Source organism: Kryptolebias marmoratus, linkage group LG19 (genome assembly GCF_001649575.2).
Source record: "Kryptolebias marmoratus isolate JLee-2015 linkage group LG19, ASM164957v2, whole genome shotgun sequence".
Classification (NCBI taxonomy): Eukaryota; Metazoa; Chordata; class Actinopteri; order Cyprinodontiformes; family Rivulidae; genus Kryptolebias; species Kryptolebias marmoratus.
The window spans coordinates 7976782-8045650 of NC_051448.1; the positions used below are offsets into that span (position 1 = coordinate 7976782).

Here is a 68869-nt window from a genome sequence, read left to right on the forward strand (position 1 = left end):
TCGCTACAAAACCCAGCTGTGTAAATTGTTAATTTTCAATCAGTAAACAAAAACCTGAGTCATCAGCTGAAGCAAATATGATAATTGTTTGCGGATTACAGAGATCTGGTACGCAACTCAGCAGAGGCTGTGAGTAAACGGGAAGAAAGCTCAGCTCAAACAAATGCACTTACTCAGCCAGTCAAGCAGAATCCTCTGGGGAATAGGAAGCTGCTGGGCACAGGGAGGGTCTCTGCTGCAAAGGTTGCTTCAGTCATTAAAACACACTTGAACATCTAAAAAAAACTAACTTAACTTTGGTCTCCGAAAAACAGCAGATAACAAAGAGGAAATGTTGAAAAGCATTCATCCTAAATTCTGATGTCCAGTTTAAGATACTTCAGACTGTAATGGTTTAAAATAAAAGCAGCGCACCTGAAGCTGTGTGAAATTACTATGATGTTTACAGAACTAATTTTATTTATATAGTACACATTAATTAAAAAAAAGACATGTCAAGGTCTTTATGCAAGAGCACATTTTCATGGAAAAAAACAGCTGATATTGATGTTAAGCAATAATTGATCTGTAAAAAATGTATACTTGACATCCAAGGTATCCATCCATCCATCCATCCATCCATCCATCCATCCATCCATCCATCCATCCATCCATCCATCCATCCATCCATCCATCCATCCATCCGTTCTTTATATGTCGATAATAACAATAACATTTTCATTATTCTTTAGTTATATAATCATGGATTTCAGTTTGGTTGAGTTTTTGGGTACCAATTTTATTTTAGGAAGTGTGGATTAGATTGGTCACAAAACAACCTTTGATACCACTGAGCAGATGTTAAACAACACGTTTGGTCACTGTATCCTTTCTAAAATTTCTTGCTTTCATTATCACAGGTCTTAAAGCAGTAAAAACAAACACACATTAAAATGCCTTTTGCTGACAATGAGAGACTAACAAAATCATATAGGATTATGATGCTTATTGAATATCATAAAAGGCTTTTAAAATGTGATTCCAAACAGTCTGATTGTTGCGCAGTTGCGAGAAGTTGGGTGTGAGATTGGAATGGTAAATGGTCCACACTTATATAATGCCTTTTTGACTTCATTCAGGTTCAGCAAAGCGCTTCAGAATGTTTCTCATTCCCTCACTCTGACACACTCATATAGTGCTTTCTATTATATATTTTCCATTCTCTATATACAGCCCTTTTTATTTCGTACACCATTAAACATATTGAGGGCAGTGGGGGGTATAGTGTCTTGCCCAAGGACACTTTCAGACACCTCTAGGGGCTGAAAATTGAATCCCCGATCCTCCCATTGGACGACAACCTGCCAACTACTGAGCCAAGCTGCCATAAATCTTGCTTGGAAACCAAATTGAAGTATTAATTGTATATCAGTGCTGAGAGACAGGAATATACAGAGAGAGAATGCCAATGGATGTTAGGTTTGCAAATGAAGGTGAAGTTTTGATATAACTCCCACTTTGATTTTTAGCTTTATTCATTAAAAGCACGTATAGAGTGATTGTGTTGAAACAATAGTTTTGCATTAATCCTTTCCGAAACATGCCTGTTAGATGACCTGGCCAAACTGAGCTTATTGTTTTTTATTATGAAGCTGTAACAGAATGACAAAAGCAGCTTACTGAAAATTTCTCAGAAATACAACACAGAAGACCAGCCTCCTTTTATGTGCAGCTTAATTTACTTTTTCACTTCAGTAATGACAGATTTCTTTTGATACAACAATTAATGACCTTTAAAGTTGGTGTCAGGATGCTCTTTTAACAAGAACTCATCTGATCTTTATAAGCAGTGCTTCTTTTTAATAGTGAGGCAATTTAATCTCTCCACCACTGAGACCGCATGTCCCAGCAAACCTTCTCATCCAAGCCTTTTGATGTCCCTTGATCGCCTTTTCTGCCACAAGAACAAAATTCCAACAAGAATTGTGTGTGAACTACCCACTCTGGGTAAAGGAGACTTTAATGCCTGAACGATGTGAGTATGAGCTGCTAGATGTTCTTGTCATTACAGGCTGCCGCTGTGTCTCCCTTGTGTGTGAGGCAATGGTCTTCAAGGATGGGTGGTCCGTCTGGGGCTAAAATCGGACGTATGTGTAGGGGTGTGTGAGCTCCCTTTGTGTCACAGGAGAGGGGCCTTTGTTCTCTTAACCAGGGAGGTGGGGCCAACAGATTAAGCCTTTAGAAGTGCAACCGACCACCATGAGGGCACACCATGAGGGAAAATGTGTTTGTTGGTGTGGCTGTGTGTCAGTGCAGCTCTGTATAATGTGAGCTTGAGGGTTTTGAGTAAACAGAAATATTTAAAAAAATTAAAAATGGTATGTAAAAACATAGAAAATGAGCAAAAAGCAAAAATACAAAGTCAAAGAGGGCGTTGGTATCATTTGCATCCGAATTAGCATGAGTTAGCAAGAATCTGATGCAGGTCAGCAGGTCAATAGTTCTCATCCATCTGTCCTTCTGATGGCATGCCTCCCAGGTCAGTTTGATTCCTCTGTGAGAGAGCTAATCTCACCCCAGTGCTCAGTGAGCCTCTACAGCATCCTCTGATCTGCTCCTTCAAACCCTTCTGCCCGTCACACACAACAGAATAAGCCTGAGCTGGGGAGAAGAGGAAAGTCACACACATTCAAACACCGGCTCACACTTTTGCACAAGTCCTTTTGGCATAAAGTTGTCTTGTGTCTATTTTTTACACCAGTTTAGTTTGCTTCACTTCAGAATAGAATACATCTTAAAAATATTTGAACAAATTAAAGCAGACAATGTAAAAAAGACAATTTTCTGCCTTAAAGCAGTATTTCAGATCTTTTGAAGCGGGGTTCTGTGAAAAGGTAATGAAGAAATAATATCTTACTTTTGAAGATAGCTTTTTAAATAGGTGAATTAAATGAGTTTAGATAAATAGAGTTTAATTGTGACCAGCTTCACAAGCCAATGGCTGGTTTGATAGGGCAAAATAGATTGCTGCTGTCTTAAAACTACTCCAGTCTTAAAATCTTTATTGTTTTTACAAATGCTATTTTATAAACCTTCATAGTTTAGTAATATATGGTTGCTAAACTGTAAAGATTTATGGCTGAGACCATATTTTGGAGTTTAGCAGTTTCTAGTTATTTTCATTGAATTTTCATCCAATTCTCTGATTAATTAAAGCACAAATAGGAGTAGCAGCAGCTAGCAGTAGCCCATCCAGTGCAGCTTGGGGCAATTCTGGCCAGAATTTCACAATATTACGACTTAAATGACTCTGTAATGCAAACTCAACAGTGATACAAATGTTTATAAATTAGCTTTCACGTAATTCTTTGAGAATGACATCATGGCAGTAATCTGCTTTGGTGTTGACCCTGTTTAGATTAGCCATTAGCACATCAGTCTGGTAAGAAAAAAACATTTATCCAAACTGAAGTTGTCCAAAGAGTGTTCTATAACAGGTAAGATATTATTTGTTCACAATTTTTCCACAAATCCCCACTTAGAAAAGGTCCAAACTATCCCTTTAAGGACAATTAGGATGGATGTTTTTTTTTTTTGTTAAAGCCTTTAAAGTACGATTATAAAGTTGTCAGTAACAACCAACTTTTCAAATTCATTTTTTCCCCGTTCTTGTGCAGTTTATCAAGCTTTGACAGACAACTAGTGACAAATTACAACATAAGCTAGAATTATTTTTAAAATCTCTTTGTACCATATCTGTGAAGAGCAAAGCTTCTGGGAATAGGACAAGCACACCATCTGTGAGGGAGACCTCCATAAGTACTGACCTCCTCCTCCTCCTCCCATATTCTTGCTTCTCTTCTTCAGTTTTCTTCCTTCCCAGTGTTGCTCCGTCTGTCATGGCGGCTGTCTGAGCAAACAAACACATGAGGGTCCACTGCGAGCCAGACGGCGCGATGTAGAACTGTTTGCTTTGGTTGCTCCCGTGCGAACAAAAGTTTTCTTAAGAGGCACACAGAGGTCTAGAGCAGAACGGAGAGACCACTAAACAAATATTTACCCTCGATCCTCCAGCGTATGGGCCCTTTTCTCTCTTTTTCAGCTGACAAACAAGAGGATGGACCCACTTTTCTTTCTGAGGAGTAAAACAGATGTGGGGGAAAGATAAGAAGAGGATCGATTCCTAAAGTTTTTGTAATTGGTCTTCTCGATTGTCACAAAAGCAGAGCGATAATGTTTTTGCCTATATCTGCATGTGTGTTTAGGTTTGTTTGTCTGTACCATTAGCAAAATATCTCATGAAACAGTGGACGAATTGGAATTAAACTCTCAGAAAGCAATCATCAACTAAACATCTACAACTGATTCACTTATTAAGGTTAATTCCATTTGAGATGGCCGCCACAGTTCAGCAACCTTAGCAAACACAAAAATGGTTAAAACTGAGCCAGTTTTAGAAATATGAAGCTCAAATGTGGTGTGCTATTAGCTTAGATTCATTCCCAAAACATACAAAGCAATAACTGACTGAGCAAGATCTGTTTTTAAAACTTTGCCATTAACTGTTAGAGTCAACTCTGTCTATAGCAAAATATCTCATGAATCACTAGATGGATTTTATTGAATCTTGCAGAAAACGGTCACAGAAGTCTACATCTACAACTAACTAACTTTTGGAGTCAAACCAATTTAAGATAGTTGTCATAGCCAACTGACCTGACAAAATACGAAAATGTCTATAACAATGTCTATATAAAAATTTGGTGGTAGAAGATGAGAGTCATTCACAACACATACTCTGAGAGCTATCCATTTCTATCTTTGCTTAAAACTTTGGCAATAATTGTTACAGTCGATGCTGTCTGTGTTAGGGCTTTAATCCGTAATTAGAAGTTAGTTCTAAAAAATGAATAATTCTTTCAGAAAATCTTGTATTTCAACTGTTGCATGCATGAATTATTAAATCTGTTGTAAAAGCTGAAACAACAGGACTGCCTAGCCCTTCTCACCTAGCAGTTCCTCCTTGCTTGTCCTCCCTTGGTCTTATAATCTCCACACTATCTGTACCTTCCTGGTACAATCAAACACAAATCAGCAGATATTACTGTCCCTTCAATGCAGCCATTAAACTCAGCCTCTGCCTGAATTTAAAGTGTTTCCCCGGTCACTCCCCTGCCTATAAATATGTACATGTTTGACTGTGGGGTCAGGGAAGAAGACAGAAGCCTGGCATACACGTCTACTTCCTGGAGGAGACAGCGCAGCAGGAAAGCTCTACCAATCATGTGTCAGCACAGACACATTCTTCATTGCACTCCGTCACACATCACAGACGAACAATAAAGCACAGAAAGGTGAGTGAGAGGGCGCTCGCAGGAAGTGGCTGATTTGCAGAGAGAGAGGCCTTTGATGGACAGATATGCAGGTGTTAATATCCTGTGGAAAGGAAATAGCTGCAAGCTAGACTGACCTCCACTGAGCAAGGAGCTGTCTTCAGGTTGGGTACGGAATTCATAATGTCTGATTCTTGTTCATCCTGACCACAGGACTGTAGAAAATCCCATCTTACAGTGTGTATGTGTGTGTGTGAGGAAGTGGGGGTGAAAAAATATGTTTTATGCTGAGTGATTTTACAGAGACCCCTGTAATAATAAATGTGCTGAAGCGCTCCTTTGTTTCTGTGCTACAACATGGAACAGTTAAGCATGAGAGATAAAAAATAGGATCACCAGTGAGACTCTAGTGCCCTCTAGTGTTAAATATACACAGTACTATGCAAAGATTTTAAACCACCACTAATGCCTCTATACTTTGCTTTTAGTAATCCCAACTTTTTAAATACTTTTTTTAAGTGGTCTTGAACACCATTTCCCCAAATTTTTACATGATTTTTCAAAAATTTTCTTTAAACTTTATTTAAAAATGAGGAAAGTAGACAAGTGGGTGATAAAAAATGAAGTGTCAGGTTTAAGAAACTATCTACAGCAGATAAACAGTATCTGAAAGTCATGCTTTTTGGAAACAAAAAAAGCACACAGCAGAGACCTGACACAGGACTTGAGAAATCTCCCTTCAGCTGATCAGCTGATGTATATTTTTAGAAAGCATGTGTTTGTCAAACTCTGTTATATTTTGCATTTTACATAGATTAAAACAGAAATAGGAACAAACTTTGTCTTTGTGACAAGCTGCTATTAAAAGAAGACAAATACCAAAAGAGCCCATTTGTTATGGACCTGAAAAATGGCTTGTTGTGAAGTTATTAGTCAGCACAACACTGGTGCATCCCTGAAGCTTTTTTGTGCCCATTAGAAAGAGTTTTAAGAAACATCCTTTGAAAATGGTCAGGACTGAAAATGAGCTAAAAAGCTGTCAAAGATCAAACAAATTAAAATATGTAAGAGCTTCAGAAAGCCTAAACAACTATTAAGCAAGATCACTTATTAGAGCAATACTATTTGTGTTACTTTTTCCAAATATACTATAGTTTGGTGCTATTGTTTTTGCTTGCATCTCCTAAAGTTGGGCAACTTATAATTTCCATTTTATCAGTAACTTTAATTCCACATGATATCTTGCATAAACATCTGCATAAAGTGATGGTTTACCTGATGATAACAGTGTTCCACAATGTGTTCCTCGCTCTAAGAAAACCTATGGCTTTTCTGCATGTCCTCTGCAGCCTAAATTCATATGTATTGATTTAGGCTTTCAGTTTTAGGATAAGTTTAGTTTCTAATTGTTACAGAATTTTGAACCTTTGCATTCTAATTGGATGTTCTTGGTCATTGTAACCTGTTTTGAAAGAGTGCAGTTTTAGATATGTAAAGGGAAGTTTGCTGTGCAGTTCTTTCCCAACCACTGAAGAAAATAATTAAAGTTGTAAAAGCTGTGGCTTTATCCCTATAAATGTTACAATTCATTAAAAATTGTTGTTTGAAACAAGGCGTTTTGTGGCAGTGGTTACAATTCTGAGAAACATTTTGTGCCTTGGGATTCAACTTTTAAAATTTAAATTAAAAAAAGTAAAAATATAATTTTTTATTCTTAATTTTAAGTGCTTAATATGTATTTATCAAAAGTTTTTCTATGACTTCTTTAAAAATTACATTTCACTTTTTCATTGAAAAAAAAAGATTAAATGGATATGTTTTTGTGTTTTTATCTATCTGCAGATAAAGCTGGAGGCGATGTTAAGTTTCAAAATAAATTATTATTTTTTTGATTGTTTTATAAATGAGGGGACCAAGGTCAGAATTACCCTACAGTAGCTGGTTCCATAAGTTTTTGTTGAGAAGTGAAAAAAAAAAAAAAGTAGTCGCTAAACACAATTTCTACCACTAGGTGTCAGTTCAGTTTTACTGTAAAACTGCAAGGGCACAAGAGTCACAATTTTTAATTTCCAACACATAAAAAGAGAACAAATACAACAATATTACAAAAACTTAGTGTTCATGTACAGTATATTTTACCTGGTATCTTCACTACATACCTTTCTCTATATTCTTGATTGTGTCTTTTTCTCCACTGAATATATTCTACAAATTACCTATTTTGATAAAAAAAAATTCAGCATTAATGCATTTTTTTTGTTATGCTGTTAATCAGAATATAAAAGACCAAACAAAAACTTATACTTTCAGTTATCCAAGTGGCAGAAAAGGATGCAGTTGTTTTTGTGAGTAATCATCTTTTAAAAAAAAAAAAAGGATTTAATTCAGACAACACTTGACTGAACACATGTGATTAACAGCAAAGTTCATTAACCTTATGATCTTTCTCACGTTAATAAAGATGTCTGTTGTAATTATTCCCATACATCTCTTTATTTGCCTGCATTCAATGCTCTATTAATTAATTTTAATTTACATGTTTTTATGTATGTCCTAAACTGTCACAATCATAGATCGTCGCCCTCATAGAGAACAGCTAATTTGATGAACACAAAGTGTTTGGATGCTCTGTCAAAGAAATCCCTCATCTCCCCGGGAGCCAGCGCTCGTCTGACCGGTTTTAGGCAAAGAGGCCGTTAAGGAAGGGTTGTCAGCGGATATGGATGCTTCCAGAGCTCATTAAGAGGCTGTCTGCGGCACGCCAGGCTCTGGGAGACAGAACCGGAGATAGGAAGCAACATCATAAAGGAATTTCATCCATCATGTTCTTCCGTGACATTAATATCTGTCACACACCTCTGACAATGCAATACTGCACTCCTGGAGTGAGACGTCTTTCTGTCACAAAGTTGCAACGCAAGCCAAGAGGGATACTCGAATGTGTGTGTGTGTGTGTGTGTGTGTGTGTGTGTGTTCATGTGCATGTGTTTTTCTTTTATTTTATTTGAAGGAGAGAAGTGTGGGAGGGGTACAGATGTACTACTCCCCCCACCTTGTCCCTTTTGTGGCACACTGACTGTGATATTGCAGGAAGAATGTGAGTGTGTGTGTATTTTTTTCCCCCACCAGAATAGCTTTAGTAGTACTATGCATGAAGGCACTGCTTTCAACAGAAGCCACTCCAGACTGTTGAACCAAATCTGGAGTTTGGAACATTCCTACAATGACATAAATTATGTGCAATATCAGGATGGGGCAGTGACATTAAGGCAAATCCACTGCAATAAGCACATAGGGGATTTAAATGTCACTCCTTGCTGTTTGACATCCTAACCTCCACATATTTGTATTTGCTTTAAAAAATGAACTTGAATTTTATTTGAAATCGTTAAGAAAACTGTTGCCAGTACTTGCTATATTAACAGAAGAAATTCTGATTGACCGGAAACTTACACTGCATGAAAATTTACTTTAGTGTTGTTCCATCCAGTAAAATGTTACACTCCAACCTACAGAGCACAGCGGTTCCTCAAGGATGTGTGCTCAGTGTTTCATTTTTTTGCTTAGCTGATACATGACTGTCCTGCTAAATTCAGCACAAATCATTTCATTAGGTTTGCTCCACAGTTGTGGGTCTTATCAATAATAATAATAATAATAATAATAATAATAATAATAATAATCTGTCTTTTGATGTAAACAAAACTAGAGAGCTGATTCAGAAAAAAAAAGCTGAGCATCCTATCTTCACAACAACAGCTTCCTAGTGAAAAAGGTCAACAGTGCAATATTTTTGGGCGTCAACATCAAACTGGATCCCTTCTAAATGTTCAACAACACACACCTGGCCAAGAAAGCTCTGCAGAGGATATACATAATCATGAGACTAAAGCGTGCAAGAGTTGCCCCTGTCACTCCTCATCACTTTTTACCAGGACACCATTGAGAGCATCTTCACCAGCTGCATCACCTCCTGGTAGAACAACTGCAGCAGGACTGATCCTGCAACATGTTCATGGGTGTGTGTGTGTGTGTGTGTTGTCTTTCATATGCAATCATGTCACTAAACCATTATTTGTTTATGTATTACAGAACTTTTTTTGTATGTTAGTGTACCTGTCCCCATTTTAAAATCTTTATTAAATTTTAATTTTATCATTACGATTTTATTTTTAATTTGCAGCTTTTGATGAAATCTGTAAGTTTCTGTTGTTTCTATTGGCATTTGACAAGTTTTTAGAGATGCTATTATATTTATGCGCTGACTGATCTGTTATATCTGAACACTTCCTCATACATTGTTGCACTTAATATAATTCTCCCCGGAATGAAATCACCTAATGAATAATGCAGCTGACATTATGGGATTATTACAGACTTCAGATGACTTGTGTTAAACATCAAGTCTCCATTTCAGCCTTTGCTCTCTCCCTCTCTCCCTGTGGATCATAACTAAACTCGGCAGTCTTGACCTGAATAATTTGCCAGTAATAGCTTGAATCAAGTGTATTTGTGGATGGATTGCCACTTGCACACAACCTAACACCCAAATAGATGATCTTGCTTTACAGAAAGCTTGCTGTTTGGTATAAAAAGCTAAAGTACTAAGTCATCATCACAGCACATGCAGTTTTGTGCTGCAATTTGATTGTTGCATCAGTTCTTTTAAATTTCAGTCAGTCTCTGTGTATTTTTTGCTAAAACCTAGCCAAGCTATGCAGTAAAGATGAAATGTAGACACCTACAAACATTTGTTATATGTCACAGTGACAGTGCCCTCTGTTGGTTTGCACGCTCTTTCTACAGATTGAAGAAGTAGGACAGTGGAGGCTGGTTGACAGGACTCTTCTTGGACTTTTCCCACAGGTCATTTGTCAGCAGGCAAGCTTGACACAACTGAAAACAAAATTTGCAGTTGACCGTGTTCAACATGAACAAGCACAGACACCATAGAGGCTATGGATGAGAAATAACACAGAGCCAAGCTGAGTAAACATCACCCCCCATCGCTGTGAGCGAGTTCATAACAGCCCTTTGACAATGTGAGCCTGTAGGGCATAAATGAAAAGACAAGCATAAATATTCCGCCTTGTTAATATGTTCTCAGTTACACCCGCCCTGCATTTACATGAATCACAACAATGTGATGAACCAGCATCCATGAGAACAGTGACCATATGCTCTTCACTGCTTCAGTGTGAGACATACCCTGCATCCTACGTGTGTCTCCTTCTAGGTTATTAATCATAATTTTAGACACTTAATTAAAAAAAAAAAAAAAAGAAAACCTTAATTCTCTTGAGTACTGTTTGCTGTTCCGCACCTGTAAAAACATGCAGCCACAACAGTGGATGTTCAAATTACAGCTGGTGGAAAAGTGTGGTGTTTTTATAGATGAGAATGGAGATATGAGCTTCTAATTAGACCACTGGCTATCTCAGCGGACCTCCTGTCACTGCCTGCGCTCAGACCCTCTTTTTAATTACTCAAAGAAAAAAGGATGTCAGGTGAAAATAGTAAGTAGGCTCTGTGTAAGACATGCTGGATGATTTCTGCAGTGGGGCAGCCGAGATTCAGGCTGAAGCCATGAGAGGAACTGAAGTGCTCTGAGCAGAAATTGCTCAGAGCATAATCAGTTTAAAATATCAGGCAGCAGTTTTCCAGGAAAAAGACGAGCCAACAGCTGGTCCAGGTGGGGCCCAGAACAAAGTAGATTTCTGCTGGCACAATAAACTCCAACCTCAAAACATTTATGCCAGTTCATGTGAATGCTATTTTATAAAACCTTTTCGCTTCTCCTTTAAATGGAGAAGACCACTGCAGTTTGTTACCTTTAATGATCCATGTAAACATATTATGGGTAAATAAACCATTTAGAACAAAATAATTTTTTTATATATATATAAGTATATATATATACTTATTGCTTATTGAGGTGAACATTATTTTCGTATTATATTTAAAAAAAATTTTTTTTACACCAAATGTGAAAAAAGATGAATCACTCCACAAACCAAACAGAACACACATTCATGCAAGGAGACTGGTTGGTGAGCAGATTGACTCATTTTTTTCCCCCCATGTTAGCCATTTTTTGGTCTGGCATCCATTTCAGGGGACTTTTGGAAGTGTCTGTTTTTGCTTTTTTTTTCTTTCATTTTTGTGCCATTTACTTTTCCACCAGATGCTTACTTTTTCCAGTTACAATTATCACAAAATCCAAATTTAGGTACTACTCCCATTCTGATTTTATTAGCTTGCCTTCCTATACAAAACTTCTGCTTGATTTTCCAAATTAGTAATGATCAAGACGACTTTACTCCAGGTACATTTATATACATTTTTAGTCATCCAGAACATGATAATCTTAAATGGTTAAACTGAAAACATCTGGGCTTCTTCTCTTATTTCTCGAAGATGTTTCACCTCTCAGGCTTCTTCAGTTTTAATTGTGGGTTGGGAGCAGTTTTACCAGATCTCTCGTGAGAAACAAGCAACCAGGTCTTCAAAACAAGCCCCAAAGAAGCAACTCACCCACTACCACCACTGCAGTAACATTAAAAACCCAATTTCAATGTATTATTAACTAGCTGTAACATGTGCATGAACACTGTGAAACTTAACTCAAATTGTAAAGCTATTCGAACCATAACTGTCTTAGAAAGACTATTTTTTGTACTTATTTTGTAAATTTTGTCAATAAAGTATAAAAAACCTGACCCCTGCAGCTTCACAATGAAGGACAGAAAGGCTACCTAATTTAGAAATATCAATTAATTTATTGAGCATCTCATGCTAAATCATTTTTGAGAACATTGCAATTTTCCTGTTTTTTGTTTTAGATCTGGCAGCACAGGTCCATTCATTGGCCCAGCAAGTTAATTTAGACGGGCTGTGTTACCTGTGTTTACAGGGGGAAGGGGAGAGAAGGGAGCACAATATATTTTCACAGGATGGCCAAGGAAAATAACCAACCCAGACAATGAAGGCAACAAGTACTAGCTACTCAGAGGCAAAGCGGGACAGGTCGTGAAAGCCCTTGCCATCCTGTGACTGTTGAGGGAAACTGCAACTGCAGGACAGACGTTTTAATTTAGTGGACAATGATATGTTAAACAGTAGTAAGCACGTTAAGAACATGTCTTTCATTTTATTTTATGTTGGCAAGATCCTTGGCCTTTATCTATCTTCTTAAAATTACTATTTTTGAAAGATTTTTTGAAAGTTACTATAGCAGTTTTTCAGATAGTGTTTGCAGCATGTGCTAAAAATCCTGACATGTAGGTATGTGATTTTAGAGGTAAAAACCTAAGAAACCATGTATTCTCATACACCTGTGGAACCTTGAAGTAACCAGAACTGTGGGTGCACGTGATATATTCTCCTCTAAAATAGGCAGAATAAATGCATAAATAAATAAATAAAACAGACAGACTGAAAAGCTAACACAAAGTTGGTGTTTTTTTTTTTCAATGGAACAGAAAACAACAAAAAACATTGCATTCTCCTGCTCGCTGCTGGGTCACACACCTCCACAGTTACCATAGTAACAGCCATCCCCGTGGAGAAGAGTTCCTGTTCAATCCCGGTGGCCGGCGTTTGATTGAATGGTTGTCATGGTTTGAGACGTAGGATTGCGTGTAAGAGAGCATCTGTCAGACACGCTTCACACAGAGGCACCGTTAAAAGCAATGGAAGGTAATGAGCACGCAGGAACTAATTCAGGCGTATGTGTGCGGAGAGTGGAGTCAGAGTGGGTCACCGGGGCGTATAAAAAGATTTTTTTTTTATTACTTGAGAAAAATATCAATGAGATCTCACAGCCTTTCTCACTGCTCACCTGGAATTATTACAGTAATACCAATAAATAAGCATAGAGATGCCACTGATATCTTGTGTGAACTGAGAAATGTCGGCAGATGCAGTAAGTTACATTTAAAAAGGAACATTATTAAAATGTGTGTTGCGTAAGCACTGTGTCTTTCTTGCCCTTACGCCGCGTGAAGTTCCTATCCAGTGATAATTAAACCCTTAGCACATTTTCATCTTCTTACCTCTAGTTTGCATAATTATCCTCCGGCTACTCTCTCTTGCATGAGATTTTACCAGATTGAAACTGCAGAAAAAGATACTCTCAAAGGATATAATGCTTACAGACTTTTTCAGTTCCTGGACTATCATCACGGGTACATCTGATTAGATAAGGCCTCATGCACATTCATTATAATGGTTCATATTTAATAAGCTGATTAGAATAAGTGCAGAATATGTGTGTAAATTCAGAAAGTAAAAGTAGCAAAGTATGACTTTAAGAGAAAGTCTGGCAGTCGGGTGCATAAATTTACATTGTTTTGTATTAGTTATGTAGAAATGTAAAGGAAAATAAAAATCTACAAGTGCTCTGCTTGTTATTATTGCATAAAAATACAAGATTTGAAAACAACATTTAGTCACCCTCATTTTAAATTTGCCATTAGATGCACTACATCGAAGCCATTTCTAGAAAATAGATGCAAAGCTACTAATTGTAAAAGAAAACACTCCAAATCAACAGCCATTAGTGAACTACTCTCAGATAGATCATTGTAGCGAGGGACTGGGAGCCGAAATAGAGCCTGCCAATTGCATGAGCAGTTTGCTTAATGTTTATGTCTCCCTTAATGACCTGTTTCATTAGAAGTGTGGAGCTTCGGAAAGTAATAAATGTGTTTTAAGACCAGCAGTAGTTAAACAATTTGACAGAAAAACTGAGGGTAGAACAAAGGTTATAGGTTTGTTTTTGTGTGTTCAGTTATGTGTTACATGCTTCAAAATGTAACCAGCTGTTTTCTTCCTGTTCATGTGCATTCATAAAAAAAAAAAGCATGAAACATTAAATGCTGTTTCACTGACAGTTTTCATTGTAACCTCACATAATTGCTTTCTAATAGAGTTCGCCAAAGTAGCGCCACACCACAGAGTTTTCTGCAAAATCTGCTGTGCTGTTAAGGCTTTCTCATTCTCTTTCTGCAGTAAAAATTAAAAGGTCTAGCATTCCTTGAAGGAGTGCATATCACCCACCGCTTTTAAACTGAAATTGTTGTATACCGAGAAAGGACAGAGTTATCGCTGTTTTGTTCAAACCTATTTTTTAAAAGATATTATACATAATCTCATGCAAGACTGTGAGATCTTGTGCAATTGGGCAGCGCTCTGACTCTGTGTTGAGGACGACACTCAGCTGCTACCACACCAAATTTAGCTCAATATCTGTAAAACCGACTGAGTTATAACCAGTTTTGTGTTGGCTAAGGTTAATAGCTGTGGCAGCCAACTTAAATTGGGATGGCTTAAAATCTTAATGAGTTTTAGATCTAGAGACACTGATTACTTTGAGAGTTCCACTAAAATCTGTTAATTGGTTCATGAGATATTTTGCTAATGGAAAGTTGCCAAAGTTTTGAGACAAAGATGTTGCGCAGTGTGTTGAGCACAGAGTTGCTGTCGAGGATAAGAGTTAGCAATTACCACAACAAATAGTAAATCAATATCTGTAAAATTATAGTAATTTTTGTCTCTCCTAAGGTCAGTTGGCTGTGGAGATTATATTTAAATGAGTTTACTACATAACTTAACCAGTCGATGTGGAACCCAATGATTATTTTCTAAGAGTTTCAATAAATGTCATCTAGTAGTTTATGAGATATTTTCTAACAAAGACAGAGTCGAATCCAATAGTTAATAGAAAAGTTTTAAAAACCGACCTTATGTGATCACTTAGCGCTAAAGTATGTATTGAGGCTGGCCCTCGGCTACTAACACACTAAGCTTAAGTACAATATCTGTAAAACTGGCTGAGCTACAGACATTTTTTTGTTTGATGAGGTCGCTTAGCTGTGGCTGCTGTCTTGAATCAGGTCAACTGCAAAAGGTAATGAGTTGTAGTGATTGCTTTTTGAGAGTTTCATTAAAATCTGTTAAATGTTCCTTAAATATTTTGCTAATGCTACAGACTCACAGACACGGGCAAAAACATTATTGTCTCTTGCCTTTGGCAGTGGACAATAATCAGGTGCATTAGATGATTTACTCTTTATTCTATTATCTGGATTTTGTTTAGCTCTGAAGTATAGTAAGTATAGTAAGATTTACCTCAATGGTGAAGTGCAGCAGCCCTTAACAGGACTATAAAAAAATGCATAAAGATAAATTTTTTATATTTTCTTGCCTTGTTGAGCAAAAGATTGTTCTTCTCCAAATCGATGAAGAAATAGTATTGGGCATTTTTTTAACTGCCTTTGTCTAAAAGGTGTTTGAACAACGCTAATGCTTCCATTGCTTTTTATCCGCAGATAGCCTACACACTGAGACAAAATTATAGCAATCCATCACAGCTTTTATGTGAAGCTTTATTACATGTTGCCTGAAATACTGATCCAGGAGCTACATTATTCTCTATCAATCACTATCTATTTCTCCATCTAAATTACAGCACAAGCCTATGTGCACATTAGTTTTATCTAGCCTTGCTGAGTTAGACTTTTAAAAAATGATGTTAAATACACATGCAGTAAAGAATGAGACTGTCGGGCAGGTTCGACTCCATATTTCCTTTTATTCTGTTACAACTTTTATGTTCTCCAGTCTGGAATTACATTGTGACACCTGTTTGTCTTCCCACAGCTTTTTTATTTATTAACTGCGGTCATTACTGTAGCTACCAACCTGCCAATTACTACCCAGAATGCATTGCGCCATAACGTTGTTGTTGTTTTCACTCTGTGTTCCTTTCCTGGATATGTTGCTTACTGTAATGTTCCTCATAAAATCTGTACCTTGAAATAATGCTGCCGCTTCACTCTGAAACTCGTGCCAATATATTTTCCTGTTGTGTTTGCAAATGTTTCCAAAGGTAACATATTTTTTTACAGTTCTGATTTTTTTACAAACAGTTTTTCTGCCATGTCATGTTCAAAACACATTTAAGGTCACTTAGAAAAAGAAAAAACACACCAGCATTATATAAACCCTAATTTTATTCTGTTCCTACATCATTTTCTAATACAGGTATGTGGAAACAAAATCTTCACAACAATGACAGCATTATATTGGTTATACTGGAAGCTTTTGCAGATGTCTTTTAGTTCCTTCTACTCTATCACTGATAAGGGTTAAAGCTCTTACAAATTTGTAGGGGTCCTTTATCAGTAGTCGGTTTCATCTCTCTCTAAAGGCTTTAAATGGGATTAAGGTCACTGCTTTGTGCTAGCTAGTATAAAACAGTATATCTTAATCTTTTCAACCAATTTTGTGTTGGTTCATGTGCATGCTGGATCATTGTCCAGCTAAGAACTCAAGACATCCATCTCAAATGTACTTGTGGACAATAAAAAGGACTTTTCTTCTCCTCCATTTGTTATTGTTTAAACTTCCTTTGATACATTTAGTGTCTGTTACCCCTGAGGAAGCAAGGCTCCTTTTTTTGTTGGTCTTTTGCCCATAAAGCCGACTCGGTTTAATGTGTCCCATATTGTATGTGCTGAAACATTAAGTTGTAGTGTCTAACTTTAAGTATAGTAGTTGTGATGGCAAAAGCTAAGGAATAAGCAGAAGAAACCACTGAGTGAAACAGAGAAAATTAATGAAATAATGAAAAGAAGGGTGCTAAAAGAGAACTCTTGTATTGAGCCTCTTCTTTGTTAGTCTGACACTATCTGTCCTCTCCCCCAATTGCCTTTCTGTGACCTTGTCAGTTGTAAGCACTTCGTAATGATGTCTGCTGTCAGTGCCTAATTTATTACATAGGAGCTGCTCATTTTAGTCATACTTTAGGTTAGGAACAAGTGACCTGTGGCTGTTTGGATCCAAGAATTAAATTTTCTATTGCCTGTAGGGTTACTAATTTAGAGAATGCTTCAAACCATTTGATCTAAGAGGTCAAATGCCCCTGCTCTCCACTTATCATCAAAGTGTCAGTTCACCTCTTTGAAACAATGCCGCAGGTTTATGTCTATTTATGTCTCAGGTGTGTTTTCTTTTTGTGTTTTGTTCCTCCTACTTACTACTGCTAGATAATTAAAGCCGTTTGTTCACACCAGGGCTGCCTTACAAACTTCCACATCACCTCTTCTCTAGACTCTTACAGTAAATGTCTATATATTATGTACATTCACTATAGTTTTTTTTATTATCTGGAATCCTGCTCAAACAATTTGGTCAGCTTAGTCTACGTTAGCATTGGTGCTTTGTTCTGTTTACCAAAACCTCCATTTGGAATTGGAGGGCAGTTATTGATTCAGTTGTCTTACTTAAAATACCTAAAGTCATGAACATTTTTAAAAGTGTCCCTAAGGCTTTGTGTCCTTCACCATCACTTCATATGTAAACTTCACATGTGTGCAAACAAGTGATACTTGAGGGATAGTCTGGTCATTTTTGAGGTGATAGCCTGTCAAATAGTTATCAGTAGTTAGTACCTTATTAGCTGTGAGTCAGTCATGGAGCACAGAGTATGTAGAAAGAGACAAAGTCTTTGTCCAGGCTCAGCTAATGGCTAGCCAAACAAGGGCCTGTTTATTGTTTTTCATGCTTATAAAACAACTCTCAAAAAAAACAACATAATGGCACGAAAAAACCACTACATTAGCTAATGTTAAACCTGTACACTTTTGCGAGACACTATTTGTTTAGTTTGTTGCTGTTTTCTTAACTAAATACTGTCTGTGTTACTATGTGAATGTATAGATAGATAAACTATGTATTTGTCAATGTTGCCGAGGCTATGATGCATCAGTCTGCCAGTCCTGATGCACTGATACATTCAAAGCCTTGGTGCTATTGGCTTATACTGTAAATGGCTTTTGTATATGCTAGGTAGAAAAATAAAGATATCAAAAGAAGTTTGCTTTTTGATTATGTTTATTTGCTGTTGATTTATTTCCCCATAGTTAAAGGAAAAAACAATCATAATCCCAGTAAAGATAGTTAAAACACAGAACACATTTTCCCCGCAACACATTTAGTTGAAGAGGCATCAGTAACAGAGGAAACAATGCCTGGAACAGAGGAACTTTACCAGGATATATATGTATTTCATTGGTAAGACTAAACATGAATGAAAAATCAGAGAAATTTAAAGCCCCAACACAATTTTTTTTCCTCCTTGGTCATTGGCAGCAGTGGACTCAGTCTTCAGAACGGCATGGGCATCTAAAGCGAACTTTGTAGTCAAAGCAGCGTCCACGTTTCTGGTCCTCATTGCGGCAAATGAAGCCTGTATCGATATTGTAGCTAAAAGATAACAGGATTCTGAGTCAGCATGCAGAACTTTTTTTAATGTAACAGAGCCAAAAAATATTTCAATATTTCATATTTAAGGTTTTGTTTTAATATGTATGGTGTCTACAAAATGAAATCAGTGTTTAGGGATTATGTAGTTTGTAAGATAATCTTTTATCACTTGCTGCTGAAAGGGAGGCGATAATGTTTATGACAATGTGTGTGTGTATACATGTGTGTGTTTGTACATCATGTTAACAAAATGCCATGAACCACTGGACAAATTTTGATAAATCTTGCAGAAAGTAATCCATGGATGTATTTAAAAACTGGATTCAAAAACTAATTAAATTTTGGAGTCAACCTAATTCAAGATGTCTGGCAAAGCTAATTGACCATAAAACACTATGGTTTTAGCTTCAATAAGCTTTTTGTTGTCAATTTTACAGATATTGACCCAGAAATTGGTATGGTAGTGGCTGAGACTGACCCGCAACACATTTTCTATGTGCTAACAGGTTGCACAAGATCTTTGTTTAAATTTTATATTACCTATTTGGAGTCAACTCTATATATCTTTAGCAAAACAACTTTCAGAAATTATCATTGGTTAAACAATCTAATTACTGATTACCCTTTGGAGTCAGTCCAATTTAAGATGGCTGCTGCAGCCAACTGACCTTAGAAAAACACAAATGTGCTAAAATTAAAGTGCACAATTCTGTGACTATTATTCAGTTTCATTTTGAAAAAAATAATTTGTAATTTGGAGAGGAAGCTTTTGAGTTTAGCGTCTTGTCAGTGAAACACTTCTAGCACATGCATTTCATTATTATTATTATTATTATTATTATTATTATTATTATTAAAAGACAACTCACGCATAGAATTTCTGCTTTGTCCTTTCTGCTGGGATCTCTTTGTCAGCTGTAACAGCCTGAATTTCCCGAGGTCTGCGACAGATTTTTCCTGGGTATTCTTCCCTCAGCTTCTTCAGAACCTCCAAGTCACCTGTTCCACCAGGAGTGTCCCGGTTGAACCATTCAGTCCAGCACCGTCGTTTCTCAGCAGTTGCCTCCGTAACTGTGACTGTATCTGTAATACCAAAACAAGGTTTTAAATATAAACTCATGAATATAAAGACAAAGACATATATTTTGTAAATACAAAATGCACTTTTTTAAAACAGAGGTAACTGAAGCTGAAGATTTGATGCTTATTGAAAATTCAGGGAAAATGACTTACCTTGATAACTTAGGTCAATGTACCCTGGTAAATATAATCAAAATAATGCTAGTTAGTGATTTTCTATAGTGCCAATAGATTTTAGAATTGTTAAATTGTGAGATGAACATACCGAGCAGCAAAACTGCAGCAATAGTAAAACTCAACTAAAAAAGAAAACACAGTTTTTGAAAAGGCAAAATGCTTTATATGCACATTATGCAGCTTGATTTATTTAAGTATTAAGTGTGATTTATTTTCTTATTTTAAATCAATACCACCACAACTTATATCTTACCTGCTTGATCATCTTTGCAGAAACCAAATGTCAGTTTTAACCACCTAAAAAAGTAAAAAATATTTTTTTTGTTTTAATACTTGGTGCAAATTTATGTTTGTTTTATCAAAAATCTTAGTTTTTTCTTTTTACAAAGTAAAAACAAAAAAGAGGCTTTTTACCTGTAAAAACTGGAGAGAATCAGCAAGAGGATCTCTTAGTCCAATAAGTTTGTTGTGTTTTCTTCTGCCTTTATATAGTAGCAGGACTCACCCTCTGGCTCTATGTTTAACATAATAAATTGGCTCCTACATTCTTCAGTGGCTTAAAACTTGTTTTTTTGCATTTTGCTCAACACAAAATGCAAACCTTGAAGGCATTGTCCACACAAAAACAAATCTTTTTAAGAACTTATGATCCACCTGTTCTTTGTGTTGTAGTAAATCATTGATAAACAAACAATGACAGCAAACTTTTGAGAAAATTTAAACTAATCTAAGTCAAACATGTTCTCAAAATGAAATTCCAAAGTATTATAAAAAGTTATTAAACTAAAGTTTAAATCTTTAAATGTATAAACAGAGACTTTCCATTACTTGGAGCAACTGATAACGGAAATCTTGTCTTAAATATAATGGCTAAAACAAGTTTCCTTTTGATTACATTTGCTGTAAATGTCTTCATATAATGACATTTTACTTCAACAGGCCTTTCCCCCGATGCGCACAAGTGGCACTACTAACAAGTGACAATCCTTGTCAAAGAGGAATCGAGGGTTTACATCATCCTGAGGTGTATATTTTATTGGGAAGAATAATTGGAAACAAACTTTGCAGCCTTTTACTTACTCTGGATGTTGCCATGGCCGCTTACTTTTCAATTTTGCTAAAATTAAAAATACATAGTCCCAATTGGGGCAGAAAAAAGCATGCATTTTTTATTTACTTCTAAGCTGGACTATTGTAACTCTTTATTATAAAGATGTCTGGGAAAAAAAACTCTTGAAAAAGTCTTCAGTTTTCAATTCTGCTGCCAGAGTTTTAATGAGCGTTTGAAGAAGAGATCATATTTCTCCAATTTTAGTTTCTTTCCACTAGCTCCCTGTAAATTTATGTTAAAGATCTCAATGTTCCACATTTTCCTAACACAGTGCTTTACTATCAGACTGCAGGTTTACTTGTGCTTCCTAGATTTTCTACAAATAGAACAGGAAGCAGAGCTTCCAGTTATCAGGCTCCTCTCCTGTGGAACCAACTTCCAGTTTTGGTCCGTGAGGCAGACACTTTGTCTACTTTTAAGATGAGGCTTAAGACTTTCCTTTTTGATAAATCCTATAGTTAGGGTTAGTTATGCTGCCATCGGGTTAGACTGCTGGAGGACTTATTGACCACATTTCCTCACTCTGCTTTTTTATTCACTCTACTCTCCAAATTTGTACATCCTATTACTTCTTTCATTTACATTGTGTTCTCTGTTTTTTGTCCCTTTGAAACTACACCTGGTCCAACACTTTGTATTTGTCTGTGTCTTTTTCTTGTCCTATCAAAACCACAGCCAGTTGAAGCAGATGGCCGCCCATCCTGAGCCTGGTAAAAGGGAGTCAATCCTTTCTCCTATCACCAATGTGCCATTCAGTATTGGAGGATTGTGATGAAATAAAGTTCTAATGGCTTCTTTAGCTAGATCAGTTTTACTAATTTCAGAATGCATGTGGATGTATTGTGTTATAATAGGAATGAATTGGCTGTAATTAGATATGAATCTGGATCTGTTTTGAACTGAACTTGGCTTTATGGTTTTGACTTATTTTTTTATATAGTCTCCTGAAATTACTTTTGTTGTGAATTGGCAATCTATATATAAACTGACTTGAAGAAGTGAATGAAACAAAAACTAGAAAAAGGTTTAAGCCACAAAATGTATCTCTTCTCAGGTCATTAGATTCAGTGTTCAAAACAACTTGACCCCCAGAGCAAGCTTTGTAGTCCATACCTGTGCCATATGTCTGGTCCTGACTGAGACAAACAATCCCTTTAATAGGAGTACAGCTGAAAGATACTACTGAGTAAATATTTAATTCAATGCCAGATTCAAAACAATTAAGTCATTTCAAAGAGTGTATCAAAATGGCTCTTCACAGCAATTTATTTTGTCGTTTTATTTTTTTTGTTGTTATGACAAATGTGTAAACACATTTTTATTAGTATTCTTTTAGGAGGGGTTCATAAAGTGGGAACATATTTATCATGTTGTTTGTGAATGTCACTTTTTAACACTGCACACTAAAGGGCAAATGCCTGGCACCACGTAAAACAAGAAGACTTTTTCTTGGAAAAAGAAAATAAACATTCTTTTTTTTTTACATCCAAACCCACTCCCACACTTTAAGCCTTTTTATTTTTTTTTCTTATCAACTGCCAACACGGTTATTGACTTGACTGCATTTTCCTGTTACATGTCACACCAGTGAAGAGTGCCCTTTTTCAATGCCCACCCTCTGCAAGGGTTTTGTGTATGCTAATTAATTGTCCTTTGAGAAGAATACTCACCTCCCTCTGTTCAATAACAGCTGGGGATGCTCTCTGTCTATTCATACATCAGCATTAAACTTTGTCATTTGAAAGGGCCGGCGTAATATTTTACACTAAATCGTGCCTTGGACTGGATGCCAAAGTACAAATGACAGAGGGCTGTAGACTCATTCATCATTTTGCCCTAACATACACACACCTCCTCCTATTTCTCAAACTGCACACATCTTTAGATTCTGGGTCTCCATGGATATAATGTTTTTTTCTATTTTTCTCTGATAAAGAAACTGCAGAATTCCTTTTGACCATCAGTTCTATTTACACAGCAAGTTTCAGGTGGCCTATAAAACACTCATGCTCATTTTCAAACAAACAGTTCAGCTGCTTAACTACATATTTGAATTTTATAACATCTTACAACAGCTACAGTCTTTGTTAGATTTCTCTGTGACTCTGAAAGAATAAAATTAAGAAAACCTGTAGGATTGAATGCAAATTAACCAAGCACACTATGAATATTCTGGCACTTTGTAAAAGCTTTTGTACAATAAAAAAGTTTGCATGATCATAAAATGAATGCATAACAGAAGTATGGATTCACTTTTAGTAGTATCACTTTTGCTCATGTCTGTGTGTGTGCATGTGATTGTTTGTCTGTATTGTTAGTAAACTATCACATGAATCATTAAATGAATTTTATTGAAACTTTCAGGAAGTAATTGGTTGACATCTACAACTGATAAACAGTTGGAGTTAACCTGATTCAAGATGACTGCCACAGCTGATTAACAACAATTGTTTTGTTTTTTGTTAAAGATTTTGAGCTAAAATTTGATGTGGTAGTAGCTGAAAGTCATTCACAACACATACTTCAAGCACTAATAGATCATGTGATATTACAATATTGTATGAGAATGTGCATAAAATTATTTTCAAGGTTTGACTTAAATTGCTTTAACTCTGTCATTTAACATAACTCTGTCACTTAACATATGATGATCTTAGACTAAAGCTCTGGCCTAAAAGCCTGTGGGTGATATGCATTTTTTAAAGGGATGCTTGGCCTTTGGTTAGAAAATGCTTTTGTAAAAAAAAAGGCATTTTTGCTGCTAAAATGAAAGGTTGATTTTGATATGAGTGGGTTTCTTCCTATGTGTTCAGACATATAGTTTACTGAATTTTGATTGAACCAGACTTTAATGTGCAAACCTCAACAAAAACCTATAATTCTATTTTTGTTTGATCCATCCATTTTTGTAATTTGGACCATAAATTAGGGCCTCAGAAAGTGCTGACATACACTTCTCTTGGAAGAGGTATACTGTATCTTGTTTATCACACTGATGGTAGGTTTCTCATCCTGTGAAAGCAGTGTGTGTGGCCTTTGTGGTTATCTACCCCTGCTGTGTTGCACTTTTTTTTTTACTCTACCAACACATTTTCTATTCTGGCTAGATCAGAAATGCTGATATTGTTAAAAAAAAAGAAAAAAGAAATCAGTCACATCTTCAAAGTTTGTTGCATTATTGTGATTGTGAGTCTAGGTAGTTTTAAAGATACTAAGTGAATATTCTCACTTCCCCATCCTTGGAAACATTTTGATTTCCTTTAATTTTTTTTGTTTCTTGCTATGTTTAAACTGTGTCTGTCAATGTCACTTTTAGGTTTGCTTTTAGATGATTGATTTGATGGATATTAAATTTGCTTCAGATTTTATCTTTGCTTTTGAGTTTTTGACCTGTTAAACACAATGAATAAACCAAGTTTTTGAGAGGCCAACTGATGGAACTTTCTTCTTGCAAAATCCTTCTGGGATCTTCTGCTCTTTCCAGTAATCTGATAACGTGAATGCATGCGAGTCTAACTTGTTTTCCTTTTTCAAAAGTTTTCTCAGAATGAGATACAACTGTGCATATCACTTGTTCGATCAGTAGCTCATTCAACAGACAAGAGTCTTTTGAGGTTTCCTCACCAAACTAGACTGGTGGTTCTCAGACATCTGCTTGCAGGGATAATGAGGCAAACACCCTGATTTGTGTAGATAAACTGCCTGCCTGCACTGAGATTCATTACACTCCAGTCACACTTTTGCATATTTGCCTTACATTTCAATACTCTACTGAGAAACATGACTGCAAGAAAATTATGTTGCAACATTGTCTCTTCACATATTTAATACTCTAGCATATGTAGCACAATCTACAGGAATAAAAACCCACTTGTTTAAAAAAAATACTCAAAAGGACATTATAGAGTTAGTGCAAAATATTCTAAAGTTTTATTATTTTAAATAAAAATAAAACTTGATAATCACATTAGGTTAACTTAAGTCTTAAGCTTAGTTCATTGGCTTTGAAACAAAAACGAGAATATAAAAATACTTAATTACACTGAAAGCCAAAACTTTTATTTAAGTTCTAGAATTTAATATAAAAAAGACAGATTAAGCATCATTATCAAAAAGAAGGGTTAACAAGACTTTGGTTTTGGCAGGGGGTTTTCTGGGTTCTGCATGAACTGATGACTGTGTCTAAGCTGTACAGAATTCCAAACAGTGTCCAAGCTGCCCACAATACAGGCACTCCTGTGCTCTCATTTTGTGACTCAACTGTATTTGCTCATCAGCAGATGACGTAGCTGGCACAAGGGGCCACAGCAACATCTTGAGTGGGACTTAATGAGAGAACAGTGGGTGGTTGGCTAGTTATCAGTGCTACAGTCTCACAGAGGATTTTTGCAACACAATGGCTATTTGTCTTTTCAGGGAGAGTTAAGGTTGAACAGGTCTGAACTGATATACAGTGGCTGGTCAACCTGTCTATGAAAAATTCCTTAAAGCCAGAATTAGTGTGTTAGTGTGTGTTAGTGTGGCTGATTACAAATGATTAATTAAATGTCATGAAAACTAGAAGGGCAGGCTTGGAAGGCAACTGACCAGAAGGGTGTAGCTAGATGAGACTAATCCAAGCCTCTGAGGAGGCCTTTAGAGACCCTCTAGAAATGCCTCAGTGTCTTTTTTTTTAACTCAAAGCTTCAGCCACAAAAGTGCATTCGTCAAGTTGCCTAAACAACTTCTAGGAACAATTTGCACTTGTGCAAAGGTGGCCAAACTTCTGAAGAGGCCTCTAAGCAACCTTCTTGGCATGCCCTGGTGGTTGTTTTGTACTCAAAGTTTTTACAACAAAAGTGCATTCCTAAAGGTTGCCTAAATGACTTCTAGGAACAGTTAATAATTAAACTCTTGCGAAAAGGTGTGTTGGAGATACAGATCATGCTAATGACTTCCTAAAAGTTGCATAAATTACTTCTAGGAATGATTTCTCGGTAAACACTTGTGGAAATATGCGCTGTAGCTATAGAACCTGCAGGATCTAAGCTAAGAACCTGAGTAGGCCAAAGATGAGTCTTACTTTTGCTGCAGTTTTGTTGATTTGTACTAATTATCCATTTCAGCAACTAAAGAAACAAGTTATATTACTGACAGTTCTACAATATGACTAAATAAAATCAATAACTAGCATTATTCTGATTATATTTACCAGGATACGTGGAATTATGTTATCATGTTAAGGCACCTGAAGTTTTAGGTCCCTCTATTGTCAAAAAGCTTTTACTGTACTGTACTGGACTGTTTCACATTTTTAATGCAAATTAAATGAGTCAATACTTTAGTTTAGAATGGAGAATTTGGAAACTTTGAGCATTTCATTTAAATGAATATTAGAAATATCCATCCATCCATCCATCCATCCATCCATCCATCCATCCATCCATCCATCCATCCATCCATCCATCCATCCATCTCTTTTTACCCATTTTGACATCTAGGGTCACAGGGGAGCTGGTGATTCTTTTCAACAATCATTGAGCAAGAGGAAGGGTACACCCAGGACAGGCTACCAGCCAATCACAGGGCCACATAAAATTCACACTAATATATAGTGACAATTTAGAGTTACTAATTAACCTAATAAATCAACATGTTTATGGTCTATGGGAGGAAACTGGAGTACCCAGAGAAAACCCACAAAAGAATGATAAAAACATGCAAACTCCACACAGAAAGGCCACAGCCTGGTTGGGATCATTCATCCATCTTGCTGTGATGTGTCATCGCTAACCATTTTTTTTGGCCTGCCTCCCATGCAAACACTGTTCAATCTGTTTGCAGCTATTTAGAACTGACATTTGGTTTCTGCAATTATGATCAAGCAGGTAATATATAAGTGATATTGAACCAGAACGAGGAAATAAATAATCCTGTTACCATCAAAATCTATTGTAGTAAAAAATAAAGTAAATAATAATTAGAGCATTAGAGCTTTATTCCATAAAATGGGAAATAAATTCAAGATATGACCAAAACTGTAGTAACTTTTCCTAATGGAAGAACTTAGTCTAGAACTCTGACATGGTGTATGTTATAGTGTGAGGTTGGGCGGAGAGAGCAGCAAACCCAATGCGCAGACTCATCGTGGATTCCAGGATGAAAGTAATTTATTTTAAATTAAAAGAACAAAAACAAAAAGCTGCTGAGGCAGCAAAATCAAACAATAACAAAAAAGTAGGACGTAGCATAAATGATAAGTCAAGGCAAGACAAGGGAGAAACCAGACAGTGTCTGTAAGCAACAGCGGGCCAGTGAGTAAATGAAGGAAATGACCAGGTTTTAAAGGCAGAGGGTAATTAGGGAAAGTGGGCACAGGTGAGTGATAACTAACAGGAGCAGGTGGAGATGGGCGTGTCAAGTAAACAAGTGACTGACTGAGGAGAAGGGAATAATGACAGGAGTACAAAAACACAAGGAGCAAGAACTGAACTAAGATACAGATAATTAAATAAAATAAAATAAACAATAAACACAAACTAAAACATGAATCAGAAACATGAAAAACAACCCCAAATCCTGACATTTAGTCAAAAAGACATCATGTGTTTGTCTCAAATTTAAGTAACTTTTTCTTTAGTTGTGGGACATGGAGTGACCAAAAAAGGCAAACTTGTCTTACTCCATTTAGCATATTCAAAAGGAATGCAAAGTAAAAATCTTATCTTTCCTGCAGTTAAGGGATCTTGGCTTTATTATTTTGGAAAATTAAGCAAAAATCTTTTCAAGCGTGACAAGTTAAACAGCTACTCAGAGTGGAGCCAGTTCAAAGCAGATTTCTGCTGTCTTAAAATTCACAGAGACCCAGCTAAGGGAAGAACTGTTGAGCAGCCCCATCAGAACAGACTGGCAGCCAGTACTACCTAATATTCTGGATGCTACCAGAAATAGGAAAGGGGACAAGATAAAGAAACTTACCTCCTTGAGCCATGCTGTGTCTAAGAAAGACAAACACCCTGGGTGCTTCAGATGCACAGCTTTACAAAAATTGTCATAGTGTGGCCTATGGTGCGATATGTAAATCATTTATATGTTCATGGGCCCAATATAAAATCATCCTAGTAAAGATGTGCTTACTGCATCCCCATCTCTGCCAGTCAAACCAAGCATTATAGTTTAAATATTTTTAATTCACAATTAAAAATTTGATATTTAAAGTCCTCCCGCCCTTTTGGTCATGTTCTACATACTTTAGGAGTATAATTTCTATGTGCACATGCTCAGATACAAATCAACTATTCTTTCAAAGTATTTAAAAAATTCACTGTTCTCAGTGCATCTAAATCAGTTCTTTATTTTCATTTGTGACAACTTTTTTTAATAACATATTGACTTTTATGTGTCGACAAAAGCCTCGATGTGCAAAATTGGGCAGTATTGTGTTGTGTATCTGATCCATTTGCATTTTTATCTGTAAAAATGCAACAAAACAGGTTTTAAAATTGCCAGAGAAGAATGTAGGAGTTAACCTACACTGGGTGAGACATGCTAGTATAAAAAGGCAGAGGTAAACACAACCGACTTACGGGACTAGGAGGTTCTCTTACTAAGTATATTCTGGTTTTCTGAGGTAAAAAACATTTATGTTTTTTCTAACTTCCTTAACAAATTTAAAGATACCTAAAGTATAACAAGAAAATACTCAAGTGTTGTGTATTTATATATTTGTTTGCAGTCATTTAGAACTTACAGCTACTTTCTGCAAATATGATCAAGGTAAGTTATCAATTGTGGTGTTGTGGATTCAAAATAAAAAAATAAATAGGAATATATATATATATATATATATATATATATATATATAGGATATAAAACTATACCTATTTATAATGTTGTTTTTTTGTTGCAGTTCATCTTTACTTTTGCTGCAGTTTTACTGCTTGGTATGTTCATCTCAACAACTTCAAAAACAATTGACAATTCTACAATCTGTTTGCACTAAAAAAATCCTTAACTTGCATTATTCAAATTTTCTTTACTAGGTTACGTGGACCTAAGTCATCAGAGTAAGATATCATCCTTGACTTTTCAAAAACTTACTTTTATGTCCTTCTATTGTCAAATTATTTAACTGTATGGACAATTTTAGCATTTTAAATGCAAAAAAATAAAATAAAATCAGTAGTTCACTGGGACAATTGAGAGTATTAAATAAATAATATAAAAATGGTAAATACAAAATTAATCTTCCCTATTCTGTTATTATGTTCATGAGTTCCATTTATGTTTGGTTACTACAGTGCCACCCACACTTGAGCCTGAAGATTGTTGGACCAAATGGTTCAATCGGGACAATCCTGGTGGACCAGGTGACTGGGAGACTCTGGAGAAACTGAGGGCAGAATACCCAGGACAAATCTGTCGCAGACCTCTGGACATTGAGGCTGTTACTGCTGCGAGACACATCCCAGCTGAAATAACACAGCAGAAGTTCTATGCGTGAGTTGTCTTTGTGGGAAAAAAAAATGCATAAAACTGACAGAGATTATTTACACATTGTGATTTTAAGAAACCAAATATGCATGCTGACACAGCGTCTTCTGTCATCTTTCAGCTACAATACCAAAACAGGTTTCATTTGCCGCAATCAGGACCAGAAACAGGACATGTGCTTTGACTACAAAGTTCGCTTTAGATGCCCATGTCGTTTCTGAGGACTGACTCCACTGCTGCCAGTGACCAGGGCATAATAATTTGGCTTTTATTTCCTCAGTTGGCTGTGTTTTTTTCCAATGAAATGTAGTGAAGTTTCCCTCATTATAACTGGAGACCTGTCTACTAAATGTGCACATGAAAGGTGTTAAGGTGTTTCTTTGTGTACATTTTTCTTCAACTATTGGGAATTAAACAGCAAATTAAAAAATCAAGAAGCAAATGTTTGTTTTTTTTCTATCCAGCATCATCAAAGTAAGCCTTTATCTTCATTTAGTCTCAGAAATGCAGATAAAGTTAAATCTCTTAATAAATGTACATTTTTTTGTCACAAAATTTAAGTTTTGAATTTGGATTCAAATTTCAAACTTTAACAAACACAAATGCACTTTGTTTTACAAAGGAAACAATGTTAATCATGCTAAACTGATAACAGTTTTGGTAATTAAATATTCACATCCTATAAGATGCAAGAAAATGTCACTTATTACTCAAGCTAACACTCCTGATCACAAAATTGCTCACATGGTTTTCTTTTGGCCTTAATGAAAATAATCATGGTTCACTTTAAATGTTTTTGGCTGCAGATAACTGTAACCAGAATATCTGCTTAGGTCTGTTTTTCATGCTAAAAGAAAATCAGGAAACCCTGAAACTCTTTTAGTCAGACTGACTATAAACATTATACACACCCCCATTAAATTGCCAAGCTTTGTGATGTTAAGGTAGACCACATAAAATCTTTAAAACATTTCCCACCTTTAATGTGAGCTCTAACCTGGACAATTTAATAAAGAAAAAAGTTTATAAGAAAATATAAAATCTACAATAAGATGGTTGCATAAGTGTGTATGCCCATAAACTACTTTTTGTTCTTGGCTCTACAATGCCATCACTTAAAAAGTTCAGCTGTCCTTGTATGATTTTCCTGACATTTACTCCGTTGCCCACTACAACAAAATCAATGGTTTTCAGAGACCTTAAAAAGTTAAAAACATTTATGTTCTGTTCTGTTCTGTTGTTGTAATTCTTGATAGAAATGATCCAGTAGTTTGGTTTTTTCTTATTTAATTACTAAACTTGTTCTAAAAATAAAGCTGTATACTTTAGAGTGATTTATTTTATACAAATTTTCTGTTGGTGAAAAACCTTAGTTAAATTGTAAAATGGTTTTGCTTAATGAACAAACAGCTGTTTTATATGTTTAACACTCTCAAAAAAAGAGCAGAACATTTGAACTGTTTGGTCAAAACTTAATTATGATTTAAAAAACAAAAGTATTTTATCCAAATATAGAGACCTAACTATGTTTGCTTTTTTCAGACTAAACAATGACAGAATAAAAGACTTACTTCAAATATGCTAGATAGAAAAAAAACAACAAAAAAAGTTTGCTTAATGAATGTTTTTTATTTGCTGTTAATTTATTTCTCCATATTTAAAACAATTCCATTGAAAGGAAAAGAAAAGTAGAAAAATAAAACCTTTCTCCAAAGCCTGTTTAGTAGAAGAACCAATAGGAAAGGTGGGACAGTGTCTGGAACAAAGGAACCTAACTATAATTCATTGGAAAAAATAAAGATAAATGAAACAAAAATCAAAGAAAATTAAAGCCACATTTTTTTTTGTTCTAGTCAAAGGCAGCAGTAAACTTAGACTTCGAATTTACACGGGCATCTAAAGCGAACTTTGTAGTCAAAGCAGCGTCCACGTTTCTGGTCCTTGTTGCGGCAAATGAATCCTGATCTGGTGTTGTAGCTGAAAGATAAAAGAAGAGTGAGTTTGCAAACATATTAAGTATTTTTCACGTCAGTTTCAGAATAATTTTAAATAACTTTTCTTTACTTTGTATGTTACCTAAATAATACAGTTATTGTTCATAGATTACTCATGTATCTTTAAAAAATGCCATATTGAAGAAAAATTCTAAATTGTCTTTCTTTTTACACTGAAATGCCTTACTTGGCTTGTGACAGTGACAGCAAAATATGCACATGTAATTTATTTTATAAGTGTGCAATTTTGTGATTGTGATATGCAATTTGTCTGAATACAAATTTCATCTTTAAAAGAACAGTTTCCAGTGACTGTGTATGGAAAAGCTCAAGGCATTATAACAATTTGGAGAGCAATTTTTTGAGTTTGGCAACTGTGATTTTTAAAAAATATTTCAACCAATCAATCAATCGACTTTTTAAAAAAAAGCCCTTTAATACAGCCAAACAGTGCACAAAGTGCTTCACAATTCAAAAGTTAAAAACAATCAGTACTTAATGAAGGTATTTAATGATTAAAGACAACTCACGCATAGAATTTCTGTCTTGTCTGTTCGGCTGGGGTCTCTCTGAGAGCAGTAACAGCCTGAATGGCCACAGGTCTGCGACAGATTTTTCCTGGGTATTCTTCCCTCAGCAACTTCAAACTCTCCCAGTCACCTTTTCCAGAGGCACGGTCTCGATTGAACCATCTGGTCCAGCACAATCGATTGATAACAGCTGATTCTGGCTCTGTAGTGGCAAAGAAACATTTTAAATTAGAGCTCATCAACATAACAGAAAAAGCGAAATACATTTTGCAAGAACATTTTTACACTAATTATTTAAATGTAAAGCAAACAGTTTCTAAACTGTTAATTCTACATTAAAGTACTGGAGCATTTTGTTTTTGCATTTAAAATATAATAGTCCATGCAGTACGAATGTTTTGACAATAAGACAACCTAAAACAGCAGGTTTGATGATTACTGAAAATATAGGATGTCTTACGTTGATGACTTGGTTCTATGTAACCTGGGGAAGAACCAGAATAATGCTAGTTAGTGCAAATAGATTGTAAAATTAGCAAAACTAAAACATATTACTGTAATCATAGAAGTCAACATACCAAGCAGCAAAACTGCAGCAAAGGTAAGAGTCAGCTATAACACAAAACAGAATTTGGAATTGGTAAAACGTAGTTTTGTTATTTATGTTTTCATTTGGAAATTTAACACTACAACTAAAATCTTACCAGCTTGATCATAGTTGCAGAAACTAGTTGTCAGTTTTAAACAGCTGCAAACAAAAACATAAAACTTGGCGTTTTTTTTCTTGCTCTTTCACAGGTCTAATAAATATGTTTTTCCTCCTTTTCTTAAGAAAGGTAAAAGGTAAAAGTTCTTACCTGGGAAAGTCAAATGAGACTCAGCAAGAGAAGCTCTCAGTCCAGTAAGTTGGTTGTGTCTACTTCTGCCTTTTTAAAGCAGCAAGTCTCAGCCTGTGGCACAAACTAGAATTTTTCAACACAATAGGTTGGCTCCTGCAGTCTTTTGTGGAAATTTTACAACTTGTTTTATTGCATTTTTACAGATAAAATGCAAATAGACCAGATATACAATACAGCATTTTCTAGTTCCAAACCTTGAAGGTTTTGTCCACATAAACAAGTGGTGACCTTTTTTGTTCTGAGTTATCATCTACATACCAAGAATGGCAATACACGAAACACAAATGAGAAAACAAACAAAAAAATGGATTCATTGAGAAAAGAAAAACTATTTGATATTTGTTCGGACATTATATATATTACTTCGTATCTACGCACATATGAACTACTTTATATGCCTAAAATATGCAGAACATATTCAAATTCGATTACTAGGAAAGAATATGTAAAAATAAAATAAATAAATAAATTCATAGTTAATTTAATTGTTTTTTACACAGCATTATATTGCAGCAAAAAGGGCACATTTGAATTTAGATAAATTTCTGTCTGAATTACAAAATTTAAACAGAAGTACCTTTTTTGACACTGACTTATTCCAACTTTGCACACAAGTCGTTGTCTCCACTTTTAATATTTAGAAAATCACAAGGGTATTCAAATAACCTATTTTGCTTAAAAGAAATCTAATTGACAAAATGACCCAGGTATATCAATGTCGACTCTCTACAGTGAATATAAAAAGTCTTTACACCCCTGTTAAAATGGCAGCTCACTTGCAACCCTGTACAAATAAGTGGATGGATGGATGGATGGATGGATGGATGGATGGATGGATGGATGGATGGATGGATGGATGGATGGATGGATGGATGGACGGACGTACGGATGGATGGATGGAACAATCTCTTCCTCTAACTATCATCAGAACTCTGGCAGCAGCATTTTGGATCAACTGAAAGTATTAGAAAGTATTTTGGACATCCTGATAATAAAGAATTACAACAGTCCAGCCTAGAAGTGATCTGTGATCAGTCAGTATTTCTGCAACACTTTTAGAAAAGATGCTTCTAAATTGTTTATTTTGCCAGGCAAATCCCATTGTGATCACAGATCACTTTTTCAAGAGAGGCCTGGGCCTGAAGGCAGCCTAGATATGTATGTTTTGGACTGTGGGAGGAAACTGGAATACCTGGAGAAAACCCACACAAACATTAGGAGAACATACAAACTCCACACAAAAAGACCCCAGGCCCAACACAGGACCTTCTTGCTATGAGGCAACAGTACTAACCACAAAGCTGTTATGTTGCCCTGATTTTTTGGAATATTTTAGTAATATTGTGCAGGTGGAAGACAATGGTCCTGGTATTTTTTTAAATGTAGGGATTAAAAGACACACACTGATCAAAAATAACACCAAGGTTCCTCAAAATTAGTACAAGAGGACAAAATTATGCCATCAATAGTCAATGAAATCCTGAAGTTTGTTTCTAGGATGCTCAGGTCCACAAACTACAACTTCTGTCTTGTCTGAGTTTAAAAGCAGAAAATTAAAAGTCATCCAGGTCTTTCTGTCTCCAACACATGCTAGTAATCTAAGTAACTAGTTGGATTAATCATGTTTCATGGATAAATATAGCTGAGCACCATCAGCATAACAACAGAAATTTATTCCATGCTGTATAAGCACTTTTCTTAATGGAAGCTGGTTCAAGCACTGAACCCAGAGGAACTCCATGGCTAATTCTTGTGTACGAAGAAGATTCATTAACTAGCTGGAGTCTATCAGATAAATATGATTTAAACCATTTTAGATCCATTCCTGTAATCCCAATATCATGTTCAAGCCTCTGTGATAAAATATTGTGATTGATTCTATCACACGCACCACTGAGATCTAACAGGACAAGTATAGACACAAGTCCACTGTCTTTGGCCAGAAGGTATCATTAGTACCTTTCACCAGTGCTGTTTCTGTGCCATGATGAGCTCTAAACTCTGATTAACTCCTCAGACATCTGCCTGAAGGGTTTGCTTATCAATTTGCTCATACAACTGATTTACAACTACTTTCTCAAAAATTGTCTTAGGTGAATGGGAGATTAGATAAAGGTCTATAATTGGCCAGAGCTCTTGAATCAAGATCATATTTCATAAGTAAAGGTTTTATAACAGCAACCTAAAGGCGTGTAGTACAAATTCATTCATTAAAGACGGATTAAGCAGATCTAAAGCAGGGATGTTAATGAAGGGAAACAACTCAATGAACAGTCTGGTTGGGATGGGATCCAGCAAACATGCTGATGGTTTGGATGAAGCTATTATTTTCATAATTCTGAGAGCTCAACAGGACAAAAAATATTCAAACACAAATCAAGTTCTAGTGACACTTCTAAAGCTACTAAATTTTTGCCATACGAAACAAAAGATGTGGAAAACGTGAAAAATTTAGTGTTTAAAGAAGGATTTTTGGAAATCTTATTGGAATTCTGACAAAAAATTACATGGATTCAGGTAAATAGTTTTAGTTGTAACACAGTGGTGTATGAAAAACAGAAAGGTAATAGTTTATTTCATTTGTTAATGTTCTACATTATGTAGGAATTTATATATCATATGTGGCTAGATGCTAAAAAAAGGTTTATTAAAAAGAAATTATCGCATTTTTAAAGTTTTCAATAAATCCTTTTATTTATTTTTGTCAGTGATGAATGACTTTCCCCACAATTGTTGCCCTTGTTGCTACATAGATAATGAATCAAAACAAAAAAGATTGCCACTTGTTTGTTTTTTTTTGTGAACAAAACCTTCGAGGTCCAGGTTTGGGAAAGATTATGTTGTGCATCTGGTTGTTTTGCAAATTTTTTTGTAAAAATGCAACAAAAACAAGTTTTAAATTGACCACAGACAAACACTGGAGCCATCTTCTTTTGTTAAAAAAACAACAAGGCCGCAGGGTGAAACTTGTCTTTTAAATTTACTTAAAAAAAGAACTAACACAGAAGTGCATCAAATAATAATCTAGGTACGATTTTAGGTCTGATATTATCGACTCAAAGTGTATAAATACTAATTTTCCAATAACACTATCTTGCATATAAAAATGTATACTTTAAGAAACATTCTATTTTCTACAATAGTTTAATCTTGCCTTTGCTGCAGTTTTACTGATTGGTATGTTCACCTCAGCAAATAGCTTTAATAGCATGTTTTTTTAAAACTATAATACTTTGGCACTATACTAAATCAAAAATAGCAATATTTGTATTATTTTGACCATTTTACATGAAACTTGTCTTCATGCGAACCATACCATACCACTTTATTTCTAAAGCACTTAAAAACAACATAACAGCTGACCAAAGTATTGTACAAAACAGTGTAAAAGGAAAAAGAAATGAAACAACAAAAAATGAACAACAGAATTTTTTTAAATAGTACAAGTTAAAAAGGGAAATATTAAAACACAGACGATAACTCTGGGTTAAAAGCCAAGGTAAAAACGTGTGTTTTTAAAACAGCTAGAGATGGAGCCTGCCTGACCTGCAGCAGCAACTCATTCCATGCTTTAGGAGCTAGAACTGCAAAGGCTCTGTCACCTCTGGATTTATAAAAGGTCTTCGGGACAGTCAAAAGCATCTGGTCATCCAATCTAAGAGCACACAATGGCACGTAAGGGTGAAGCAGCTCAGACAAATAGGAAGGGGCAAGACCATTAAGAGACTTCAAAACAAATAAAAGAATTTTAAAACGGACTCTAAACTGAACAGGAAGCCAGTGAAGGGAGGCTAAAACTGGAGTTATGTGCTCTTGTTTGTTTGTACCAGATAAAAAACCTGCAGCAGCTTTCTGTACCAGCTGTAGACGAGAGACGGAGGCCTGGCTAGCTCCAATCAAAATAGAGAAACAGTAATCCAGACATGACATAATAAATGCATGGATCACAGTCTCCAGGTGTTGTCTAGATAAGACAGGGTTGATTTTGGACAGCCACCTTAACTAGAAGAATGAAGACTTAACCACAGAGTTGACATGCAAGTCAAGGTTTAGGTTAGGGTCCATTTTTACACCTAAATTATTAATGCTAGATTTTTCGTGCGGGGCTAAAAAGGAAAAATCAAAGGAAGGGACACAGCTGGGGCCACTGGATTTAAAAAGCAGAACCTCAGTAATTCCTTCATTAAAATTCAGGAAATTCAGTGTCCTCCATCCCCCGGTGTCAATAAGGTAGTTAAAGAGAGGCTGAACAGAACCATATTTTAGAGGGCAATAGACTTGACAGTCATCTGCATATAAATAAAACTGAACACAATGTTTTCTAAAAATAGCAGCAAATACAGCGAGAACAGGAGTGGACTAAGAATGGATCCCTGAGGTACCCCCCATGGAAGAGAAGCAGAAACAGAGATAAAATCATCCATCATGACACAGAAACTTCTATCAGAGATGTAGGACCTAAACCACTGCAGAGCTGAGCCAGTGATGCCCATTTTAAACCCAGACTAAAACACCTCCAAAATTTTATGTTCATCCTTCAGCTGGGTGTAAACAATTTTTTCCAACATTTTGGGCAAAAAAGGTAACTTGAAAATTGGCCTAAAGTTTGACAAAACAGAAGGATCAAGGCCAGATTTCTTCAATAAGGGTTGCACCACAGCATGTTTAAAGTTGCTTCGCACCACACTGTAGGTCAAACTACTATTGATAACATTAAGAATAAAGAGCCCAATGGTTGGAAAAACCTCTTTAGGGAAGATGTGGAGGAACAACATCACAGGGGGAGCCACATGGTTTCAAACTGATAACCAGATTCTCTAGACAGGAAAGGGAAATGTGCTCAAAGTGATCAAAGACAGCAGGACAGGGCACCAAAATGGACGGGTCAAGGAAGAGAAATACAGGTCCTGGTGTTAACACCTTATCTGAGAAGAAATTAAGAAACTTATCACAGCATTCCCTGGAGGTTTTGTGAGAGTTAGCAGCTATGATATCAGAGAAATATTTTGTTCTAGGAATTTTCACAGCACTTTGGTAACAATACCAGCTCTCTCTCAGTATCTCAAAAGAGACTTGCAGTTTGTCCTTTTTCCACTTTCGCTCATTTCTCCTGCACTCCCGTCTAATAGCGCAGGTATGGTCACTTGACCAAAGCTCTGATCTGAGCTTTGATTGCTTGGTTTTAATCGGTGCCACAGAATTCAGAACAGCTTGGCACAAAGAATTAAAATATAAAGAAAGCTCCTCAGCGCTGCAAAACAAAGCTGTGAGGAACTACAAATTACACAATACTCAGAACTGTACACTTAAATTTGGCTTAATCATGCCTAATTTGCTTTCACTCTAATTGGCCAGAATAAAGCATTTTGTGTGGCTGGACAAACTTTTTTTGCAAACTAATCTTTATGTTTTGTAATGTTTGTAATCATACACTATAACTTGTTTGAAATCATTTTGGAATGATAGCATAAAAAAGAACAAAAAACTACGTGCTCTGACTCACTGTCCGTTGTTATCTTTCAGCTACAGTCACACTAAAGGTTTTGTTTGCTGCAACAGAGACCAACACTCTGGCTCCAGTTTCAACTACAAGGTTTGCTTTAAATGCCCATGTCGTGCTGCTCCATGACTCCACTGCTGTGAATCAGCAGAAAGAAGAAATGAATGCTCCAATTTTCTTTGTCATGTCTTCTCTTAAAAATGGCTTTGTTTTTTATGCCAATGGAATATATACACTTCTAAATCTCCTCTGTTCTGTTTTTTGTTGCCTTTCTGCCAAAAGGGCTCTGGGGAAAGGTTGTATGTGTTTGGTCTCTCTTTAGATAGATCATGGATTTTTTTTTAAGCTGTGAGGAAGTATCAATGCTCAACACATTTGTGTAGTAACACGGACACTGATTGGCTGAGAAAACAGCAACAAACTAAACAGTCTCATGCAAAAGTCCAAAAGTTTAATATTTCTAACATAGCATTCTTTCACACTTTTATATTGTTTTTGACAGAAAGTTGGTCTATAAGCCTGAAGAAAGATAAAAAAGAAAACAAAAGAAAACAAAAAAGCTGACCCTTGTTAGCTACCCATTAGCCAAGCCTGGACAAAGAATTTTTCCTATTTCTTCATACTCTGTGTTTTATGTCTAATGTTATGGCTGATAAAGTACTAACTATTGGTAATTATTTGACAGAACATTACTTCTCAAATGACAATAATTACCTTTAAGGTCCAGAATTCGAAAGTGCTGTTGTGTATCTGGTCTTTTTGCATTTTTATCTGGGAAAATGCAACAAAACAAGTTGTAAAATTTCCACAGAAAACTACAGGAGCCAACTTAGTTTGTGCCACAGGCTGAGACTTGCTGCTATAAATAGGCAGAAGCAAACACAACCAACCTACTGGTCCAAGAGGTCCTCTTGCTCTCCTCTGGCTTTCTCAGGTAAAGATAATTGATTTTACATTTCTTAAAAAGAGACAAAACATTAATTACACATTTCATAGAAGAAATTTAAAGATGCATGAAAGTAAAAAAAAACAAAAAACTTAAGAGTTGTTTTGTTTGCATGTGTTTAGAACTGGCAACTGGTTACTGCAACTATGATCAAGCTGGTAAGTTTTTAGTTGAGGTGATGAAGTTCAAAATGAGAACATAAACAGAAATTATGATATTAACTAACATGTTACCTATACATGATTCTGTTTTCTATTATAGTTGTTTCTCACCTTCGTTGCAGTTCTGGTGCTTGGTATGTTCAACTCATCAACTACATTAGCATGATAATTCAACAATGTAGTTGGCAATAAAAAAATCACTAACTAGCATTTTTCTCATTTTATTTACCAGCTTTTGTGATACCAAACAAAGCAGGTAAGACACGCTTACTCTTATTATTTAAATGGTCAAACCAGCAGTCTTTAGTCAAACAGCTTGGACAATATAAACTATTTCAACTAATTAAATAAAATAGTCAGCAGGTTTTTTTTTAATGTGCAGTTTAAATTTGTATCATATGTATGATGGACTCAAGTCTTGTAGGTAAGACCTACAACGCCTTTCCCCTGAATTCTCAAAAAGCACCAAAGCTACAGTTTTAGTTACCTCTTTTGTGAAAAATTTGGGATCTTTTTAATACTTTTAGCCTAAATAAACTTTACAACAATGTTTTTGCAAAATGTATTTCCGCTTTTATCTGTCTTCATGTTCATGTGCTCTCAATGTATTCAACTACAGCATCAGGCGAGGTTAATAGGCCTCGATTGTGCTGGACCAGATGGTTCAACAGAGACCGTCCCAGTGCTTCAGGTGACTGGGAGACTTTGAAGAGCCTGAGGGAAGAATACCCAGGGAAAATCTGTCGCAGACCCCGGGTCATTCAGGCTGTTACAGCTCGCAAAGAGATCCCAGCAGAAAGGACAAAGCAAAAATTCTATGTGTGAGTTGCCTTTAAAAAGTAATAATTAAAACATTATTGTGTGTTCCACTAATTAGCGGCCAAACTCAAGAATTTTGAACAAAACATTTCATCTTACAAACTAGTAATGTTTAAACACTGATTTCATTTCAAGCAACACACATCATTAAACAAAAGTTGTTGTAAATTTTTTAAAACTGACATTAAAAAACTTAATGTGTTTGCTGACTCAGTATCTACTCCTATCTTTCAGCTATAATACAAAAACAGGTTTTGTCTGCCGCAATAAGGACCAGAAACGTGGACGCTGTCTTGACTACAAAGTTCGTTTTAGATGCCCATGTCGTCGTAGAGACTGAATCGACAGCTGACAATGACCAAGGACACCCAAAAACATTTTGCGGATTTATTTTATCTGAGTTTTGTTTCATTCAGTTTTATTCTTCCCAATGAAATATATACCTAAAGCTCTTTTTTTTCAGACACTGTTCCTTCTTTGTTATTGGAACCCCTTCCATTAAATGTGCTGCGGGGAAATGTGTCACATACTTTGTCTATCCTTATAGGGATTATAATTCTTTTTCTTTAACTATGGGGAAATTAATCAACAGCAAATAAAAAAAAGCAAAAAGCAAACTTCTTTTTGCTGTCTTCATTTGTTTTATCTAGCATATTGAAAGTAAGCCTTTTATTTAGTCATTTAGTCTGAGAAATGCAGACAAAGTTAAGTCCACAACTGAACAATGTAGTTTTAGTAGTTTAATAGGACACATGGTTTATATATAAATTAAATGACCTACATACTGTATATACAGCAGTTTATTATGTTTCTGGTGTTACTGTGCCCTGCACATATTAGGCATAAAATCACATGTTCATTTACTCAAGAAAAAAATGCATGTTTTCTTCATTGGTTTGCATGCAGCTCTTTAGAATGGACACTTTTAAAGTTTAAGCTTTGATGTCGAAAAATGACAAAGTTATAGTTGCTGTTGTTCAAATCTTGAAACTAATGTGTGCTATTTTGTGCAATATCCCAAAATCTTGTGCAATCTGTTAATTCTCAGGGCATTTGTGGTGAAGAACGCTACTACCACATCAAACTTCAGCTCAAAATTTTAAAAACTGACATAGTTCTCACCATTTTAGTGTTTGATAGGATGGATTAGTTGTGGCAGCCATCTCAGAGAAATTATCGGATGTACATCTAGTCCAGTCATTTGAGAAGTAATGTTCTGTTAAATAATTACCAATAGTTAGTACTTTATCAGCCATAACATCAGACATAAAACAGAGTATGAAGAAATAGGAAAAAATATTTTTTCCGGCTTGGCTAATTGCTAGCTAACAAGGGTCTGTTGGGTTGTTTTGTATGTTTTTTCAGGTTTATAGACTAAGATTATTTCAAAAATGACATACAAGTGTGAAAGAACGCTACATTAGTTAATATTATACTTCTGTACTTTTGCATGAGATCGTTTCTTTAGTTTGTTGCTGTTTTCTCAGCCAATCAGTGTCTGTGTCACTACACAAATGTGTTGAGCATTGATATTTCCTCACAGCTTAAAAAAAAAATCCATGATCTATCTAAAGAGAGACCAAACACATACAACCTTTCCCCAGAGCCCTTTTGGCATAAAGGCAACAAAAAACAGAACAGAGGAGATTTAGAAGTGTATATATTCCATTGGCATAAAAAACAAAGCCATTTTTAAGAGAAGACATGACAAAGAAAATTGGAGCATTCATTTCTTCTTTCTGCTGATTCACAGCAGTGGAGTCATGGAGCAGCACGACATGGGCATTTAAAGCAAACCTTGTAGTTGAAACTGGAGCCAGAGTGTTGGTCTCTGTTGCAGCAAACAAAACCTTTAGTGTGACTGTAGCTGAAACATAACAACGAACAGTGAGTCAGAGCACGTAGTTTTTTGTTCTTTTTTATGCTATCATTCCAAAATGATTTCAAACAAGTTATAGTGTATGATTACAAAAAAACAGACGAAGAATCAAAATGATATGTTAAATAAGAGCCTATTAACATCAGCAAAAAGAAACACATTTTGCACAGGTATTTTGATTAATTACAAAATGAACAACTGACTCACTTCAATTGCATTTAAAATGTGGAAAAAATCTCAAACTGCACATTTGATGCTTTTAAAAAAGATACAGGGATTGTCTATTTACCTTGATGACTTAGTTACATGTAACTTAGTAAAAATAATACAAATAATGACATTTTTTGATTTAGCATTGTGCCAAAATATTATAGAGTTTAAAAAACCAAAATGTGCTATTAAAGCTATTTGCTGAGGTGAACATACTAATCATTAAAACTGCAGCAAAGGCAAGATTAAACTGTTGCAGAGAACATTTGTTAAAGCATTGGTTTTTATATGCAAGATATATAGTGTTATTGGAAAATTTGTATTTATACACTTTTAGTCCATAACATCAGACCTAAAATCTTACCCAGATTATTATTTTATGCACTTCGGACTTAGTTCTATCACAAGTCATTTACATTTTTTTCTTTTTTTTTTATAGTAAATTTAAAAGACAAGTTTCACCGTTTGGCTTTGTTGTTTTTTCTTAACAAAAGAAGATGACTCCAGTGTTTATCTGAGGTCAGTTTAAAACTTGTTTTGTTACATTTTTTACAAACAAAAATGCAAAAGAACCAGATGCACAACATAGTCTTTCACAAACCTGGACCTTGAAGGTTTTGTTTACAAAAACACTAATGGCAATCTTTTTTGTTTTGATTCATTATCTACATAACAAAAATGACAACAATTGTGGGGGGGAAAGTCATTCACCAATGACAAAAAGAAAGGATTTACTGAAAACTGTTAAACAATGTGATAACTTCTTGAGAAACTCTTTTTAATAAACCTTTTTAGCACGTCCATGCACATATGATATATAAATTTCTACATTATGAAGAACATGAACAAATGTTAAATTTTTGTTAAAGTTTAGATTTGTATATGCAAAATATATAGTGATAATAGAAAATTTGCATTTTTACACTTTAAATCTATAACATCACACCTAAACTCTTACCTAGATTATTATTTTATGCACTCATGTGTTAGTTTTGTCACAAGAAAGGCAATGGGTAAACCAAGGGCAAAAATTCCATTCCATTGTTGGGGGGACAGTACACAGGTAAATTGAATTAGGAGCAATTTTGGGAGGGACCCTTAAGATACAGTGAAGTATACTGTTGTAAAATTAAATGAAAATGAAACAATTACCACTGTGGCCAGGCAGACCGGCTGCAGAAATGTGCCAAACATTTTTCTCCATACTATTTTTTAAAACTTTTTGGATTATTGCTCCATCAGCGCTTTTAAAAAAATATCATTATGCCGCTTGTTTTTGCTTCTGGGTCAGGTGATTTACAACACTGTTATTGTTTTATAAAAATATAAAACCATAAAAAATTATAGGAACAAGTCACTGAACATCTGACATGTATCCATACACAACAATAAATTCTAAAAGGGAAACATTTACATCACAACCACAGGGATAACAGAGCATACGCTGACTCTCAATGTTACCATGGAAACATGTAAACGAAAACTCAGATTAGTGTACCCACAGTATTCATAAAGATTTTTAATATGTTCACTTTGCAGTGTGAATAATGAAGAGTAAGTGTCAATGTACTTCAAACATGAGTGTAGTTTTCCTAATTCTTAATATTTAGGTATATTTTCTGTTGTTCCATTTTATTGTTCCGTTTTTCTTAGACCGGACTGTTTTCACAAGACAACTTTGACCTGTGGGAAGAAGGAAAAAGGTGACAACTTTGTACACAAAAAGTAAGAAAATAGATATTAACCAACGCACATCCTATCTTTTTTTCACAAAAAAATGTGATGGAAATTGTACAATTTGTGTGGTTAGCTACCATTTAAGCAGCAGGGCAGGGCTTTCACATACAAGATTTAACCTCAAGGTGATAAAATGAACAAAATGCTATGGAAATAAACAAAACGTGCAACATGTCATTTGATTAAAGTGATCTTTTGCAAAATAGCTACTTACTGGAAGCAGGTTATTTATGATAGAAGTAGACAAATAAAATGATAGGCCAAAGAAACTGGATGCATTGAGGATATAGGTGCATTAAAACATGTTAAGACCTGCACAGGATGAGAAGTTGAACCATGGTCCTCTACTAGAAAAACAGGGACTTTCACCACTAGGCCAACAATGCAGTCTTACAAAGCAATGTGCACTTAGGCCATGTTATATCCACCGCTCCAGTCCTCAGGCAGCCTTTCAATTTTTATGAAAGGAAAGTTATGGAAAAAACACTTGCTCTATCTTTTTTTTCACAGAAAATGTAACTCTATTTGTGTGGTTAGCTACTGTTTAGGCAGCAGAACTGGGCCTTCACACACAAAACTCAATTGCGAGTTGATGAGTTCACGTTCTTGTTCCCAATGTTTAATTTTACTGAGAAGTGGAAATATATAAAACACGTGACATGTCATTTGTTGACGGTGAACTTATGCAAAATAGCTACTCACTGGAAGCAAATCATTGAAGCTAGCAACAGAAAAAAAAAACACAAAATGGTCAACGGACATGAGTGGAGGTCTGAAGAATCAAACACAGGTCTCCCACATGAAAAGCAGGAGCTCTCATGATGTAAAGCACTTTGAACTGCCTTGTGCTAAAATGTGCTATACAAATAAACTTCACTTAACTTAACCATTATAGTAATGCAGCACCTTTGGAATATGGGCTTACGGGAAGATATTTATCCATGCTATCTCCACCACTCCTATGTGCTAATTGTGATGGACTGTACCACTGTTAGAATGATGATGACAGAAAACACGTCTAATCCTCATCCTAAGCTTCTCATCCAAGCTTATTGCTATTCACTGCACCCTCTTCTTCTGCCAGGGTCAGAGTGCCAAAACCTTATCTATTTCACATGTATTAAAACTATCTAATTGCAGCTTTTCTCTGTGTGAGTCTCTCCAGGTTGAATTATGAACATGCTAGTTTGAAATAAAAAAAACAAGGAAAAAAGTTTGCTTTTTGATAATTTTTATTTGCTGTTGATTTAATTTCCCATAGTTAAACAAAAAAAAGAAATCTGAATCCCTTTAAAGATAGACAAAGCACATGTTTTTTCCCCAGAAAATTTGGTAAAAGGAAACAGTAACAAAGAAGAAGCAGTGCCTGAAACAAAGGAGCTTAAAGCATTGGGAAGAATAAAACTGAAAGAAACAAAAATCAAAGAGAATTAAAGACCCAAAATATTTTTCTTTTTTTCTGGCAGCTGTAGATTCAGTGTCTACGACGACATGGGCATCTAAAGCGAACTTTGTAGTCACGACAGCGTCCACGTTTCTGGTCCTTATTGCGGCAGACAAAACCTCTGCGGGGATTGTAGCTGAAAGATAAGAGCAGATACTGAGTCAGCATATATTGTTAGTTTTTTATTCTCACAAATCTAAAATAATTCCAAACAATTTGTGCTTTCCGATGTATGTTACTGAAAGAACGCAAGCAAAATCTAAAGATTATTTAGCTTGCAAGAGACGTTCTGCTGAATCAAACAAAAAATTAATAGCTTTTGCTTTAATTTTGTTTTTTATAAGTTTAGCTTTTGTCATAATAAATGCTTCAACCAGCACGAAATAGTGAGAACAGAACATGCACATAAAATTTATTTTTCAGTGTGCACTTATATGATTATTGTGAAGTTTGTTTGAATATAAGGTTAATTTGAAAAAAAATGTTTCTATTGAATATGTGTTTGAGTTTGACAACTTATCAGTGAAATGTCTCAACCACATGCATTTTTTTCTTAAAGCCAACTCACGAATAGAATTTCTGGTTTGTCCTTTCGGCTGGGATCTCTTTGCGAGCCGTGACAGCCTGAATGGCTCGAGGTCTGCGACAGATTTTCCTTGGGTATTCCTGCCTCAGGTTCTTCAAAGTCTCCCAGTCACCTGAACCTCTGGGACGGTCACTATTGAACCATCTGGTCCAGCACAATCGACGCCTACCGCCTGAGTTTGGCGCTGTAAGGGCAAAACAACAGTTTCAATGAAAGCTCATAAACAGAAAGACAGAAAAAGAGAAATACTCTTTGATTTACCATTTTCATATTATTTATTAGGTATAAATGCATCCAAAAATTTCTATTCTAAACTGAACTCCTCACTCATTTTCTTTGCATTTGAAATATTGAAAAATTTTGTACTCAAAGAGCTTTTTGACATTAGAGGTAACTAAAACTGCAGATTTGCTTTTGAAAATTAAGCAAGGCTGTCTTACCTGCCAAACTTGATCCCATCATGATTGATTTTGGTTCTGATTCTGGGTTACAAATGCATATAAAAAATATTGAAACTGTACCTTTTTAAATATTCTTTTCTTCACTCTTTAAATGTTGAAACAGTTTATACTGTACAAGTTGTTTGACTAAGTATAAAACTGCTGGTTAAATGATTAAATCAAATTTAATAACCAATGTGTGTATCTTACCTGCTTCACTTAGCTTCACATAAGCTGGCAAATAAAATCAGGTTAATGGTAGTTAGTGGTTTTATTTTGTCCCAATACATTGTAGAATTATTAAAAGGGAAACATGTGGCTGTAGTTGCTGAGTTGAACATACCAAGCAGCAAAACTGCAACAAAGGGAAGAATCAGCTATAACAGAAAACAGAATTTTAAATAGATAATGAGTAATTGAATATCAAAGTTTCTGCTTATATTCTTGATCTGAACTTTAACATCTTAACTAAACTCTTACCTGCTTGATCATATTGTATTTGCAGTAACCAGTTGTCAGTTCTAAACAAAAGTATAAACAATCAACACTTGAATATTTTTCTTTTATACTCCATGCATGTTTTTGTTTTAATAACTCTTTTTCTTTTTTGAGTAAAATTAACAATCAAAGAAATTTACCTGAGCAAACCAGAGAAGACTGAGCAGGAGGACCTCTCAGTTCGGTGAGTTGACTGTGTTTGCCTCAACCTTTTTATAGTAGTAAGTCTCAGCCTGTGGCACAAACAAATTTTTTTCAACACAATAAGTTGGCTCCTGTAGTTTTCTGTGGAAATTTTACAACTTGTTTTGTTGCATTTTCACAGATAAAAATGCAAAAGGACAAGATACACAACACAGCATTTGCAAATACTGGACCTCGAAGGTTTTGTCCACGTATAAACACGTGGTGACCCTTTTTTTGTTTGAGACATTTTATTTATTTATTTTTTATTAGTAGTTTATTACACAAGGGCAATGTGCATTAATGCATACTGGATTTATGTAAATGTACCAAAACCATCTGAAAGGATTTTTTTCATATGTAGTATCTATGCACATTTTATTTTCTTACCTCACCGTCTTGTATACAGCACTGTTTTAACAAAGAGTTTTTGCTGCTGGGATGTTGGATATGGTCGGTGCACCACTGAGCCCATAAGCACGAGCCATTTCACATCAACCCGTCAACTGATCTTAGAAAACACAAAAATTTCTATAAATCAGTCAGTTTTATAGATATTAATTTAATGATTGTTATGGTAGTAGCTGAGACTGAACCCTAACACATACGTTAAGCACTCCACATTGTGTGAGAACTTTACTTAAAACTTTGGCAATAACTTGTGGAGTCAACCTTGTTTGTCATTTACTAAAAAATCTCATGAAGTATTGGGCATATTTTAGTGAAGCTTTCAGAAAATATTTGTTGAATAGTACATCTATAACTCATTAGCTTTTGGAGTCACTCCAATTTGAGATGTTTGCAAGTTTGATGTAGCTACTTGACTTTAGCCAACACAAAACTGTCTATAATTAAGTTTATTTTACAGATATTGACCTAAAATTCTGTGTGGTAAAAGCTGTTATCAAGTATGTATAAAAGCTTTGATAACCGCTCACCTCCTACCCCCACTCTTGGTGGCACATCTGTTTTTAAGCAACTGTATAATTGTAAGTATTGTAATTGAATTATCTTTAGAAAAGGAACTTATTTTACCCTCTTAAAACAAACAAGACAGTCACAAAGCCTAGGCAGATTATACAACTATTGATTCTAATAGTTTGGGAGGGAATCTCTAAAGTCTTTCCAAACATTTGCAAAAATGTGCTACAGATTTAAAAAATAAAATAGTCACAAAGTTGTTAAGGTGTCTCCAACCTGTCTAAAGAGCGGTAGAACTCTCTGACAGAAAACATTACTACCACACTTAAATTGCTGTGATATTACCTGAGAGTCATCCCCATCACATACTATGAGCACTAACGGATTGGTACAAGATTTTGGTTTAAAACTGTGGCATGCATGACAGAGAGTGATATACTAGTTTCAATTATGGATATGAATTTAAAAGAGGGGAGGAAAAGTTAGAGTTGAGTAGTGTCTGTGCTGATCTTAGTATTATCAACTGTGAAGTGAAAGAACCAAAACAAAATAGGCCTAAATCTCTAAAAATGTACTAAAACCTTTCACTGTTCTCAATGAATAATTTTCTTGTTTTTTGTCATTTGTGAATGATGTTCCCCCTCCAAACTATTGTCATTGTTGGTATGTAGAAGGTAAACAAAAACAGGTCACAACATGTTTAGGTGTAGACAAAACCTTCAAGGTTCAGTATTTGGAAATGCTGTGTTGTGTATCTGGTCCTTTTGCATTTTCATCTGTGAAAATGCAACAAAACAAGTTGTAAAATTTCCACAGAAAACTAAAGGAGCCAACTTATTGTGTTGAAAAAAAATCTTGTATGTGCCACAGGCTGAGACTTACTGCTATAAAAAGGCAGAGGTAAACACAACCTACTGGACTAAGAGGTCCTCCTGTTGAGTCTTCTCTGTTTTTCGAAAAAAAAAAAAAAAACTCTTTTACCTTTACAAAAGAACACAAAAGAAAAAAGAACCTTTTACAAAATTAACACAAAGATGCAGCAAGTAAACACAATAAAAAAACAAGTGTTGTACATTATTTTTGTTTGCAGATGTTTAGAGATGACATCTGGTTCATTCAGTTATGATAAAGTAAGATTTAAATTGTCATGTTCAAGATTAAGTATGAGAAAATAGAAATTCCAATATTACTTTGCTTGCATATAAAGACGTGCCTTTTCAGTAATTCTACTTTTTGCTACACTTGACTTTTGCTTTGTAGCAGTTTTAAGATTTGTTAATACTTTCTTCATCTTTGTCTTTCAACTGTTCCCTCTTTAGGGGTCGCCAGTGAGTCATCCTTCTCCATCTCACTCTGTCTCCTTTGTCCTCTGTCCTCTGTCCTCACCTCAACTACCTCCATGTCCTCTTTAACTGCATCTATATATCTCCTCTTTGGCCATCCTTTTTGACTTTTTCCTTGCAGCTGCATCTCTAACATCCTTCTTCCAATATACCCACTGTCCCTCCTCTGCACGTCTAAACCATCTCAGTCTGTCCTCTCTAACTTTATCTCCCAGTCGTTCAACCTGTCCTGTTCCTCTGATGACCTCATTCCTAATCCTGTCCGTCCTTGTCCCTCCCAAGGAGAACCTCAACATCTTCAGCTCTGCCACTTCCAGTTCTGTCTCCTGTCTTTTTGTCAGTGCCACAGTCACCAAACCATACAACACAGCTGCTCTCACCACTGTCTTGTAAACCTTTCATTTGACCTTTTCTGCCCCCCTTTTGTCACAAATCACTGCTGAAAATTTTCTCCATCCACTCCATCCTGCCTAGACTCTCTTCTTCATCTCTTTACCAGACTTCCTGTTTTCTGGACAGTCGACCCTCCTAGACATTTTCATACGTCATCTGGTATGTCATCAAGTCCAACTGGCCTCCCCTTCTTCATCCTCTTTAAAGCTTTCTGAATTTCATCCTCACTAATCTTTCCCACTTGCTGCTCCACAGTTTCTGTGGTCTCTACTCTTCTTCATTCATTAGTTTCATTGGAAGAATTGTTAATAATATTGAAAAAATATTGGATCAAAATTTGAATAGCAGATTATGGGTTAGTCCAATCTAGAAATGAAGCAGGAAGGGATCTGATGATGAAGAAATAGCCATGTTTACATTTTGTTAAAATTTGAATTGCTTTAATTGAGCAGCTCATCCTCTGAATTATATTTGTTGTAATGTTTGAGCACTTGTCTGTGTGTATGTGTGTGTGTTCATTTGTCTGTAGCATTAGCAAAATATCTCCCAAACCACTGGATGGATTTCAGTCAAAATTTATTAATTGTACATCGACAGTGGTTTAACTTTTGGAATTAACGCCATTCAAGATGGCTGCCACAGGTAAGCAATCTTATTAAGCTCAAAATGGTTATAACTCAGCCAGTTTTACAGATACTGAGTTATTTTTGGTGTGGTAGCAGCTGAAACTCATTCCGAAGCCACTGTTTGAGCTCTAACTTATCACCCAAGATTTGTTTATCAAACTTTGCAGAAATGACTATAACTGATCATCCTCAACACATTTTCTGAGCGCTAACACATTTCATGAACTCTCACAATATTACATGACTTTGTGCATAACATCATTTACAACCAAAAATGCTGAAACTGTTTCTTTTCAGTCGATCTTATATTAAGACTCTGGCATGAAAGGTAGCAGACAATATCCTTTCTTTTTAAAAAAGTTAGGACCTTATGTTTTTATTTTATTTTTTTTATTTATTCTGTATTGGCCTTTTTAAAGTTTGAACAGCTGCCCCTTTGTCTCTACATGGCCCTTAAAGGCTTATTATGAATATACTAAACAGAACAATAAAAACAACAAAAAGAAGTTTGCTTTTTGATTATTTTATTTGCTGATTTATTTCCCCATAGACAAAGAAAAAAGAAAAAAAGAATCCATTTAAAGATAGACAAAGCACATAATACTTTCCCCCCAGAATATTTAGTAGAAGGGAACTGTGCCTAAAACAGAGGAGCGAAGGGCATATATTCAATTAGAAAGAAAAAGAAACTAATTGAAACAAAATCAAAGACAAATGAAGCCACAAAATATTTTTCTTGTTCTTTGTTCAGTAGCAGCGTTAGATTCAGTCTCTACGACGACATGGGCATCTAAAGCGAACTTTGTAGTCACGACAGCGTCCACGTTTCTGGTCCTTATTGCGGCAGACAAAACCTCTGCGGGGATTGTAGCTGAAAGATAAGAGCAGATACTGAGTCAGCATATATTGTTAGTTTTTTATTCTCACAAATCTAAAATAATTCCAAACAATTTGTGCTTTCCGATGTATGTTACTGAAAGAACGCAAGCAAAATCTAAAGATTATTTAGCTTGCAAGAGACGTTCTGCTGAATCAAACAAAAAATTAATAGCTTTTGCTTTAATTTTGTTTTTTATAAGTTTAGCTTTTGTCATAATAAATGCTTCAACCAGCACGAAATAGTGAGAACAGAACATGCACATAAAATTTATTTTTCAGTGTGCACTTATATGATTATTGTGAAGTTTGTTTGAATATAAGGTTAATTTGAAAAAAAATGTTTCTATTGAATATGTGTTTGAGTTTGACAACTTATCAGTGAAATGTCTCAACCACATGCATTTTTTTCTTAAAGCCAACTCACGAATAGAATTTCTGGTTTGTCCTTTCGGCTGGGATCTCTTTGCGAGCCGTGACAGCCTGAATGGCTCGAGGTCTGCGACAGATTTTCCTTGGGTATTCCTGCCTCAGGTTCTTCAAAGTCTCCCAGTCACCTGAACCTCTGGGACGGTCACTATTGAACCATCTGGTCCAGCACAATCGACGCCTACCGCCTGAGTTTCCCGCTGTAAGGGCAAAACAACAGTTTCAATGAAAGCTCATAAACAGAAAGACACAAAGATGAGTTTTTGTAAGACGTTTCCAAAAATCTTCGTTCTAAACTGAGGAACAGACTCTTTTTTTTCTAAAATGTTTAACTCAGTATACAAAATGAGCTTTTTAAAACTGCAGGTTTGATGCTTATTGAAAATTCAGGGAAAATGTCTTACCTTCAAGACTTGAGTCTATCATGACTGGTTCTGATTCTAAGTTTAAAAAAAACACATTTACCAAATATTTTAACTGCACATTTCCATGAACTACTGCTTGATTTTATTTACATTTAAATTTCTGAAATGCTCCAGAATGTACAAGCTATTATATTAAAGACATGTCTGAAAAATGCTGGTTTGATGCCTAACAAAAATTAAAACCCAATCAGTGTATCCTACCTGCTTCACTGTATCCCACATAAGCTGGAAAATAAAATAAAATGATGGCTAGTTGGTAATTTTATTTAGTTCAAATATGATGAAATTGTCAAAACTGTAATTTGTTACTGTAGTTGCAGTCGGGAACATACCTAGCAGCAAAACTGCAGCAAAGGTAAGAGTAAGCTGTAATAGAAAACATATTTGAATTAGTTAAGTGCAGTTTAACATCAAACTTCCTATTATTGTTCTCATTTTGAACTTTAACACCTCAACTGAAATCTTACCAGCCTGATCATTTTTACAGAACCCAGTTGTAGGTTCGAAACAGCTGCAAACACAAATATAAACATACCACACTTAAGTATTTTTTTATACTTCATACAACTTTAAATTTGTTCTGTCACTGGTCTGATAAAGATTTTTTTTTCAAAGTTATCAAATACTTACCTGGGAAAACAAAAGAGGACTGAACAGGAGGACCTCTCAGTCCAGTAAGTTGGTTGTGTTTACCTCTGCCTTTTTATAGCAGTAAGTCTCAGCCTGTGGCACAAACTAACTTTTTTCAACACAATAAGTTGGCTCCTGTAGTTTTCTGTGGAAATTTTACAACTTGTTTTGTTGCATTTTCACAAATAAAAATGCAAAAGGACCAGATACACAACACAGCATTTCCCAATACTGGACCTCGAAGGTTTTGTCCACACATAAACATGTGCGGTGACCTGTGTTTGTTTTGGCTTGTCTTCTACATACCAACACTGATAATAATTATTTAAGAGGAATGTCAACCAGAAATGATAAAAAAACAAACAAAATGATTAATTGAGGACAGTGAAAATGTTTGGTATATTTTTAGAGATTTAGGCCTGTTTTTTTATTTTGTTTTACAGTTGATAAAACTAAGAACAGCACAGTCACTACCCAACTCTGTAACTTTTCACTTTTCTTTTCCTCTGTTAAATTCGTATTCATAATTGAAACTAGCATCTGACTTTCTGCCCTTCCTTTCAAAGTTTTAAACCAATATCTTGTAGTTGTCTATTGGTGCTCAGAGTATGAGTTGTGGTTGACTCTCAGCTAATATCACAACAATTTAAGTGTGGTAGTAATGTTTTCTGTCATAAAGCTCTCGTATTGGTGTCAAAATATAGTTCTACTTCTCCTGGGACAAGTTGGAGACACCCTGTAACAACCTCATGACTATTTTGAGAGAAAGTTTGTGTATGTTTTTGAAGATGCTCAGTACTTAAGCAAGAAGACTAAGCCCCTCCAAAACCCACATAAGGAAATTGAGAATGCTTGTGAATGTTTCAAGACACTTTGGAGATCTTAGGGTTTGTTTAACCCAATGGCCATGGAAAGGTTAAAAACACTTGCATATGTGTGGACGCTACCTTCAAGGTTCAAGACTTAAAAAATGCTGTGTTTATGTGGCTCTTTTGGCTTTTTGCTTGTGAAAATGCAACAAAACAAGCTTTGAAATTACTACAGAAAAATGTGGGAGACAACTTTTTTGTGTTCGAAATTTCTAGATAGAGCCACAGGGTGGGACCTACTGCTATAAGAAGGCATAGATGAACACAACCGTCCTATTGGATTATCAGGTCTCTTGCTGAGTCTCCTTTGATTTTCCAAGGTAAAAGTAAAGTTTGTCTTTTCAATTTGCAAAATTCTCAAAAACAAATAAATGAATATGTCTTTAGCAGGACTGATCTGTTCTTTGTGCATTTTGTTTGCAGCTATTTAGACAACACATCAGGTTTCTCCAATCATGATCAAACAGGTAAAATATGAGAAGTGATATGGATTTGAAATGTTGCGCTGCTTAATTTGCATATAAGGAATTATATTTTTTGAAAAATTCTTTCTTTTTTATTATAGCTGAGGCTCCTACTCGCTGCCCTTTTGCTGCTTGGTATGTTCACCTCAGCAACTACAGTAAAAAGATTCACTTTTGAAATCTATGAACTGTATGAGGTCATGAACAAACATAACATTTATTATATTTACCAGGTTATGTGGGACCAAGTCATCAAGGTAAAACACATTCACTGGATTTTTTAAAAAAAGCATCACACCTGCAGTTTAAGGTTTATCTGGTATTTAAAAGTTTTAAAATTATGGAGTGTCTCAACATGTTATTTGGGCATTACAGTTCTACTTTTGCTCTTTTAACTCCTGCAGACTGCTGGACCCAGTGGTACAATCGAGACACTCCCAGTGCAACAGGTGACTGGGAGACTTTGGCTGACCTGAGGAAAGAAAACCCAGGGAAACTTTGTCCCCATCCTTCGGCTGTTCAGGCTGTTACTATTTTCATAGGGATCCCAGCTGAACAAACAGGCCAGACGTTCTACTTGTGAGTTCTCTTTAAAAAAAACAGAAAGAGAGACAAAAAACCCCCCCCAAAACTCTTAAACATAAAAAAAACTGATCACATTCTTTTTTTGGTTTGGCAAAAATTCTCCTGCAAACTGTGAAATCTGTAATCTGTAATAAATAACATTTACCATAAAACAATATTTGTGTTCAAGTATTTTGAATCAGTGAAATTAGAAATCTAAATATGTATGCTGACTCATTATCCTTTTCTTTTTTAGGTACAGTCCCTCTAAGGGGTTTGTGTGTCGCAATCAGGACCAGCCATCTGGCAACTGCTTCAACTACAAAGTTCGCTTTAAGTGCCCATGTTTTGGTATTCCCTGAATCTACTGCTATGACTGGCCAGAAAGAAGAAATTGCTGTTTCAGTTTTTATTTTCTTCGCTATTGCTATTATTCTTTTTTTCTCAGTTAAATATATGAACTTTAAGTTGTTCTCTCATTGTTTCTAGTGCCTCTTCTGTTACATGTGCTGTGCCAGAAAGGCTTTATTCTCTAACTGTTGGTAAATAAATAAACAGCAAATAAAAGTAATTAAGGAAAGCAAACTTATTTTTGGTCTTTTTTTATCTTACGCAATTAAAAATATTCCTATGTTAAATATTTGTTTGTTCTGCCAAAGTCCAACCTTATAGTATTAATTTAGAGAAAGTTAAATGTCAATCAGCTTTTTAAAAACATTCATTCAATAAAACCAGAATGTGCTTTAAATAAGTTTCTTCCCAAATACAATAATGTATAGATATGTAATTATAGGAGAGAATGTAAAATTTTATTTTGGTACAAAGTTTGTCAGTTCAGTAAGAAAACCCGTTTAGGGTTAACTCATTACTCACATTATGCCATTGTTTGTAATTAGTTTAAAAATTCTAGTGTCACTTTAAATGTTGTACGTGCAGATAACTATCCTGGAATGATGCACTTTGCTTTGGTTCATTGTTTCCTAGGCTAACGGATCTTCTCCAGGAGCTTTTCTTTTTAGCATTTAGAGAGTTCAACCACCTACCAGATGTCCAGACGGGAGCCACAGTTTTGCTGTTTCCATTTCTGCTTTAAAGAGGCAGCAACTTACCCAGAAAGTTCAAAGGCCCCTGTCCTTTCCAACAATCCTTTCACCACAGTCCAAGGTGATACAGATCATCATTTTCTTGCTGTCCCAACCCAGCAGACTTACCTGATGGTCATTTTGCATCCCGATTATGTTGCAGGACACATGAAATCCAATAGGACCAGCTTACACCTACACTCAGAATCTACAGTGAGTCTGTAACCAGTGTTTTGTTACTAACAACATTGATGTAATTTGGAGTAAAGAGATTACAATTTTTTTGTTTGTTCCATTGTGATACTTGATTGTCTTCTTTTTCAGTTACTGTAAAGTCAAAAACGAACAACATGGCTGATTAGAAAAGCAGTTTATTTACTCACTGAACAAGAAAAGAAAAAAGAAAAATGAATTTATGTAACTAAAATACCAGTGCACCGTGTAAAATAAAACTTTTGATTCTAATTCATTTGCACAAAGATTTTTCTACGCCAAATTTTCTGACTTTTGGAATTTACTGAAGAATTTGTCTTCAGTTCAGGAGTGCAGTTTTGGTTGTATCATTTTGTTGTGTAAAGGACAATAAATTCAATGATCCACTAACATAATAGTTTACAACTTCTTGCCTACTGTCACTGTATCATGTTTTATGTTTTTAAGTTCACCAATTTTTTAAAAAGTTCACAAAACTAAAAAAAAGATCTACTCCAAGTCACAGGGTGAAGCCTGCTACTAAAAAAAAAAACACTTTGGACTAACAGTCCAGTTGCTGAGTCCTGTCTGATTTTAACAAGTAAACATTCTTTTCTTTCAAACCTATGAAAAAGAGAACATTTTAAAACACCCTCTACAGAGCTATACAAAGCAAAACGTTGTTCCTTTTTTATTGCTTGTAGCTGTTAAGAACTGGCATCCAGTTTCTGTGATTATGATTAAGCAAATAATGGATCCAAATGAGCCAGTAAATAGTCATTTATGCTATTTAACTTGCAAAGAAAAAAAAACCTAACTGTACATTTGTAAAATGCCGCTCCCTATTATAGCTGACTTTTACATTTTTGTTGTATTTCCTGTTTGTTGCGTTCATCTCAGCAACTATATTATCACTTTTCAGTTTTGAATACTCTACAATGTATTTGCACTAAACTAAATCAATAATTATTACTATTGTGATTATGTTTAGCATATTTTACAGGAGTAAGTCATCAAGGTAAGACAGCCTGATTGGATTAAAAACAGAACAAACAAATTTTTTTTTTTAAATCTGAGATTTTAGGCTCTTCTGTTGTCAAAAGACTCCTCATGATTACTTCCAAATTTTAGATGCAAAGTGCCAGTAGCTTATTTTAAAATTGAAAATTCTAAAATTCTTTGCTGCACATTTGGATAAATTAAATAAAAATGCAAATGTAAAATGCATTTTATTATTTTTCTGTTTTTGTGTTCACAAGAACTTGCTCAAAAATGTTGTTCTGGCACCACACTTTTTCTTTTGCTCTCTGTTCCCACAGCCTGCTAGACCCAGTGGTACAATCGAGACACTCCTGGTGGGACAAGTGACTGGGAGACTTACAAAAATCAATATTTAAGAAGAACATAATGCATTCTAATGAAGTTGTTTCACAACAAATATGTACTCATCATATTACTCTAAGTTATGATGTTAAATTTGATCATGTTGAAGTAATTCAAAAAGCAAAACTCTACAAGTCCAATAAAATCTTGTCACATATATCTCAACATCTGCCTACTGTCCACTTGTTTTCTACATGATTTCTAATTAGTCAGACAGTTTGTATATAATTAAGTTCACTTCAGTTGTTATAGTGCAGATGGAATTAGAGATGTTAACTCATATGTACTGATTCAGAGACACACACATGCATATTTTCCCATTTGTAAACAGTTACTGTATGAAAGTCGATTTGTGAAAAGTAATAAAGGAAATGCATTTTGTTCCTCACCACTGAATTACTAAAAGGTTATAAAGCCCATCTGCTGCCCAGAAGGTTTTCATTCTGCACAGGAGAGGCTGTAAAGATTGTAGCCATAGGAGAGACAATAGATTCTACTCCATTCACAGAGGGTGAGTTACTGTTCTCCAGAATACAGGATATTCTGCAGTCTTATACATTGTTTATATAAACTCAATGAAACCTATTTGGTTCATTGAGTTTCCTTTTCAAAAACATAGGTGCCAGGAAACTTTGTGGATACAGCAGAACCAAGTGCATGCAGAAGAACTAGAATTTTAACCCCAAGTGAAAATCACAAACCATCACTCAATGGTCATAGCACTGTTCCATCTTTACTTGGAATGAGCTCAAAGTGTCACTGCCTGTAGAGCAAACTGAAAAAAAGGCAAGCTTTCAGTTTGGCAACATACTTCATAAATCATTTTAACACTTTCAGATAAAAACAAATTCTCTTTAAGGACTTTTGAATGACCCTATTTTCATGTCCAAATATTAGTTCAGTAGCACTGAAAGCTACTGAATATATAGCTTCACAAGCAACAAACAACAAAAGTGGGATACTGTTATCCCAGTGCCTGTGGGAAACAAGACCGTTTTTGTGCAACATGGGTTTCAAGGTTTGGTGAAACTTTTAGCTACTTGAGACGCACTTGAAAGCGTCAAATGTAATTCAGAATCTGCTGTTTCCAATCCTGCCTTTAACAGCATAAACAGTTCTCCTTCCTCTAAGCTAAAAGCTGTTAGCTTGAGTTTGGGAGTTCGGTTGAATGATGCAACTATGATCTCCAACATATCTAGCTCTGGAAATAACAAGTCAAGTGCTAATAAGAAACTGGACTGAGGCCCAGGTTTTTGAGGTATATGTACCATAAATTGAGCTGGCACATAATGCGCCTGTTGGGACCCATGGCTGAAAGCTTTAAGCAGAGGCTGCTTGACTGATATGAGGTCGCACTAAAACAGCAAAAGGTTAGAAGACAGCAAACTGGTTTGACATGGCTGACTGGTGCTATATTGGTAGTGCAAGTACTTGTGTCACCAGCTGAGTGACACTGTTTTGTAGGAGAGAAACTGGGCTTGCTGGATGAACTGGCTTGAGCATTTCATCAAGTCGTGGACAAGCAATTTGGGGGCAAATACTAACATAACCATTGGGAATGCTGTTAGTGGCCTAGCATGAGCCACTGCATTTTCAGGACTCAGGCAAGGATTTACTGAGGTATGTAATTCGCGTCTTGTCAAAGATTTTATCCACAGCCTGGCCAAGATTAGTCATGTCAACTGGCAGTATAAACATTTTCTCCTTTTTTGAGATCTCCCTCTGCACAGGAGTGGGGATTTGTCACAGTTGCTTCATGTTTTTTTGAGTTCCTATGACTCAGCTGCAGTTACATGAAGGTCTCACAACTGATGCTGAATGTTGATCATGCTGCCCTTCATTCGTTACCATCTAATATCCTCAGTGTCTTCCAAATGTAATCCAGAGGTCCTGTCATAACATCTTTAAGTGTGGTGGGTGTGATCTGCATGTAGAATGAGATGATTTTTAGTCCCCTTGATGTCCAATAAATTATGGCACAGGGACTTTTCTAGTATTCTCAAAGTCTGGATGTGGCCATCAGACAAAAGTAAAGCACATCTGGCACATCCCCAGATGGTGGAGCGTATAAACAAAATATCATCTCTCAAAAGGGTATACTGTACTGACATCAAGAGGCAGAGTATGAAAAAGGTTTCTTCATTCATGTTAAGAGTTTAAGGTGTGGTGATCTCTTTACCAAAGTCAATGATTTCCCACTGTATATGTATATGTCTGCTGTGTGTATGTCGCTGTTAATTTTCCCTTTTGTGTCTAAAATGGAATGTTGTGAAATTGGGAATTAACTAAATACCAAGGACTTTTGTATTTAATTATTTTTTAAAAAGCAGTTGATTTCTACCATTTTTCACAGAAACAAATTATCTATGTTATCTAATCAAAATGCCTCAGGAAGCCCCAAAAATAAAACTGCTAATATTAACTCAAAGTACATGTGTCATTAGCCACTTACACCTGAACATTACTTTTCATTTGCACATACACTGTAGGAGCTTTTTATGTATGTTTGTGTGCCAATTTTTGGTCTGAATTTTGGAGTCATAAATTTGTCCGAGTGCGAGTGCAGTTTTCTAGGTGCACAATGGTAGCTGTACACAATGATGTGTAAAGAGTGAAAAAATAAAAAAATAATAATAACTATTATTACAATTACATACACGCCCTCCCACACACACTCACACACACATTGATTCTGTTGTTGTTTCTGTTATAAAGCGCTTTGGATCGCCTTGTTGCCAAAAAGTGCTTTATAAATAACTTTCACTTCACTTCACTTCACTTCACTTCACTTCACTTCACTTCACTTCACTTCACTTCACTTCACTTATATACGTGCATATATCTCCATCCATCCATTTTCTTTACCCGACTCGCCTTTCCGGGTCACGGGGAGCTGGTGCTTATCTCTCAAAAAAGAGAGAGAAGCCCTTGTAATTCATGTCAGTTTAACTCAAAAGCCACAATGGGGTATTTCATGTGTGCATGTGCATGTCATGTGTGTTTCAGTGTTTTAAAAAAAAGGTTTTTCTCCTAGACTTGGGTTGGGTTTTCATTTTTGACAGCTTTCACAAATGACTTGCCATCAGCAGTGAGATGTGCATAATAACAAAAATAAGTAATGAAGAAAAACAGATAAGTGTTTTTTTAAAAAAACCTTTGAGTTCTTATAGACTACGCCTGCGAGGTCCAGAATTGTGAAACAACACCTTAAATCCCTTTAACAGATTCTTCATGAAACTAACTTGTAAGTAATAGAAAAAAGATGGGAAAAAACTCAAAGAGATGATTTTTCACAAGCATAAAGTGCAACACAGTGTATAGAATAACCTCAAACTTACTAATGTAAAACTAAATCAATAATAAAATCTAACACATTATTTGCTTAAACTGATCTATAGAACACATTACTTTTCTATCAGATAGTTAAACAAAAACTTTAAAACGACAAAGCTGTTTCCCAATAATAAAGTACTGAATGTTCTTTGTCTATCCTTGTTATGAGTATTTCAAGTCAGACTCAATGGTATGCAAATTGTTTACCACTCCCTGCCATGAAGCAAGAGTTAAACACTCTGGATGTTTTGTATTGTTTACATTTATGGATGTTGTTATCAAGGATTTAACCCGCTGCTGATAATACACATTTGAAGCCCTGCATTGCATTGCTTCAATGAGCTGTCTGTTCAGACTTAATGTTTGATATAGGGCATATGAGTGGTTATTTATGTCACTACAAACAAAAATATTGCATCAACTTCATGCAAGACATTATTGGGGGGGAACAAGAAGCTTTGTCTGGTAGTTGTGGGCTGATCCTTGACCTTTTTCATGATCATTTTATCCCCATGAAACAAGAACCTTCAGACCAAAGTCAGTTGGTGGTCATTTTACATTTCTTCCATTTCTGAATAATCATACGAACAGTCATCGTCTTACACCAAGCTTCTATAGTAGCCCAATCAAGCCTTGTGCAGATCTACAATCTTGCTCTGGAACTAGTATTCCCTCTGTCAGAAGGATATCCATAAATCCAGAAACTGGGTATGAATGACAAACGCTGTCTTCAACAAAGTAAATTTATTTTTTTGTCAATATTAACAGTAAAAAAAAAAAAAATAATAAGTTTCTCAAAAAATTCTCAACAAGATTTTTTTTTCATATTCTAAAAACAAATTTTTTAAAAAAATTTCTTCAAATTTACAGACCCAGTCCCAAATGAGTTATTGACAGCACTGAGGTGCAGATAATGCCAAGAAAAAAAAATTAAAAAGAAGTGAGTGAGATGGTAAAAAATTCTTGTTATGTGTGGATGCGTTCGTCAGAGGTCGAGGGTTGGGAAACACTGCCTTGTGACTCCTGGCCTTTTGCTTTACTGTTTGTGAAAATGCAACAAAACAAGCTAAACAATGACACACAAAAGAGTTTAAAAAGGTTTCAAACCTTTTACCATCACAAACAAATCCTTTGTGTTAAAAATTCTACTGACAGCCAGAGGGTGAAACTTGCTTCTATAAAAGGTGGATGTACACACAATTAACGTAGTGGAGCAGGAGATCGTCTTACTGCGTCTTCTCTCGTTTCCAAGGTAAATTTCTCTTTTTATTTTTTAGAACTCAAAAGACAAACAGAGTCCTTCATGTAGAACAAAGCTGTATTAAGTATAAAAAGAAAAGCAGACTTAGAAGTTGGTATGTTTCATTTCTTTTTACAGCTGTTAGGAAGTGACATCCACTTTCTGCAATTATGATCAACCAGGTAAAGTATAGGTTGTGGTTTTATAAATCCAAAGTAATGAAAAAGAAGATATTTTAGTATTTTACTGCACAACTTACATTTAAAAACCTACCTTTTAAAGCATTCTGTTTTTCTGTCACAGCTGAGTCTTACTTTTGCTGCAGTTTTGCTTCTTGGTATGTTCACTCCAACAACTACATGAACAATTTTTAGTTTTGAAAACTCTAAAGTTTGTTATCAATACAGAAAATCACTAACTAGCATTATTCTTATTTCATTTACCAGCTTCACCAGGACCAAGTAAAGCAGGTAAGAAAGTCAAAGAGCTCAATTATGGACAATCTACAGATTTTAAATAGGCACAAGGGAGTTAGTACTTTATTTTATAGTTAAAGGGTTTTCATATTTCTTTTTATTTTCCACTTAGGACCACCCTGTGAAATTCCCTACCATGTCCGTGAGTAGCAGCATCTTTTGTTATATTAGGAAATTACATCTAACCCCACTTTGTTAAATGTAGTGGTATAGAGGTATAGTAATTCCAGAAATAGTTTCCAGGTGAGGAGTTCCGGTTCTGAGGGTGGGCGTGGTGTATATAAGGGAGCTGAACGCTCATTCAGGATGTGTTGTCTTTGTTTTCCCACTGTGTGGTTTGCGTCCGGTGGACTCTGGCAGCGGAAAGCAACAAATCGCTGGCTGGTGGTAAAAACGCCTCAGCGCTACCCTCCTCCTCAGTGTGTGTGTGTGTGCGCGTGTTTGTGGATCGGCAGTCCCCACAGTTGGACCATTGCTGCTCTGTCGGTGTGTGTTTCCCGGATTTGTGCTGATTTGCTCTGCTTTTATCTACGTTCCTCTCCCGGATTTTGTACGCCACATAAACTAGGTCAAATGATACCACACAGAATTATTTTAAATTTCCTTGTTTCTATTTTTCCTGGTTTGCCTCATTTTGATTATTTTTGCTCTAGAGGCCTGGACGCAGTGGTTTGACAGAGATGACCCTTCTGGATCTGGAGACTGGGAGAACCTCGCTGATCTTCGAAAAGAAAATCCTGGGAAAATCTGCCGCGATCCCAGAGATATTGAGGCAGTGACTCTATCTGGTCTGAGTGTGGGTCAAGCAGGAGAAGCCATTTTAATGTAAGTGCTGTAAAGAAAGCATGAATAATTAGAATGCATTTCCTGCACTGATTCTCATGCTAAGTACAGACATACAGTCAAAAATCATCTTGATCTGAAAGAAATTTAGTTTCACCTTTATTTGAAATTGTCGTGAGTATAAAGAAAACTGATAAGAATTTATGAGGATACAGTTAAAGACAACTCTGCAATTTAAAGAACTGCAAAAGCAAAAGAATGAATGTTAAAATGTAGGACATGAAACCAAATAAAAATACTAAATAAAATAAGGGGCACATTTCTTAAAATGCCAAAACTGTGAACTGCAATTAAAATTTTGTATTTTGTTGCTAAAAATAATTTACAGCAGAATTAACAGAAATGAGAAAGGAAGCATTTCAGTGCTTCTTTTTAGCATTTAAACATTAAAACCAAATGTCCTGAAAGCTTGAATGTTTGTAGTCACTCATTTCTTTTAGTATGAAAATGTTTGTTTTACAGCCATGTAGAGACTGAAACCGAAATGTTGACAGGTGAACCTTAGACTGTAGGTATATAAGGGATATGAATGCAAACTTAGTTGGTGCTCGTAGTACGTTCATCAAGCAATATGAATTTTGGAACCCTTGGAAATTTGGACTTACATCCATGGATAAAAGGTGCAAATATCTATATAACTGCATTTGTAAATATTATTGTTTGTGTGTTTGTTTTCAGGTATGACACAACTTCAGGATTTGTCTGCAGAAACATAGATCAACCTGACAAATGGTGCAATGACTATAAAGTTCGCTTCAGCTGCGCCCCTGATACCTGTGAAAATGGTAAAAGTAGATTCTAGCTGTGCATTTAAAATGAAGAAAAAACACTCACAAATCAAATTATATTTCCTATGTTCTGCCTTTCTGTTCATGAGCTTTTATTTGGAAAGTTGCTTTGACGTTGCAGTTCTACTTTTTCCTCTTTTTTTTTTTTTTTTTTTCCTGCAGTGTGCTGGACTAAGTGGTACAATCGAGACCGTCCCAGTGCATCGGGTGACTGGGAGACTCTGAATGACCTGCAGAAGGAATACCCAGGACAGATTTGTGCTGAACCTCTTTACATTGAGGCTGTTACCACTGATGAAGAGATCCCAGCCATAAGGACAGGCGACAACTTCTACCGGTGAGTTGACTTTGAAAGAAAAATGCTGTCTATAGTAAAAGTAACCCATTAATAAGATGCAAAACATGAAAGATTTCTCTCCAAGTTTTAAAAATTCACTGATTTGAGAACTGATTATTTGCCTTAATCTCCTACGAAGATGAAGAATGAATACTTCTCATTCTCACTAACCAGTTAAAACATTTAGCATTATATATAAAAATGTTTATTCAGCACTTTTTTTTTTACAAACACATTCTTAAACATTCTCGTAATTCTTGAATAAAATATCCTATACAGCAGAACTTTAAATTTTTTTTACTGGATCCAGAAAGCAGAAGTGGGTCAAGAAAAGGGATGGATGGTTTGTGACATACAAAATAAACCTAAAATGTAAACTAACTCTCTATTCACGTGTCATTTTACAGCTACAGTCCCACTGTAGGGTTTGCTTGCCGCAATCAGGACCAAACATCTGGCTACTGCAAGGACTACAAAGTTCGCTTTGGATGCCTTGCCTGTCCTTAACTATAACTCTGCTGCTGGGAAATGCCGAAGAGAAGAAATGAATATTGTGGCTTTATTTTCTTTCCCATTTCTTTTCTTTTTTCATTAATTTTAATTGTACTGTTTATTTCTGGGGCCTCTTCTACTAAATGTGATGTGAAAAAATGCAGTATGTGCTTTTCGTATCTTTAAAGGGGTACATTTGGTAACTGTTAAGAAATAAATCAACAGCATTAAAACGAATTAAAGAAAAACTTTTTTTGTCTTTTTTAAATCCAGTTAATTCTAAATAAGGCTTATATTGAGTTATTATTTGGGGCAGTGGTAGCTCGGTGGTCAGTGCCATGGGCTCGTAATTCTGAGGGTGCAAGTCTGAGTTCAGGCTGCATTAGAAAGGACATCCAGTGTAAATTATTTGCCAAATCCTCCTTGTGCGTTCGCTCACCAAGGCCTACTGGAGGGAGCAGTCGAAGGATGGATCGAGCTAGCTTTTGGTTTGAGAAATATGGATTAAGTTTTCTCTATATTTATATACCTAAAGACTTTTCTCTGTTTCAAGATTTACTCTTGGTTTAAAGTGCAAACTCCAACTTTAATGTTAAATATTTTTGAGTAATAGCATTAACTGAGGAAGCTTAACTTGTTCAAAAAATTATTAAAGATGAACTGAATGTGTTCAGATGAAGTTTCACAAGCATAAAGTGCTACACATGAAGTGCAAAGCATATCTTAAGCTATCTAATGTAAAAGTGCTATAAAAAACAATAATGTGGCATTTGCCTAAACAGTTTATTTTATTTTTTATTCACACACCACATTACTTATCTATAGTTAAACAAACCCTGTGAAACTCCAAAGTTGTTTCCCGATAGTAAAGTACAAAATGTTCTTTGGTCATACTTGCTATGATGTGCAGGTGATTCTGCTGACACAAGTCCACAAAATTGTGTGCATGTTTCCTGTAAGCTCTGTTCTCCTTTCCTGTAATAATGTGGACAGTTGCAGTCATCAGAGAATTGTTATGATCAGCAGTTAGTGTAATGAGTTTATTAAACATTCACTTAGTTCTTAAGTAGTGTAAAGTATGGTTTGTGCTCATTTCTCATTTCAGTTAAACTCATTACAGCTTTCTAACGGGTTTTATTCAAAGGGATCTCACAAAGGTGCAAACAGTTAAAGCTTGTATAAATAACAAATGATAATGCAGTTCAAACTGTAACATATAAACAAATGATAAAATATAAGCAAACTTTGAGATTGCTAAAATTAGGTTACGCTTAATCGGAGATGAAAGTGAGATTTGAGAGTGATTTTATTGCTGAAATGGGGTTACTCACATATGATACAACAAGCACAAAGAACAGGGTGAGGGAGGCTGAAAGTTCCAGGACATCATGACATGATAAGCTACAGCTGATCTGTGGGTTTGGTTTATAGTATAAAAACAAGGGGAAAGGGGAATTATGTCAGACAACGGGGAACGGGTTGCTGTTTCTTCTTGTTGGTGAGTTGTTGTCTCCATTTAGCTGAATGTTAAAATGAAGAGGTAAAATAAATGGATGACTGATAATTGAACCTCTGGTCTGGTACTCATTTTGTGTGTCTTTCTGCAACCTCAAAGATTCGGTGAGAGAAACTAAGTGGTGAGGTGAGATTCCTCTGAAAAGAGTGAATACTAAAACGTGGTTTTCTTAACAGTAGCATACCTCGTATAACAGAGCTTGTTTAGGTTTACACTGAAATTGTGATGTACAAAATGAACTTAAAATGTATACTAACCCACTATTCACTTGTCATTTTACAGCTATAGTTCCACTACAGGTATTGTTTGTGGCAATCAGAACCAAACATCTGGTACTGAATGGAATACAAAGTATTTTTTGGATGCTATTGTCATTTTGAAAAGTCTTCTTCATCAGATTGAATTTCCAACAAGAAATATGAATATTGGGGTCTTATTTTGTTTTCTGCCATTTCTTGTTTCATGCATTGCATTTCTTCCCATTGAATCCTGGTAAAGTATCTTACTTGACAGACCCTCTCCCTTGTTTATTTCTAAGGCCTTTCTCCTAAATCTGCTTTGAGAAAACCCATTATGTGCTTTGTCTTTTCTAAATCTAGAATATTTGAAATAAGAATTATATTCAGTTATTTGATCTGAGAAATACAAATAAAATAGTCTATATTTAAATGCTTTACGACTTTTATATGTTTTTTGAAACAAAATGTATTTAAGTTTTTACTCTGGGTTTAAAGTGCAAACTCTGACTTCATGTTAATTAATTTAAAGTAATAGCATCAACTGAGGAAACTAAACCAGTTTAAAAAAAAAAAAGGAATGTGTTCAGATAAAATTTCAAACATTTCTCTGAAATGTACTTATGTTTTGATTTTGGATTTAAGAGCAAACTTACAACTTAATTTAAAATAATTCAGAGTAATCCTATTCAGTGTGAAAGCTAAAGCAGAAATCCGTGTCTTTCTGCCTCCCAACAGCACAGATGGGTGCTGCTGTTGTTTGGACATTTCTATGACATTAAGTATTTAAAGTCAGGCTCCCAGGAGTGCTGATAGTTTATTCAGATTACTACTCTCTGTTGTGAAGCAAGAGTAAAACACTGTGGACAGTATGTGTACAAATTATTAAAAGGAAAAAAAAAATCAAATGTTTTCTTTTTTTCCATTTTGTTTTGCAGCTGCTAAGAACTGACATCCAATTTCTGCAATTATGATCAAGCAGGTAAAGTATATATATTGTGGTTTAAGGAATCCAAAATGAGAAAACAAACAAAAAATATTTTTGATATTGCACTGCACAACTTACTTATGCACACTTAACTTTTCAAACATTATTTTTCTGTTATAGCTGAGTCTTGTCTTCGCTGCAGTTTTGCTTCTTGGTATGTTCATCTCAGCAACTACAGGAACAATGTTGGTTTTGAAAATTTCACAGTACATTATAACCTCAGAAACTCACTAACTAGCAATGTTTTTTGATTACATTTAGCAGCTTTTCCAGGACCAAGTGAAGGAGGTAAGACACAGTTCATATATTTTCAGGCTGCTGTTTTATCAAAGAGCTCGTACACTATAGTCTGTTTACCTGTTATAAATAGAAACAAAATGAGACAGTAGTTTATGTTTTAGTTAAGAGTATTTAACTTTTTTTTTGTGTATTTGACTTAGGAAAACCTTGTGACAATGCCCGTAACATTCGTAAGTAGCAACATTTTTTGTTATATTTACATCCCATCTGACTTTATTTTGCCTATTCAAACTAGATCAACACATGAAATTCACAATTTTTTAAAACTAGTCAGTTGTTTGTTTACTGAATTACCTCAATGTAAATGTTTTACTCTAGGGGGCTGGACACAGTGGTTCGACATAGATAATCCATCTGGAACTGGAGACTGGGAGTTGCTCACTGATCTTCGCAGTGAGAATCCTGGTAAAATTTGTGACAACCCCACAGATATTGAGGCAGTGACTCTATCTGGCCAGAGTGTGGCTGAGGCAGGGGAGAAGATTTATAAGTAAGTGCTGTAAAGAAAAAATGAATAATTAGAATGCATTTCCTGCAATGATTCAAATGTAAAATCTAGAAATATAGCCAAAAAAACCTTACCAGCTATATCAGAAATCATGCTGACATGTAAACACCATGAAGACACAGGAAAAGACAACTGTGCAAAAAAAAAATTGCAGCTGTTCGAAAGATTTGTTAGAACAAATTAAATCAACTTCATTTCCAAGGGCAATTAAAGCAACTAAAGTTGCACGTCATAAAAAGTCTGAGGGTTCCACTTCTGCACTTCAGAGTTTCTCCTATTGCAGGATGTTAGAGGACACTGACAAAATGATTCAAAGTTGTTCGTGTTGTGTTGCATCAAGAAATGGAATGTAATGCTCACCTCTAACC

General features: G+C 35.5%; 9 protein-coding genes across 12 annotated transcripts in view; 5 read left to right on the forward strand and 4 right to left on the reverse strand.

The window, feature by feature from the left end:
• Positions 1-18191: 18191 nt before the first annotated feature.
• Positions 18192-20307, reverse strand: LOC108233528 (cartilage intermediate layer protein 2). Its single transcript, XM_017412068.2, has 6 exons — positions 20253-20307; positions 20092-20135; positions 19927-19960; positions 19815-19838; positions 19451-19664; positions 18192-18581 (listed from the first exon to the last, which is right to left on the reverse strand). The coding sequence occupies exons 2-6, from the start codon at positions 20101-20103 to the stop codon at positions 18476-18478; spliced, it is 390 nt and encodes a 129-aa protein (XP_017267557.1). The 5' UTR covers positions 20104-20135; positions 20253-20307; the 3' UTR covers positions 18192-18475.
• Positions 20308-28509: 8202 nt separating this feature from the next.
• LOC108233531 (cartilage intermediate layer protein 2) lies at positions 28510-29855 on the forward strand. The gene is made up of 6 exons (XM_017412071.2): positions 28510-28558; positions 28664-28704; positions 28838-28871; positions 28971-28994; positions 29229-29427; positions 29543-29855. Exons 2-6 carry the CDS (start codon positions 28696-28698, stop codon positions 29640-29642), a joined length of 366 nt encoding a protein of 121 aa, XP_017267560.1. The 5' UTR covers positions 28510-28558; positions 28664-28695; the 3' UTR covers positions 29643-29855.
• A 1175-nt stretch (positions 29856-31030) lies between these two features.
• Positions 31031-32883, reverse strand: LOC108233529 (cartilage intermediate layer protein 2-like). The gene is made up of 6 exons (XM_017412069.3): positions 32803-32883; positions 32650-32693; positions 32524-32557; positions 32406-32429; positions 31946-32147; positions 31031-31398 (listed from the first exon to the last, which is right to left on the reverse strand). The coding sequence occupies exons 2-6, from the start codon at positions 32659-32661 to the stop codon at positions 31293-31295; spliced, it is 378 nt and encodes a 125-aa protein (XP_017267558.1). The 5' UTR covers positions 32662-32693; positions 32803-32883; the 3' UTR covers positions 31031-31292.
• A 6304-nt stretch (positions 32884-39187) lies between these two features.
• Positions 39188-40887, forward strand: LOC108233530 (cartilage intermediate layer protein 2). Its single transcript, XM_017412070.2, has 6 exons — positions 39188-39278; positions 39413-39448; positions 39552-39585; positions 39684-39707; positions 40071-40272; positions 40505-40887. The coding sequence occupies exons 2-6, from the start codon at positions 39437-39439 to the stop codon at positions 40608-40610; spliced, it is 378 nt and encodes a 125-aa protein (XP_017267559.1). The 5' UTR covers positions 39188-39278; positions 39413-39436; the 3' UTR covers positions 40611-40887.
• A 4423-nt stretch (positions 40888-45310) lies between these two features.
• LOC108233527 (cartilage intermediate layer protein 2-like) lies at positions 45311-47260 on the reverse strand. Its single transcript, XM_017412067.3, has 7 exons — positions 47205-47260; positions 47047-47087; positions 46910-46943; positions 46777-46800; positions 46567-46608; positions 46109-46310; positions 45311-45676 (listed from the first exon to the last, which is right to left on the reverse strand). Exons 2-7 carry the CDS (start codon positions 47056-47058, stop codon positions 45571-45573), a joined length of 420 nt encoding a protein of 139 aa, XP_017267556.1. The 5' UTR covers positions 47059-47087; positions 47205-47260; the 3' UTR covers positions 45311-45570.
• Positions 47261-51037: 3777 nt separating this feature from the next.
• LOC108233533 (cartilage intermediate layer protein 2-like) lies at positions 51038-52736 on the reverse strand. Its single transcript, XM_017412073.3, has 6 exons — positions 52728-52736; positions 52593-52626; positions 52462-52485; positions 52240-52275; positions 51834-52035; positions 51038-51401 (listed from the first exon to the last, which is right to left on the reverse strand). The coding sequence occupies exons 4-6, from the start codon at positions 52259-52261 to the stop codon at positions 51296-51298; spliced, it is 330 nt and encodes a 109-aa protein (XP_017267562.1). The 5' UTR covers positions 52262-52275; positions 52462-52485; positions 52593-52626; positions 52728-52736; the 3' UTR covers positions 51038-51295.
• A 1269-nt stretch (positions 52737-54005) lies between these two features.
• LOC108233532 (cartilage intermediate layer protein 2-like) lies at positions 54006-55359 on the forward strand. Its single transcript, XM_017412072.3, has 6 exons — positions 54006-54079; positions 54183-54226; positions 54325-54358; positions 54457-54480; positions 54628-54802; positions 55044-55359. Exons 2-6 carry the CDS (start codon positions 54215-54217, stop codon positions 55147-55149), a joined length of 351 nt encoding a protein of 116 aa, XP_017267561.1. The 5' UTR covers positions 54006-54079; positions 54183-54214; the 3' UTR covers positions 55150-55359.
• Positions 55360-61930: 6571 nt separating this feature from the next.
• LOC108233354 (cartilage intermediate layer protein 1) lies at positions 61931-65195 on the forward strand. 2 transcript variants are annotated; one of them, XM_017411762.3, is made up of 9 exons: positions 61931-62029; positions 62156-62199; positions 62321-62354; positions 62464-62487; positions 62606-62635; positions 63147-63318; positions 64015-64121; positions 64287-64461; positions 64869-65195. In XM_017411762.3, the coding sequence occupies exons 2-9, from the start codon at positions 62188-62190 to the stop codon at positions 64966-64968; spliced, it is 654 nt and encodes a 217-aa protein (XP_017267251.1). In that variant the 5' UTR covers positions 61931-62029; positions 62156-62187; the 3' UTR covers positions 64969-65195. The 2 variants fall into 2 exon arrangements, with proteins under 2 accessions (XP_017267251.1, XP_037837596.1); XM_037981668.1 differs by lacking the exons at positions 61931-62029; positions 62156-62199; positions 62321-62354; positions 62464-62487; positions 62606-62635 and adding an exon at positions 62785-63061.
• Positions 65196-65351: 156 nt separating this feature from the next.
• LOC108233401 (cartilage intermediate layer protein 2-like) overlaps positions 65352-68869 on the forward strand; it is a 4780-nt gene continuing 1262 nt past the window's right edge. Inside the window, exons 1-6 of one of the 3 annotated variants that reach the window (XM_025005049.2) lie at positions 65352-66451; positions 67644-67687; positions 67814-67847; positions 67955-67981; positions 68134-68163; positions 68312-68483. In XM_025005049.2, the coding sequence (XP_024860817.1) occupies positions 67676-67687; positions 67814-67847; positions 67955-67981; positions 68134-68163; positions 68312-68483 (275 nt within the window). In that variant the 5' untranslated portion in view covers positions 65352-66451; positions 67644-67675. Of the gene's footprint in view, positions 66452-67520; positions 67688-67813; positions 67848-67954; positions 67982-68133; positions 68164-68311; positions 68484-68869 lie in introns of those variants that run through there. The other 2 variants (XM_037981669.1, XM_025005050.2) reach the window with 2 other exon arrangements.

Bases quoted from the DNA above. Each gene is read 5' to 3' on its own strand.
- LOC108233530 (XM_017412070.2), top strand. The intron at 39,708-40,070 runs GTAAGACACGCT...ATTCAACTACAG, and splicing joins TGTGATACCAAACAAAGCAG to CATCAGGCGAGGTTAATAGG. The intron at 40,273-40,504 runs GTGAGTTGCCTT...CCTATCTTTCAG, and splicing joins ACAAAGCAAAAATTCTATGT to CTATAATACAAAAACAGGTT.
- LOC108233527 (XM_017412067.3), bottom strand. The intron at 46,311-46,566 runs GTAAGACAGCCT...TTGCCCTTACAG, and splicing joins GATGGGATCAAGTTTGGCAG to CGCCAAACTCAGGCGGTAGG. The intron at 45,677-46,108 runs GTGAGTTGGCTT...CTTATCTTTCAG, and splicing joins ACAAACCAGAAATTCTATTC to CTACAATCCCCGCAGAGGTT.
- LOC108233529 (XM_017412069.3), bottom strand. The intron at 32,430-32,523 runs GTATGTTGACTT...GTTCTTCCCCAG, and splicing joins TGCTGCAGTTTTGCTGCTTG to GTTACATAGAACCAAGTCAT. The intron at 31,399-31,945 runs GTGAGTTGTCTT...TTTATCTTTCAG, and splicing joins ACAAGACAGAAATTCTATGC to CTACAACACCAGATCAGGAT.
- LOC108233531 (XM_017412071.2), top strand. The intron at 28,995-29,228 runs GTAAGATATCAT...TGGTTACTACAG, and splicing joins CGTGGACCTAAGTCATCAGA to TGCCACCCACACTTGAGCCT. The intron at 29,428-29,542 runs GTGAGTTGTCTT...GTCATCTTTCAG, and splicing joins ACACAGCAGAAGTTCTATGC to CTACAATACCAAAACAGGTT.
- LOC108233533 (XM_017412073.3), bottom strand. From the start codon at position 52,261: ATGATAGACTCAAGTCTTGAAG. The intron at 52,036-52,239 runs GTAAGACATTTT...TTGCCCTTACAG, and splicing joins GATAGACTCAAGTCTTGAAG to CGGGAAACTCAGGCGGTAGG. The intron at 51,402-51,833 runs GTGAGTTGGCTT...CTTATCTTTCAG, and splicing joins ACAAACCAGAAATTCTATTC to CTACAATCCCCGCAGAGGTT.
- LOC108233532 (XM_017412072.3), top strand. The intron at 54,359-54,456 runs GTATGTTCACCT...TATATTTACCAG, and splicing joins CGCTGCCCTTTTGCTGCTTG to GTTATGTGGGACCAAGTCAT. The intron at 54,481-54,627 runs GTAAAACACATT...TAACTCCTGCAG, and splicing joins TGTGGGACCAAGTCATCAAG to ACTGCTGGACCCAGTGGTAC.
- LOC108233528 (XM_017412068.2), bottom strand. The intron at 19,839-19,926 runs GTATGTTCATCT...TATATTTACCAG, and splicing joins TGCTGCAGTTTTGCTGCTCG to GGTACATTGACCTAAGTTAT. The intron at 18,582-19,450 runs GTGAGTTGTCTT...GTTATCTTTTAG, and splicing joins ACAAAGCAGAAATTCTATGC to CTACAATATCGATACAGGCT.
- LOC108233354 (XM_037981668.1), top strand. From the start codon at position 62,800: ATGTGTTGTCTTTGTTTTCCCACTGTGTGGTTTGCGTCCGGTGGACTC. The intron at 63,062-63,146 runs GTCAAATGATAC...TTTTTGCTCTAG, and splicing joins TTGTACGCCACATAAACTAG to AGGCCTGGACGCAGTGGTTT. The intron at 64,122-64,286 runs GTAAAAGTAGAT...TTTTTCCTGCAG, and splicing joins CCCTGATACCTGTGAAAATG to TGTGCTGGACTAAGTGGTAC.